The 63,498-nt window shown below is 38.0% G+C and overlaps 2 protein-coding genes across 2 annotated transcripts in view; one reads left to right on the top strand and one right to left on the bottom strand.

Moving 5' to 3' along the window:
- Positions 1 to 21,536, bottom strand: part of XKR9 (XK related 9) — a 21,615-nt gene extending 79 nt beyond the window's left edge. The window contains exons 1-4 of the mRNA XM_066372440.1: positions 21,406 to 21,536; positions 15,201 to 15,742; positions 5,183 to 5,403; positions 1 to 555 (exon numbers count right to left, since the gene is read on the bottom strand). The exon at positions 1 to 555 is cut by the window's left edge and continues 79 nt beyond it. Coding sequence (XP_066228537.1) covers positions 1 to 555; positions 5,183 to 5,403; positions 15,201 to 15,472 — 1,048 coding nt within the window. The 5' untranslated portion in view covers positions 15,473 to 15,742; positions 21,406 to 21,536. The remainder of the gene's footprint in view (positions 556 to 5,182; positions 5,404 to 15,200; positions 15,743 to 21,405) is intronic.
- Positions 21,537 to 24,803: 3,267 nt separating this feature from the next.
- On the top strand, positions 24,804 to 57,369 carry LACTB2 (lactamase beta 2). The gene is made up of 7 exons (XM_066378912.1): positions 24,804 to 25,074; positions 34,457 to 34,620; positions 38,948 to 39,074; positions 48,355 to 48,533; positions 51,263 to 51,411; positions 56,043 to 56,124; positions 57,046 to 57,369. The coding sequence occupies exons 1-7, from the start codon at positions 24,953 to 24,955 to the stop codon at positions 57,087 to 57,089; spliced, it is 867 nt and encodes a 288-aa protein (XP_066235009.1). The 5' UTR covers positions 24,804 to 24,952; the 3' UTR covers positions 57,090 to 57,369.
- Positions 57,370 to 63,498: the final 6,129 nt, after the last annotated feature.

Below are 63,498 nucleotides of genomic sequence, written 5' to 3' on the forward strand. Positions count from 1 at the left end.
CTTCATTTCTGTTTGGGTGCAAAGTCCCATAATAAACAATAAGAAAAATAATTCCAAGGAGAAGAGTAAGAGCTATAATAAAACTGATTGGTAGAAAATAGTCTGCATTAAAAATAGAAAGTGGGCAAATCCACAACACAATCAATATTCCCAATGTGGCCAGTACCCTTACAATATAATAACAAGACATTGGACATTTGGTATTCTGTCCCTTAATATTAAAAAATGTAAAAATAAGAATGAATCCAACAACAATCCTGTATAAAAACTCCATACTTATGGAAACACAAAACTGAGTTTGGTTTTTAAATGCCCATAATATACCTAAAAACCAAAGAAATAACAGCAGGCATAAAGCAATCTTAACATTTAAGAATATAAGAATCACAACACTCAGCATCCAAGATAATAATGTAAACAACTTGTAAAAGAGATATGTGAGTTTGGGACAGAGCCCATTAAAGCGATTTTTATCAGGCAAGGATTTTCTTAAAGCTACTTGATAATCAACAGTCGACCAAGAAATAGCACAGCAAGAGACAATGATGACTGCACCTACAAAACAAAAAAATTTTTTTACTGTATTGTTATAGGAATAATAATAGCAATATTAAATTACTATATGCTATACATGCTTTATCTGTATATATACACACCCACAAACACAGCAGGTACTTTATATACTTATCTCTTCTAATTTTTTGAGAGTGAAATTAATATTCCTATATTACATATGAGGCATTAATGCTTGGAGAATATATATTACTTGACCCATATTATACAGCTAGCAAGTTGCAGAAAGTTGATATTTGAATATAAATCTACCTGATTCCAAAGTTGGTGTAGTTAACCACTGCATTAGACTCCTCTACAAGAACATTCTGAATAATTTATACAAATTTTTTACATGTTTTATTGAGCAACTGATAAAGTGAAAACTACATACTCTGGAAATTCTCTAACACTGCAGATATAGTTGTAGTTATTCCAGGCTTTTGGCTTCAACCCTGGGCATTTATCTAATTCACTAAGAGGCAGCATCATTGAGAGAGAGGGAAGTGGGAGGGAGGGAGGGGAAATGTTTACATACATTTGAGTTAAGTATTAATAACTCCCACATCTTTAAGATGAGGGATCAAATGAGTATGTTCTCAAAAACTTATAAATCTCTATAGATTTAACATCTTTACCCCATTCTCCGCCCCCCGCAAAAAAAATAATAGAACAGTAACTTCATTACTACTTTTGAAAAGCATTCTGTTGGGCAAACGAGTTTGTAAAGTTTGTATTTTTTGAGTTTGCTCACTTTTAGTGTTAAAAAAATGGCGCTGGGCAGCGCCAGGTATGTGATCTGTGAAATTGCAAATTACCTTCCTGCTTGGGAAGGGCCATTGTCTTACTAACGTTTGCTGGAGGAGAGGTTTTCACACCAGAATGTTTTCAAAAAGAAAGAACAGGAAAGGAGAGAGAAGCCATGTTTGTATAGTGAGAGCAGAGAGAATGCAGAATGTTGAAGAAGAAGCCAGTTTGTGCAGAGAGGAGGTGTACAGATGGGGAACCAAAGGTGAGGGGCTTTTGCATGCTCCACTGAGACCAGTAAGGCCTTTGATTCTAGGAGAAACTGGAGAAGATTCTCCTGGTTGTAGAACCAGAGAATGTGTCAAGGTTTTGGTAGCACTGAACGAGAGGGAAGTATTTTCCCTGAGTGTTTGCTCACCAACCGGTGTAAGACTTTAATAAAGGAATGGCCCACTGTTGGGCAGATAAAATATATTATGCTCACTTTGTTAAAGATGGCGCTGCCCACATGGAAGCCGTCGCCCAGGTGATATTAATGTGTGTTGGGGGCAGGCTGTGGGCAGGCAGGATCCTTGTAGCCTGGGGCTTGGTTTAAGTACTAAGCCTTTCCTACCCTGTTTTGATGTGGGGTGGTACAATCCCATCATGCCTCGGATGGGTGACTTTGTATTAGAGACTTCCCTATTTTGTATATTGGATTAAAGGTTTGGATTTCTACACTATAAAATGGGGGCAGAGCAGGAGCTTGCTCTCTTGGTTCCTGAGATTCATATTAGAGGAGAGAGCAGAGAGGAGAAAAGAGAAAGGCCATGTGGAAGAGGCCAGAAAAAGCAGCCAAGATGGCGGAGTGTTGAGTGAGAAGCCAGTTTGTGCAGAGTTTGTGCAGGGAGAAGGAAGGGGATGGGAAACAGAGGTGAATAAGTCTGGTGAGCTAGAAACCTTTGATTCTAGGAAACTCGGATAAGTTAGTAGCTTTGTGAGCACTGAATGTGAGTGGGTTTTGGAGCCTGGTGTGTGTTTTTTACTTGCCTGCCGGGTGCAAGCTAGGATTAAAGATGATGGCCCATCAGTTTTTGGCTCCATTGTTTACTGACTGTCCGAATCCAATGAGAACCTGCATGGGCCAGGCTGCTGTGATGGCAGCCCTGGCTACTGGCTTTTACACCCACCATTTTTTGGCTCCACTGTTTCTTTACCGTCTGTCTGAATTCAAGGAGAACCTGCATGGCCACAACGGTGGCAGCCCCTGCTGGCCCTACATATTCTAGCCCCACTGTCAAAACTGGGACTTTCATAAAACTGTATCCCATGTTTACTAATGTGACTGTATTTTGAGGTAGGGCTGTTTGAAGGTCATTAATCCAGTTTTATAAATTAGAATTTTTTACCTGACCTCCCTCCCTTGTGAAGACCCTGAGCTTTGTTTTCAGTCTTCCATACCCTGGGAAACCATCAAAACTGAATTTGTTGTTTTTAAGGTTCAGTAAAAACCCTTAGGGTGTAAATGCCTCAGAGTCCTACTTGAACCTGCTGAGTTCCTACTTTCATGCATATTTGGCCCTTTGTATCAGATTCTGTTATGTAAACTTTTGAAAATGTGTACCGAATAGTTTTAGATATTTTCAGAGAGAAGGTTGATTCAAATAACTTAGCCTTTCAGTGGTAGAGCTGATGTGGATAACCCAAGTTTTTCATCTGCTTTCCGTCTTCTAAACACTCGTTGATATTTCTGCTCTACTATTCTATTCTGCATTCTCTTTGTTCTTGTCAGTTTATATTATTTTTACTCCTTTACTCTCCTTATCAGTATAATGTCAGGAAGAAGCAAAGATAAAAACATATGTTCAGCCTTCTGAAGTACTTCTACGTGTAACCTGATTTTTTTCTAACATTTTGAGTTATTCTTCCTGATTGACAAAACACTGTATGATTACTCTAGAAAAGTTGGAAATTCAGAAGGGTATAAAGGAGATTAAATAAATTCATTCATAATCCCACTACCCATAAGCAGCCATAGTCAACATTTTTTTTATTTTCTTCTAGACATTGTTCTATATCATAATTTCTTTGTATCTTTAAAAGTATAATGATAGAAAATTTGATAAACTGCTTTTTGCTTAAATTTTATTTTAGAGTTTTTTTCTGTATCATTAAAAGGCATCACTATTGCCAGTGACTACATAATTTTTATAGTAACAGTGTACAATAAGTTATTTACCAATTCTTCTGTTGTTAGACAATGTGATTATTTCTCCTTTTTTGTTGTTGTTGCTTTTTTAAATACTACTTCAATTCCTTACTTCAAGAAGAAATTAAAGAATGAGGATACAGATGATATATTATAGAATTGTACACCTAAAACCCATATAAATTTTTAACTGTCATTATAATAAATTTAATTTTAAAAAAATTTTTTAAGAAATGAGGATAGAATCATAATATGAAGATAATTGCCACTGCATCCCATTGCTGATCCAGATGCTATGTACACCTGGAATCATCAGCAGATCTACCATAAGACAGGCTATAAACTCTAAATGTTGACTTTCCAGTTTCAGTAACTATGTGACACAGAACATCTAAGTCCCAATCCATAAATTATTTGCATCGCTAGGAAAAAAGAGGTCTCATACACAATAGGTTCATTTCAGTGTCTTACTAACAACCAAGATAAAAATGACAATATTAGAAGGGGCTACAATCTAGAGGCTTATGAGAAATTGGAAACAGAAAGACTATTTAGAAGAATGAACTAATCTCACAGATGAGTCTAGCATAGAGGGAGCTCCAGAAATTATGACAATCTGACCCTTTGAGATGAATCCAAGTCTTCATGCAACCTTAGTCATTAATAAAAACTGGAACTATCGCCTGACCTGTGGTGGCACAGTGGATAAAGCATTCAACCTGTAATGCTGAGGTCACTGGTTCAAAACCCTGTGCTTGCCTGGTTAAGGCACATACAGCAACCAAGAAACAACTAAAGTGTACCTATTATGAGTTGATACTTCTCATGATGCACCCACCCCACCATGAAAAAATCAATAAATAAAATCTCTTTAAAAACTGGGACTATCATTTAGCAAACAAATTTTGTTTAATATCTCAAATTCAATACCTATTTTAAAAAAATTAATGGAAATATCAAACTGTCCTTTAAAACTGAACATTTTACCCTAAAAAAGGAAATATGCTATAATAGAGGAATATATTGGCTAACTTTCATGAATTCTGTAGCATTTGCATTTTCAGCAACTGATTCCAATTCTGGAAATTTATCCTATGGATATACTTAACACATGCAAAATGATGCATGCATAAGATTATTCATTGCAGCATTTTTTTGCAATAGTAAAATAATAGAAACAACCTAAATTAACATACATGAAGACTTGTTAAATAAATCATGGTACATTCATAATCTGTAATATTATGCAGATGATAAAAATAAATGCAGGAGCTCTTACTATACTAATATGGGTAGTCTTCAAGATACACTGTTAAATGCAAAAAAAGAAAAAACAAAGGGAATTTTTATTTTATGTTACTACTTCTATAAAAGTTGAGGGTAGGAAGAGAGGGAGAGAGAGACAGAGAAACAAAGATTAAGAATTAATATAGGCTTTTTAAAAATTTTTCTAAGAATTATAAAAAAAAAAACAATAGTTTCCTTTCTGGGCAAACAAAGGAAGGAATAGGAAGAGGGAGGGTAATAATATATCTTTATATACTTTTAAATATTTAAACCAAGTACTTCTTTTTTTAAAAATAAACAATTCTATAAAGAAAAACAATTAAAAATTCTAAAACATGCCAACGAGTTATATAGTTAACATAACATCTCAGTAGTATCCATATAACAAAAGGTATGAGAAAGACTTACACTGACTGAAATTTGCTTGACCATATTCCAGAAAGATGTAGAGCTGAAGAACAAGTTGTGGGCAGCCTTCCAGGTAGGTCTCAAATAGCCTGAGCATGCTCAAATCAGTCACTCTATCTATAACTTCTTTATGTGGATCAATTCGTTCTTCTATGAAGTTATCAGTTTTGTTGCTATTTTTGAAAGCCACAAGATAACCCTTTTTCAAGGCAAACCAATACCTGTAAAGTAAATATGAACATTTATCTTCTGTAACATATACTTTATAACATGGATGTTCATATACACAATAATCTTGAAAAAAAGTAGCATCTCTTTAACTATAGATTTTTCCCACAAACTTTACTATCAATTTCTTCTCCCAGTGGCTTTATTGAGATTCAAACTCCATAAACTTTTTTTATTATTGACTTTAGAAAAAGAGGAAGATAGAGGAGAGAGTGAGAGAGACAGAAGGACAGAAAGAGAAAGACAGAAACATAGATCTAGTTCTGAATGTGTCCTGACCAGGGATCGAATTAGTGGATTGAACCAGCTACCTCTGCATATTGAGACAATGCTCCAACCAACCAAGCTATCTGGCCAGGGCTCCATAAACTTTTATTTCATGTTTGATGTGCCATTTTGTGCTAGCATTGTTAAACATACATGATCTCATTTCATACTCACAATAATTATGTGAGATGAGTAGGTATTAGTACCATTTTATAGATAGGGAAACTAAAGCTGAGAAAGTGATTCCCTGACAGTTACACAGAGGTTAAGGGGCAGAACTGGAGTCCAAACCTAGAGCTTATGATTCCTAGTCTTAACCACTACTTTCTGAAAGACAAACTGCAATTTCAATTCATGCAATTTATCTTAAATACAAGACGGATACATGCCCTTAGGATAATGTCAAGGTTGAAAATGAGATTGAATTTTCTTTCAATTTAATCTAGCAAATAATTACTCAGTATCTGCATGGTGCTAGTCTCTGTGACCATTATTATTCTAGAAAATACATAAATTCTCAGGCTTTTAAAACATCCTTGTTCAGTTTCTTCTTTTAAAAGAATTTTTAAATGAACATAAATTATCATCATACAAGAAAAATTAATTTTAAATAATTGAGACAATTACTTAGGAGAAATCTGAGTCTAGCAATTAAAGCAACCAGGATTCTAGCCCAAAGTTTGTCAAAACTTTTTACCTACATCTCAGTTTCCCCATATATAAAGTATGGACAGCGAATACACAGGAGTGGGCAAAAGTAGGTTTAAGTATCCCACTTTTGTTGGTCATTAGTTAAATTACCAGCCATCATTACATGAAAGATAAATCAAAAGTAAGGATATGAAATAATAACAACAATAAGAAGGCTAATAATACAAATAACACAATAATTAATAAATAATACAAAAATAAACACTGTTCTGCACATTCATAACTGTAAACATACTCGATCACCCCTGAATATCCTTTTCAACCTGCTCCTTCTGTCAATGTTTTCCATTTTAGTCAATGGTACTAACATTCACCATAGTGCTCAGATCAAAAATGTGGGAATAGTTTCCAACTCCTTTATTTTTTTCCTATCTATAAAAATTTCTCAGCAGGTTCTCTTGGTTATAACTTCAAATACACCCAAATCTAAACACTTATTTCCATGGCTAACAATCTAGTCTCTGGCCTGGATTACTTCAATAGTCTCATAATTGTCTGATTCTAATCCTGATTCCTACACATTCTTCTCTCTACCCAGCATCTAGACTGAACCTGTGGCCTAAGGATCTGTGGAAGGAAAAAGACTAAACTCCCTTTGTACTCACTTTTATACAATTTGAACTTTTTTTTACCATGTTTATAAAAGGGGAAAAAAAATAACTTCCAAATTTCAAATATGTAATTCAAATGCCTATCATATATTGGTCAAAGGAAAAAATCTCCTTTGGCAAGGAGAGAGGTTTTATCACAAATCATACATAAAATGGAGTTGCAGAAGTGTCATCTAATTTACATTCTGGAAAATGAAACATTCTATTCACAGACCCTTGAGCACTAACAGCATATTTAATAGCAACAGGCACTTATACCTGATAAATAATTCATGTTGACATTTCTTGTCTTTTATCTACCAACACGAAGTCAATATCTATTCTCTTAGGGAAATGGATACATAATTCAGCAAATCTCCAAATTTTCCATACCCTTGGATAATGTGGTGCATTTTTATGAACTGATTTAATTTTGCTTACTTCTCACTGTTTGTCTCAGTATTATGCCACTTTCTGAACTAAGAAAATACACAGAAAAATTTTTTTAAAAAAAAGGGAAGTGTCATTTATCTACCTGGCATATTTGCTATTATCCAACCTAATGTAATTTTTTCTTTTAATTGTTTAATTTTTTTAATTGCTCAAATAGGCAAAAAAAAAAAAAATCATGTAACTTAAATTTTAAAAAAATACAAAAAGTTATTCAGTGAAAAAACTAATCCCAATCCTGTAACCCAAGTACCTAATTTTCACCCTCCCCTATGACCACAAGAATTCACCATTGCTACTTTCATGTGTACCTTTCTAGAGTTTCTTTATGCATATTCAAGCAAACATAAACCTAAATATGCCTTTTCATCACCTTTTTTACACAGATTATATGTTATACCTGCTTTCTTCACCTTGTCTTTTCACTTAAGATGTATTTTGGAGCTCTTTCCACTTCAGCACATAGAATACTTTATCATTCTTTGTAAGAGCTATGTAGTATTGCCACTGCATAGATATATCATAAACTTTTTGTGTGTGTGTGACAAGAGAAGAGGCAGAGAGACAGACTCCACATGCGCCCCAACTGGGATCCTCTGGCAATGCCCCCCCATCCCACCCCCAGTCTGAGGTTGATGTTCTGCCCACCTGGGGCTGCTGCTCCAATGCTTGGCAACAGAGCTACTTTAGCACTTGAGGTAAGGCTATGGAGCCATCCTCAGCATCTGGGGCTAGCTTGCTCATTTGAGCCATAGCTGTGGGAAGGGAAAGGTTTGGAGGAGGGGTGAAGAAGCAGATGGTTGCTTCTCCTGTGTGCCCTGACTGGGAATCAAACCCAAGACTTCTGCATGCCAGGCCAGTGCTCTACTGCTAAGCCAACTGGCCAGGGCATCATAAACTTTATCAATAGATACTTAAGTTGTTTTCAATATTCTGCTATTACAAACAATGCTACAATTGAAAAACTGTGCTAATGTCATTTGACACGGATACAAGTATGATAAATTCCCAAAAGTGAAACTTCTGAGCTAAAGGTATATGCATCTGAAATATGGTCAAAATGCCTGCCACCAGGATTGTATCAATGCATGCTCCCATCAACAAAGTATAACAGTACCTGTTTACCCATGCCTTATCAAGAAAGTATATTATCACTTGGATTTTTGCAAATCTGGTAAGTGAATAATAATATCTCAGTGATTTTTTTTATTAGGAATGAGCTTTAGCATCTTTCATAGAACTTAGGAGATATTCACATATTCTTTTCTATGAACTATTCTTATTCTTTTCCCACTCTGCTATTGGCAGTATGACCTTTTACTTTTTTTCTTCAGAAGCTCCTTAAATATTAGAAGATTAGCCCTATGTTATAAGTTACAAATATTTTTCACTGTTAATGTTTTTGTTTAGCTTTGCTTTTGTTTCTGTTTGTTGTGAGACTTTTGCTTTTGTTCACTGACATTCATTTTGAATAGTTAAGGCTTTAATTTTATAGCTTATGGAATTTGATTCATAGTTAAAAAAGCCTTCCCCATTCTACTTGATCAGTTTGAAATTTATACGATGTCTGATATCTTACCTAGAAGTATATAGTCCATAACATGCAATTTTAAATTACCCCAGTTCTAAAGTTAATCAAAACCTTTACTGTTTGGGGTGAGTTGTTGTTTTTTTTTTAACATTTACTGTTCTTATGCTTCATATACTGGCTATTGCTTCCTCTTACTTCCATTCTGGTCCATTTCTACAATCTCTGTGTGGTCTGCCTATTTATATATGGCATACAAAAAACCCTCTTTTCTTATCCTCGTGGTTTGCACTGAAGGGGAGAGTACTCCGGAAACAAAACTCTTCCAGTTTATACCAGATTTTCTTCTGACTAGAAGGAATTAGAACCCATATTTTGTCACATTAAAGTCTGGGAGGATGAAGACAAACTGCAACATTTTAAAATTCTCTTGTAGCCACCTCTATGTTTCTATCAATATACTTCTAAAAATTTCACCTTTATCACAGAATAGGCTAAACTTTTTCCAAGATCATGTGCTGGCATGGGCTAAGCCAGACCTTACTGTGAAGGTTCAATTATAATTCCCGTAATTTTTTTTCAAATGGCTACCCAATTGGCCCAACACACCTAATGACTAAGCAAAATATCAGTAAGAATGTAGAATCTCTGTACACCACTATCAACTATACTTATTAAATATCATTTCTAAATATTACAACCAATCAACAACTGCAGTAGAATGCATGTTTTGGGTATACATGGAATCATAAAGATGGACCATACAATAGACAATAAAACAAGCCTAAATAAATTTCAAAATTGAAATCTTAGGAGTATGTTATCTGACCACAGTGGAATTAGAAACCAATATTAAAATATCTACCAAAAAACCAAATACCTAAAAATAATTTTTAAATACAGCCTAACAGTTGAGTAAAAGAGAAATTACAAGGGAAGCTAAAAAATATTTTGAATTAATGGATAATAAAAAAATATATCAAAGTGTCTGGGATACAGTTAATGCACAGGTTTGGGGAAAATTTATAGTTAAATGCTTTTACTAGAAAAAGGAAAAAGAGTTAATAGTAACAATATATATAAGTACCATAGAAATGAGCTAGAAAAAGGGAGGCAAAGTAAACCCTAATTACATAGAAAAACACTTAAGGCAGAAAAAACACCAGTCTTGTACAAATTCCTTCAGAAAATTAAGAAGAAATACTTACCAATTTCTGTTATCAGGCTAGCATAAAACTAATCTAGAACTGGCAAAAGATATTAAAAGAAAATAATAAAACAATATCCCTCCTAAGCATGGACACAAACACGCTTAATGAACTATTTACAAATGGAATTCAGCAATGTATAAAAAATTATGATTGATTAAGGTCTACCTCAGTGGTAGTCAACCTGGTCCCTACAGCCCACTAGTAGGCATTCCAGCTTTCATGGTGGGCGGTAGTGGAGCAACCAAAGTATAAATAAAAAAGTAGATTTAACTATAGTAAGTTGTTTTATAAAGATTTATTCTGCAAAACTTAGCAAAAATCCGACAAAAGTACTTGGTAAGTAATTATTATTATATGCTTTAACTTGCTGTAACTCCACTTTATAAATTTTATAAAGTAAAGTTACTTCCCTACTTTATAAATCACCATTACTGTGGAAATGGTGGGCGGGTAGAAAATTTTACTACTAACAGAAATATAAAAGTGGGTGGTAGGTATAAAAAGGTTGACTACCTCTGGTCTACCTCATGCCTGACCTGTGGTGGCAAAGTGAATAAAGCATCATCCTAGAACGCTGAGGTCACCAGTTCAAAACCCCGGGCTTGCCTGGTCAAGGCACATGTGGGTGCTGATGCTTCCTGCTCCTCCCTCTTCTCTCTCTCTCGTCTAAAATAAGTAAAGTCTTTAAAAAAATATTTTTAAAAAGCTCCTTAAAAAAAAAACCTACCCCAAGACTGTAAAGTTGATTTAACAGCATTAAATCAATCAATGAAAAAATAAACCAATGAAAAATTATATGACCATTTCAATAAGTACAGAAATATTATTTGACAAAATTCATTCCTACATAATAATAAAATTTTAAAAAATATTGAAAGGCCTAGAGAGAGAAACAAAAATAAATAAAAGAAATAAATATTTTACAAGAGACAATCAAATTATTCCTGTTTATAAATGACATGATACTAGGTATGCAGGAAAACAAGGCAATATGAGTACACAATAGTAGAAGCAGAGCCAATAGTAACAAACCTGAAAAGGCTTCAGATATTGAAATTATAAATGAAACAACTATGCTTACTATGTTTAAATAGGTAAACGGCAATTCTGTAATAGCTGCAGTGAACAGGAAACTACAAAAAAATGGCATCGATTTGAAAAGAATCAAATATAGCCTCTAAATATGAAGACTATGATACTCAAAATTTAAGTGCTTATATATAATAACATCTTAGTCACAGTAAAAGAAAGTGCTCGTGAAATAGGAGTTTTGAAAAAATAACGCAGAATGTACCATAGAGAGTCAAAAAATAAAAATTTTAAATAACTAAAATGTAAGAGTCATGTCAGATATAGTGAGAGGGTCTAACATACATTTCTTTATGGTCACAGAAAGCAAAGGGATAAATATAGTGCAGAAAATGTGAGAAAGTAATTAATGACTAAGAATTGTGCAGAACTGTTGGAAGTTTCAAAGAATCATGAGGACTGGCAAATCCCAAGCAAGAGAGATAAATCTACACCTAGACATATCAAAATTAAACTGTAGAAAACCAAAGAGAAATAGAAAAATCCTAAGAGCAACCAGAAGGAAAAAAGACAAAATACTTTCAAAAGAACAGTAGTGCCTGACCAGGTGGTTGCACAGTGGATAGAGTCTCGGACTGGGACACAGAGGACCCAGGTTTGAAACCCTGAGGTCACCAGCTTGAGCGTGGGTTCCTGTGGTTTGAACAAGGCTCACCAGCTTGGGCCCAAGTTTGCTGGCTTGAGCAGGGGTTACTTGCTCTTCTGTAGCCCCCCAGTCAAGGCACATATGAGAAAGCAATCAATGAACAATTAAGGAGACTAAGAAGCTGCAACCAAAAATTGATGCTTCTCATCTTTCTCCCTTCCTGCTTGTCTGTCTCTATCTGTCCCTCTCTCTGTCTCTCTCTGTCTCTGTCTCTCTCTCTCTCTCTAACACACACACCCACACACACACACACAGTAGTAAGACTGACATCTAACACTTAAAGAGAAACAATGAAAACCAAAAGAATGTAATACACCAAGGAAAAATAACTATTCATCTAGAATTCCATAGCCACTAAAATATCTCTCAAGAAAGATGATGAAAATCAGTTTTAAAAAAAAGATGCTGAAGTCCCACGGTCAAGGCACATATGAAAAAGCAATCAATGAACAACTAAGGTGTCGAAACGAAAAACTGATGATTGATGCTTCTCATCTTTCTCCGTTCCTGTCTGTCTATCCCTATCTATCCCTCTCTCTGACTCTCACTCTGTCTCTGTACAAAAAAAAAAAAAAAAAAGATGATGAAATAATGACATTTCTAGACAACCAAAAACTGAGAGACTGTATCACAATAGACTCTCAATTGATGTAATTCTGGACCTCAGTCAGGCAGAAGAAAAGTGATCCTAAGTGGAAAGTCTGAGATTCAAGAAGGAATAAAAAATAAAGATAATAGTAAATATATGTATAAATATAAACAAAATTTATAAAAATTGAACTATATAAAACAGAAATAAAAACACAATAATATGATTACTAATATTAAACACAAGAATTAAAATGCCGGCAACATTAATGTATGTGTTAGGAACATGGTATATGGAATTTAAGTGTTTTGAGGTCTTTATATTATTTATGAGAACAATAAAGGTTCTGTTCAACTTTAGACTTGGAATAATTTAAGACTGAACGTTATGGGATAACTAAAGATTGCACTTCATGAACTATTGTTCTATGTAGGATGTAGTATATTAGAGCAGGCCGATGCTCCTGCCAGAACAACTAAAGAAATTGGAAACTAAGCTAATGTTTCCGCAGATATTGGTTGCCTGAAGGTACTTGCTGATATTGTTACTTAGGACAAGATTTGAAAATGGGATTTTGCCCAGGCAGAGGGCTGGTGTTAGAAAACAGAAAAGAAATAGCAGAGTTTTTAAAGATCTTACATGACTGAAGATAAGGACCTCAAAAGCACAGTCAGTTTTTTCTCCAAGACACTTGCCAACTTTTGAAACTGTAAGAGAAAGGCTAAATGCTAAGCAGGAAAGTCTTGAAAAGGTAAAGCAGAATTACTGGCAGTCTTCAGGATATGTGGGAGTGAGCATGACCACACCAGGCTCTCAGTGTTCTGGAAGGCTCACCCTAGGTACAAACCAAGAGTAGACTGACCTTTATTCTAAATGCCAGAAGAGAAAAGGAAAATGGTATTATCTGGAACCTCTATAATTTTTTATATAAGTCTAACATTCAATCAAAAATTACTATGTATGTCAAGACAATGAAAATCTTTTATAATACAATTTCTAATTTATATCACAATGTCTTACAGTACCTTCAGTCACTATTTGAAATACCAATGAAAATAGTTACATAGATATGAAAATTCTACATTTATAGAATGGCAAATAACAAAGAATTTCTCATATTTCTAAAATCTCTGCAAGAGAGGCCCTGGCCAGCTGGCTCAGCAGTAAAGCTTCGGCCCAGTGTGTGGAAGCCCAAGGTTCAATTCCCAACCAGGGCACACAGACAAAACGTCCATCTGTTTCTTCACCCTTCCCCCTCTATTTTCTCTCTATCTCTCTCTTCCCCTCCTGCAGCCAAGGCTCCATTAGAGCAAATTTGGCCCGGGCACTAAAGATGGCTCCATGACCTCCACCTCAGGCGCTAGAATGGTTTTGGTTGCAATGGAGCAAAGCCCAGATGGGTAGAGCATTGCCCCCTGGTGAGCATGCCGAGTGGATCCCGGTCAGGTACATGCGGGAGTCTCTCTGCCTTCCCGCTTCTCATTTCAGAAAAATACAAAAAGAAAATTTTTAAAAATATATCAATAAATAAAATCTCTGCAAGAGTAAATTTTATCCTTCTCTAGATATAACTACATAACTGTCATTATTACTCATGTAGAATATTCATTATATCTTATTTATTACACATATATACTTATGAGCATTAACTTTTACTCCATCCCTTTAAACATTTTCATCTTGAGAACATACACTAACTTCCAATATCAACATCTAAAGTACTTTCCAGCTTCCCTAAAACCTATACCTTTTTCTCACTGCATATTTTGTTTCTCTCACGTTATAACCTTAATAACTCTAGCTTTAAAAAGACAAAGTATGTGAAAATACTTTGAAAACTATAAATCACCACACAAATTTATTATTATTACCATTAATATATAAAAAGCCTTAAAAATTTAATACTTTCAACTAATTGCCATAAATGTGTTGCTTTTTAACATGATAGAATCAGAAATTAATGTTATATGTAAACTATTAAAATAGTTCAAATTCCAAATGTAACTGTAACAAAACAGTATGTTATCCTCTTAATATGTTTTTAATTTTTCTCTTTGCTTTTAAGATATATATATATATATATATATATATATATATATATATATATATAGTGCTTTTAATAGAATTAAATACCTTAAGGTAATAATGAAAAAGTTGTAAGAAAGTAGATATACAGAGAATCATGGAATTCTCAGGGTCTATTTAGATACTAGTTTCTTTGACTAATAAAATAAGGTTTTGAACATGATCCTTAAAGCTGCTTTTAGTTCTGTGCATGATTCTATATCAGCTAACCACATGGCTACTACACTAGTACAGTAAATTTTTTTATTTTGTTAAGTCAATGGTACAAGTAACTTAAAAAATTAAGTGCTCTAACAGAGGTGCAAGTGATAGGCTATAAGTGCACTACTGGACTTAGAGTATAAAACAGAAAATCACAAGACATAGAAATAAGTGTTTTTCATTTTCATAAAAAGTGAGTGCATACCAGAAAAAGTAACTAGGTAAACTAAAACACTTTATTAATAAACCTGGAAACTTCTGACAGTACAGCAATGACTTACACAAGCACCAAAATAAGGAGCAAATAACCTTTGTACTACATGCAAATAGGAGACCTTTGTACATTTGACAACCCACATACAGAAAGGTAGTTTCTGTTCGGATAAAAAAATATAGTGTTAATGATCAAAACTGTACACTCACCTTGTAAAAATTCCTCCTTGCAAGCAGTGAAGTAGAAGAAAACAATGCTGACTTTCTTGTCCTGCTTTCTTTAAATCGGCATTGAACCAAGAATAACTAAAACACTGAACCACAAGTGTTCCAAAAAGCATAAAGCTCACTGTTAAAACACCAAAAACATATTGTCCTTCATGGAAAAAACTAACAGATACCCAGATGTCCACAATTAAATCAGCTATATAGATTATAATGCCAAGAACTGACATCATAAAATTCAATTTAGTATATTTCATTATGAATCACTATAGGTCTCGGTTGTCTACTTTCTTATACAAAAAGGAAAAAAATACCAGAAGAAATATTAGTGCATCCTTTAATATAACACTGAATTTTATTTTCTACTCCCTAAATCTATTTAGAAGAATAAATATTATTAAATTGGAACACTAAAATCAAAGTGACTAATTTTAACTTTCTTTTCTAAATCTCTAATCTAGGTTCAATGTTACAAGGCTTTATTCAAGCTTCTGTTTCACAATGATCTTCATTACAGATGACAACACCTAAAATAAAACATATATATATGATATGTAAAAAGGTTACCATAGCTATAAAAATTTTTAATATGCTTTTGATTCAGCAATCCAATTTAGGAATCAATCCCAGGGAAATATTCACAAATATGCACAAAGATACATAGGATCTTCACAGAACTTTTTATACAACAGCAAAAAATTGAAAACTACCTAAATAACAATTGAGAGGCCTAGCTCTACAACTTATGATATATGTATACTAAAGAATATACCATGCAAAATTTAATAACAATAACATAGCTTTGTATAACCTGATTTCAAAAGATCTCTGAGACCTATGAAGTAAAGAAAACAAGTGCCAGAAAGATAAATATAGCATTTGTGGCTTCTAATTATATATAGAGAAGGGAAAGGAGTTGGGAGTAAGAAGCAAATAAAACTTCAACACTTCAGTTAAATATACTCTTATGTTTTTTGAATTTTTTAAAAAGTATTTGTACTTACACATTACATAATTTCTATTTCCTTAATCTTTTTTATTCAGTGAGAAGAGGGGAGGCAGAGATAGACTCCCACATGTGCCCCACTAGGATTCACCCATCAAGCCCAATAGAGGGCGATGCTCTGCCCATCTGGGGCCATTGCTCCATTGCTCAGCACACAAAAACCATTTTTTTTAGTGCTTGAGGCAAAGGCCATGGAACCATCCTCAGCACCCAAGGTCAATTCAATGGAACCAATTGAGCTATGGCTGCGGGAGGAGAAGAGAGAGAGAGAGCGAGAGAGAGGGAGAAGGGAAAGGGGAAGGGGTGGAGAAGCAGATGGTCTCTTCTTCTGTGTTCCCTGACTGGGAATTGAACCTGGGACATCCACATGCCAGGCCAATGCTTTCCATTGAGCCACATTACATAATTTCTTAAAATAAAAACAACAGTAAATGATACTTACAAAGAATTTAGATGACTGGAGAAAATGTTTATGCTGCTAGTGATAGATAATATTTACTTAGCACAGTGTGCCAGAAATTGAACTAAATGTTGCATGTAAAATGTCCCCATTTAATTCTTATGTCAAACTTGGGATGCAGATACTACTACTATGACTCCTATTTTATACAGTGTGTCCATAAAGTCATGGTGCACTTTTGACCAGTCACAGGAAAGCAACAAAAGACGATAGAAATGTGAAATCTGCACCAAATAAAAGGAAAACCCTCTCAGTTTCTGTAGGATGATGTGGCAGCATGTGCGCATGTGCAGATGATGACGTAACATGGCCATGCCAGTCAAGATGTGGACGGTACAGAGGAAAGTTCAGTGTGTTCTGTAGCTCGCTAAATTCGAATCCGGGACCAAAGTGCAACGTGAATATCAGCGCGTTTATAACAAAGCGCCACCACATAGGAATAACATTAGTTGGTGGGATAAGCAGTTGAAGGAAACTGGCAGTTTGGTGGAGAAACCCCATTCTGGTAAACCATCAGTCAGTGACGAGTCTATAGAGGCTATACGGGATAGCTACCTAAGGAGCCCTAAAAAATCTGTGTGTGAGCCCACATCGAACTGCACTGAATAGGTATGAAACTGGGAGTTTTCCTTTTATCTGGTGCAGATTTCACATTTCTATCGTCTTTTGTTGCTTTCCTGTGACCTGTCAAAAGTGCACCATGACTTTACAAACACACTGTAAATGTGAGCTGAATGAAATCTGCAGACTCAATGGTATTTCTTTAATTGTCCTAATTAATTGCCAATATTTCATATAAAAATCCAGATTTTCCACTGCCATCAAAATACAAATAAAGATCTACTACACTAGACTACCATTCCTCCATTAGCATTGGATACCCCCTAAATGGGGATTGCTCTTTCAAGTTCACCACAGTAGCCAGCCACCCCATTTCAGTCATTTCAACAGCTAGGTCTTAATGCTACTTTGCAGCTACCTACTCACTGTGTATCCTTTAACATGTTATTTTATACCTTTATGCCTTATTTTCTTCATCTGAAATACAGAGATTATAATGGTGTGTGTATGTGTGTATATATATATATATATATATATATATATATATATATATATATATACACACACACACATATATCCGAGACTAGCTACAGGAAGAAGAAACCCTACTGAAAACACTATGGCAGAAGAAGGCCATAAGAGGCAAGTCATCAAATGGAAAATCTGGATTTTTATATGAAATATTGGCAATTAATTAGGACAATTAAAGAAATACCATTGAGTATTTCACACACAGATATATATATACACACACACTTCAGATAGGCTTGTTTTGAAGGTTAAGAAGGATAATGCATGTAACAGATACTGTATTTCCCCATGTATTAGATACACGCTTTTTTGAAAAATTTGAGGTCTAAAAACTGGGTGCATCTTATACAGTGGTTGTAGGTTTTTTTTCACTTGCATTTCCTGCTTTTTCACACTTACTGTTTTTGCACTCATTGTTTTGCACTTGTTATCAGTATATTACAGTAGGTTATGTTTTGCCACATTCTGCCCAGAAATGGCTCAGAAAAGATTTTCATACAGTACTGAATTCATGTTAAAAGTGATCCAGTTTGCAAAAGTGAATGAAAATCATGCTGTTAAACGTAAGTTTGATCCTCCTCCAACTGAGAAATCAATTCGAGACTAGCTACAGGAAGAAGAAACCCTACTGAAAACACTATGGCAGAAGAAGGCCATGAGAGGCAAATCATCAAAATGGCCTGATTTAGAGAGGGAATTGAAGATATGGATTGAAGAGCAAAGGGCAATTGGAATTCCTGTTCCACAAAGATGATACAGCATGAGGCAAAAAGAATTGCTGATGAAAAAGAAGTTACTGGTTTCAAAGGAGGACACAACTGGTGCTTCAGGCTCAGAAAATATTTAGAATGGACTAAGCATGCATACACGCACCAGACTTGCCCAAAAGATGCCTGAAAGCTGTGAGCTGAAGGTCCCTAAATTCCATCGTTCTGTCATTCAATGTCGGAAGACACATCGGTTTGAGTTGGGACAGATTGCAAATATAGACAAAGTCCTCCTTCAGTTTGATGTCCCAAGTAACAGAACTGTTGATTAGAACGGGGTGGATATGAGAAGAGCCATTATACAGTTGTTCTAGCTTGTTGTGCCGATGGAACCAAGCTGCTTCCTCTGCTGATTTTCAAACATAAAACAATGCCAAAAGAAGACATTCCTCAAGGAGTGATTGCCCACGTTCATGACAAGGGTTGGATGGATCAGGATGAGATGAAGATCTGGTTTGAGAAAGTTTGGAGAATGAGACCAAATGGGCTCTTATGCAAACCTGCCTTATTGGTGTTTGATCAGTTCAGGGTACACATAACAAAAATCACAAAGAAGATTGCTGCAGAGCAAAAAACAAAACTTGCCGTCATACCTGGAGGCTTGATATCCCAACTCTAATCACTTAATGTCAGCATTAATAAACCCTTCAAAGCTGCCATGAGAGACAAATGGAACCAATGGATGAAGTCTTCTGGGGATTATTTGACACCAGCCGGAAGAGTGAAGAAACCAACTATAGGAGAAGTTTGTACCTGGGTGAAAAGATCTTGGGATAATACCAAGATTGAGATTGTTGTCAAGTCATTTAAGAAGTGTGGCATTGCAAATGCCATAGATGGAACTGAGGAAAAGGCAAAGACAGTGATTCATAACAAACACAGATGAGGACAAGCTAATGGATGGGAGTTTTGACAGTGATGAGGAGTTGTATGAATGATGATTTTATGATGAATAAATAACTTTACATAATACATTTTTTTTTCAAATTTCAGGCCCCAAATTTAAGGTGTGTCTTATACACAGAAAAATACGGTATAAACTTCTAGAAAAGTACTTGGCACAGTTAGTGTTTGATAAATCATCAATACCTTACCTGCCTACCTGATCCCTGTAAGCATCTCAGTTTGCAATTGTTGACTTCACCTTCAAAATGTTAAGTGAAGAAGTACGAACTATGATATCAAAGATTTGAAAATGCAAAGAAAATATATATGTCTAGAGAAATACAAAAATGTTAACATGGTTATATTTGTTGAATTAATGGTGCTATAGATTCATTTATTTTTTCTTCTTCCTCATTCTTTTCTATATGCATGGACAGAATCATTTCCCTGAAAAATTATGTTAGAATTCTAGTTCCCAATATGACTTTATTTAGAGATAGGCTTTTAAGGAGGTAATTAAGGTTAAAAGAAATCATTAAGATGGGGCCCTAATTAGTTAAGACTGATGTCCTTATAAGAAAAGGAAGAGTCACCAGAGATCTATCTTCATCCATCCTCCCAACAAATACCCAGAAGAAAGGCATGTGAGGACACAACAAGAAAGCAGTCCTTGCCTTTGTGGAACTTAGCAGAGAAAGTCAATTAACAATAAAATAAATAAGTAAATTAAATATTATATTCAAAGGTGATAAGTGCTATAAAAAAAAAAACATAGAGCATGCTAAGAGAAATAAGGAGTTGGAGCAGAGGCAGGTACATCATGGGTTGCAATTTTAATAAAAATGGTCAGGGCAAGCCTCACTGTGAAGTTGACATTTGAGTAATGAAATCTATTATGTGGATATCATATGGAAAATCTTTCCAGGTGGAAGGAACAGCATAGTTGGAAAGTGTAATGCACTATGTTTTGAGTATGTCCTCCAGAAATAAAAGTTCCACAAAATATTCGCAGTCATTCCTTAGTATGATTATACTGGCTCTGTTTAATGTGTATCCAAGTCTTGGTTCAACATTATTCTAAAAAATACAATTTCTTAAGCTTTACTATGTAGGGGGAAAAATGTCACACATATAGTGGAAGGGTAGATAATAGTTCCTACCATTTCTGTTTACTACATATGAAGTGTTTTGCATGCATTATTTCATTTAATCCTTGCAAATCTTTATGAGAAGGGTATTATTGACCCCATTTTACAGATCAGAAAACTGAGGTATAGAGATTTGAGGTGTTTAGATGTTATCTCTAATAAGCAAAACACTTTTTAATTATAAATGATATCCCAAACATTACAAACTATAATATCTAAGCATTCAATATATGCATTTCTTAATCACTCTCCCCACAAGCAAGCTTCCTTTACCTGGCATGGATATGGAAAATACTAGCAATTTTGAGTCAACTTTTATAAGATGGGAAAAATAATTTCTAAAAAACTTGATTGCTTTATTAGTAGAATATCAAATTCAATAGGCTAGTCTGAGATGACAACTTGTATATTACTAATTTAGTAAGACAGGACATAACGCCAGAAACTTACACAGCAAGGTAATAAATATAACAGCTTCCATAAACAGGGTCTGCAGCTTTTTCAATAACCTCATAATTGTATAACTTATATAAAGGACAATTCATCTCTATCCCTGCAATTGATCACTATTCCAATACCACCTTACAAGAAATAACGCCACCTATAAAATATGGCTTCCCAGGGAACTTGTGAGCCTAACTTAACTGGACAGTTTCAATCCAATTTCATTCAGAAGTCAACCCAGCTATGTGGCTTCCTGACTGCCAGCCAAAATATATAACCTTTGCCCACTGTACATGATCTGTTTGCAATTAAGCAGATATTTCAAAAGTAAGAACTAGCAAACTTTCATTTGTCAACCAAATTTAACACATATAAAATAAAGACTTACTTGTCAAATACAAAAAGCCTTCTTTAACTCAAAAGTCCCTTCCAGAAAAATCCTCATCCTAGGAATCTTTTATTTCTTCTTCACTGAAAACAAGGATCATTAAGGAGTTTGTAAACCTTTAAGATCGAAGACTAAAATGAAACTGAAATCACCTGTTAGTCATATGAGGGATTTTATAATCTAGCGATAACATGGTGATTTATTGTGACTACAGTACAACCTCATAACTATCACATTGGGGAAAGGAATAATTCATAGCTCCTTTTATAGGCTGACTTGGTTACAAGCTTTTATTGTATTCGTCAATTAAGTTTGAAAAAAATTCAATTTGCCTCACAACATATCCAAGTGAACAAGTCATGTTTAAAAGAGATTTTTACAAGGAAGGAGACAGGGGGGATGTACTGGGGAACACAGGTGACATTAGAATCTATGTAAACACAATGGATTAATAATAAAAAAAGAGATTCTTGAATTTGAAATACTCTAATAAAAATTTACAAGTATCATTAACTTAGCCCTAACTACTTTTTAAAATCATATACCTTCTCAAACCCTAGGCCACAAAACCATCTGATTGTTGGTTTCTGTTCCCAAAAACACCCACTAAATTTCTTCTGTTTCCAAGCCTGTCTATAATGTCCTTCTATCCACCTACTGATGAAGTTCTACCAATCCTTTAAGAATCAGCTCAAAACCCATCACCTTTAAGTTTTCCCAGATCCTCCCAATTTGATTCTCCTCTTTCTCCTTACAATCCCGTCACTTTAGCTTCTCCTCTAGGATTTACCCAAATATACATTAAAATAAGACCCTGTATATCTCCTTTCTGAGCATAAACGAAGAGCCAACTAGCTTTCATTTTTTACACTAATGCCTCACAGTATGTCTACAAGAATACTTTGCATGTTGTAGGCAGATGATAAATGACTGCAACGTAATTGAACAGAATGGAAAAACCTTCCATTTTATTTCCTGGAGACAAAGTTAACCTTCAAGTCACATTGCTACACAGTGACAAAAACTCAATTTTGTATCTGTAGTCTTAGATCTCTCATCTGAGCTCAAACCACATATCCAACTATCTATAGATGTCATTATCAAGACACTCTACTGTATGGTTAATGCTGGACATGCCCCTCCCACACCTCCTGGAAGACGGCCCAGGGCCTGTGGGCTGACTGCTCTTGAATGTGCATCATGATCTGCCAAGGAAAAAACAGACCTTGAACAAGGCGTCTGTTCTCTGACACCCAGCACATAAGCTTCCTGCCCTTGGCTTTGCACCGCTGTTGTCTAACTGCTTTATAAACCAGACCCACAGACCCACAGACCAAACCCACAAACCGACTGGCCACCATTGGTTCTCCTTGTGTATAAGTAAAAAAGCTACGTCTGCTCCATCTGGTCCTTCTTGTGTTTTTGTTTTTCTCGGAATATTTGTGAGACAGGTGGATATACCTGGACTCGAATTCCTGCCATCACACCCACTATGGGGCTGATGTTGGACATGGCCTTACCCCCTCCCAATATATAGCTGTCTGGCTAGCAGCCAGATGGAGGGAGAAACACAGCCTGGTCCCAGGAAGTTCCCACCGAGTGTATTGGGGGAAAGGTCAGGCCTCCTCATACACAGGCCAGATTGTATGCCGTTCTTAGTATCGTTCCCCTCCCTCCTCTGGCGTATAAGAAGGAAAGAGGAAGCTACTTAGGTGTGGCTCTCTTGCCCGCCCCAATGGCCAACATTGGGCTTCCCCTATAACCTGAGTAATAAATGGCTATATCTATGCATCTGGTCTTGCTAGTTTTTTTGTTTGTTTGTTTGGTTTTTTGTTTGTTTGGGTTTTTTTTTTTTTTTTTGGAATATCCAGCTACCGAGTTGACATTCCACCTTGGAACTCCTGCATTGCACCCACATTCACCTCAATTTTAATTTATCTAAACCAAGTTCACTATCTCTCTGTTCCTGCTCTTCTAATGTCTCTTTGTATGAATCTGTTCAAGTCACTTAAATTTTAAAATGTTTGTTGGGCTCATTTCTTCATCTGCCAGATGAAGAGCTTGGCAGTGAATTAAATGAAATCACGATGGTAGGCACAGAGGAAATTCTAATTTAAAAAAAAAAAAAAGCTTAGGGATGAGCCTGACACTGCCCAAGGAGTCTCAAAAACGGCACTATGGTCCATAAATACACTGTTCCAGCCTCTTCTCTGACTTCCTAGCAGAGAGTCCTTCGGATGAGGGAAGATACAGGCAGCTTCCTGCCTGAATAGCCAGTTAACTCCTGGCCACAAATACATAATGATTGCAGAGTAGAAAATGCCTGACATAGGAAATTTTGGCGGTTATTCCAAGCATTTGTTTAAAAGGCATATTGCTTGCCTTCCCTTTGCAAAGCGTATAATTTTCATGATTATTTTGGTGAAGGTTTTGGAAACACTTGGCCATTAAAAGGACATCTTTGCAGCACAAGGCAAAGAAACGTGTCACACACGAACCAGGTGTGTCTTCCACGCAATTTGGACTATTCAATTGATTTGTAGAACAGACATTTTACAAGTTGAGAGGAAATCATCTTTCTTCAGAAATAGCTGCCAAAAAGAAAGTTAAAAATGCTAGCACTACATTTTAGAACTGCAAGCATGTGGGTTTCTCCTGTTTGGAAGAGGTGGGATGGGTAGTCTCCTGTCTATCTCTCTTCCGGGGGAAGTGGTTCCAGATAATCGTCAGAACTCGATGAAACTGATCACAGAACCTGGGCATTTTCTTTTAGGTGAACTGTAAACCGGACTTTTTAAATAGGGAGCGGTCGTTAACACTGGGGTGGTGAACCTGCTAAGCCTCGTTCTCCGAGACCGACCCTGCTCCCAGGGCAGGCCCAGGACCGGAGGAACGCTGCTGTGGCGGTTCAATAGCTAATCTTCATGAAGAGCACTTAGCAGGTGCAAAGCGCTGGGCACACATCCCCGACAGCTGTTTACTGTGAAAGACACGCAGGTCACGCTGCCCACACACCCCACTGCCTGGGAACCTGACTAGCCCTGCTTCCCGGTCTTTGGAACTCAGTAACTACCCCCAACCTGCCTGCCCTTTGCTCCCTCACAGATTTCCCAGGTTCAAACGTCGCTCGTCCACTTAGATGAATTCGCCTGCCGGTACACAAACTCCTGTAAGGGAACCTGGCTCTACGACAAGCGGCAGCCGTCAAAAGCAGGCTGGCCTCCGACCGCCTCAGGCCTGACAGGACGAACCGCCTCGAGCCGCTGCTCCTGAAGCCCGAGCAGCGTCACGTGGCCTCCAGCCCCGCCCCAGCTGAGGCTGACCCCTCCCCGCCCCGCCCCCAGCTGAGGCTGACCCCGCCCCGCCCCGCCCCGCCTGCCCGCTCCGCACGCCGCGGGACTCGTGACCTCCGGCCCCGCCCCCGTCAGAATGGCTGATCCCGCTACGCCCCGGGTCAGGAGGCTGCTCAGTGCGCTCCCGGCCTACTTCTGAGTTCCACGCTCCCGTCACACCGCAAGCTACGCGCCGTGAGCTGGCTTGGGCGAAGATGGCAACCGCTCTGAAGCGCATCGAGCAGCTGTCTGGTCGGGTGGTGCGCGTCCTGGGCTGTAACCCGGGTCCCATGACCCTACAGGGCACGAACACCTACCTGGTAGGGACCGGCCCCAGGTAAACGTCGTCCCTTCCCCCACTCTCCCTTCCCCGGCAACTTAAATTCTGGCTCGCTGAACCTGTGGGGCTGGGGCGTCCGCGGTCACTGCTCGCCGTGGGCGAGACTGCGCCGTAGGCCCACCCAGAACCATCCTTAGGGGCCCGGACCCCAGACCTCCCCCTAAATCACGACCACCCGGGGTGGTAACTTCTCTAAGTTACAAATGGCTAGGAGAGAAATAATTTTTTAAAAAACAACACTTCTGTTTTTGAAACCCATTTACTTTGCTTGGTGCTGAATGCCGGGGTGAGCGTGCTTAGGTAGTTGAGAAATTAGTATCGCCTGGAGTTTTTAAGAATCTGGGAAACGTTGACTTGGCTCACCTTCTGACTTGAATTCCTGAGTGTAACCTTCCTTTCACAAAAGCGATTAATTGTGCTCAGGCCTTTTTCTTAACTCAGCAGCAGAGGGCAGGGTTTTCTTGCTTCCAGATTGCTGGAGCCTGAAACCCTAAAAAAGCACCCTTAGCCCTTGGGAAAGAAGAACTTACTACTTTTGTTTTTGTTCACTATTGTGTGGCCGTATTTAGGTTATTTTGCAGACGGAATAACCTATCTATCTGTATTTCTAAGTTTTTGGCTCGTTCACACCAGGAAGTCCATAGGCATTTTCATCTCTCTTCTTTGTGTCATCTTAAACTAGTTCTAAAGTCAATACCTAAAGTCAGTACCTAAAGACAATACCTAAAATTGCCTATAGTCAAAAGTTATCCTAAAATGTCTCTGTGTTGGACCCTGACCAATGATGGTTCAGTGGATAAAGCGTTGACCTGGAACGCTGAGGTCGCCAGTTTGAAACCTCGGGCTTGCCTGGTCAAGGCACATATGGGAGTTGATGTTTCCTGCTCCCCGTTCTATCTCTTAACTCTCTCTCTCTAATAAAAATGAGTAAATAAAATCTAAAAGAAAAGTAAAAAAAAAAGTCTCTATGTTATAGATCAATACACTGTTTCTCGAGTTCAGGTAGCCTGTTTTTGTCCCAGCAGTGAAACACATGGCTGGTTACATTTGAAAACCAGATGAAGTTGGCTTATCTTTAGGGGCCATATTGTATGAAAAATACATACTGTATCTTTTAAACAACTGGGTCACACTTAGTGTAGCAAAGTGCTTGTGCTAAAGGAGACCTAAAGAACCTGAAACTGACTTAGGGAAGACCAGATTCATGGTTTCCCTTCTTACACTGCTTACACTGCTACTCACATAAACAATGTAGTGGAATGGCCAGTGAAACCTCTCATATGTGAGAGAGGTATGATGAGTCCATTAGTTGAGCTAGAATAAGTTACTATACAGACGATGCTGCTCTACTCTATAAAGTAGAAGTCAGGAGCCTAGAAATGATTATTAATTGGGTCCAAGTAAGAGATTCTGACATCGGTAGCCATCTGTTCCACTGCACAAAACAGTTCTAAGATCACAGGTGGCCCCTACATCACTAAGCCCAATGGCATTTTTTTTTATTCCCATCTTATTTGAATTTCAGTATCTTTTGACACTGTTTACCTTTTTTTTTTTTTTTTTTTTTTTGACAGAGAGAGGGACAGACAGGAAGGGAGAGAGATAAGAAGCATCAATTCTTCGTTGTGGCACCTTAGCTGTTCATTGATTGCTTTCTCATATGTGCCTTGACCAGGGGGCTACAGCAGAGCAAATGACCCCTTGCTCAAGCCAGCAATCTTTGAGCTCAAACCAGCGACCATGGGATTATGTCTATGATCCCACACTCAAGCCAGCGACCCCACACTCAAACTGGCGACCTTGGGGTTTCGAACCTGAGTTCTCTGCATCCCCATCTGATGCTCTATCCACTGCACCTCCACCTGGTCAGGCTACCATTTCTTCTTGATCTAGTAACATCGTGCTTTCACCTAGCATCCTCTTATCTCTAGCTTTTCCTTCGCAGTCCCCTTTATAGAATCATCCTCTTTACCAGATCTTTTAAGTGAGTTCTTCAAGATATAATCCTAGTCTTCTGTGCTCTTGCTATATTCTCTGCCTAGGAGATCTTGTCTACTTCCTTGTTCAGACCAAAGTAGATTTCTACTTGGATGACTAACAGCCACTTGAAACTCAGTATTTCCCAAACTGAATTCATGGGCTTTCCCACCAAACCTGATCTTCCCACCAGTCGTCCATATCTTGGAAACAGAACCATTCTCACATTTAACTAGGGCCAATACTTAATTACATTCCTTGACATTTTTCTTTGCCTCTTGCACACACATCCAAGCTATTAAGAAGTGCTCCCTTCCTGGCCTGTGGTGGCACAGCGGATAAGCATTGATCTAAAATGCTGAGGTCACAGTTCAAAACCCTGGGCTTACCTGGTTAAGGCACAAGGACAAGAAACCATTTAGTGACCAAGGGGTCACTAAAGTGAAGCAACTATGAGTTGATATTTCTTGCTCCCCTGTCCATAAAATCAGTACTTAAAATCTTAAATAAAAAAAGAAGAAGAAGAAGAGCTCCCCATTTCCGCTGCTATCACCCAGTCCAAGCTAGTACAACTCTTGCTTAGGCTGCTAAAATACCTCTAACTGGCTATTCTCCATCTACTTTTCCTCTTCAATCCATTCTACCCCATGTAACCAGAGTAGTGTTTGTTTGTTTTTTCTTTAATGAAAACTAGAAGGCCTTGCATATTCTGGCCTCCACCTGTCTCATCACCCTGATCTCAAACCTCTCTCACCCTAGCCAGGTGAGTGTAGCCATTCTGCCTCTGGAGAGTCATGCATGCTTTCCTCTCTGTCTCCCACTTAACCCTCTCCTCTTTACACAGCTAACTTTGCTCATCCTTTAGAGCTCAGTTAAAATGTCATTTCAAGGAAGTCTCCTTTGACCCTTTTGACTATGTTAGGTTAATGTAATACACTGCCTTAGCACTCCATCATTTTTCATGGCCCTTATGATAATAAAATGATTTTTTGTGTGTAAGAAGAAACATTGGCTTTTCCTACCTTTGCTCCTCTCTAAAATTAATTCAATGAAGGCCTGTTCATCACTACATCCCCACCACCTAGCACAGAGCCTTGTACCTAGTACAGCTGTTACAGTAAATATTTGCTGGATGAATGACATTCTCTCTTCGTTTTCTCTGTAATGATTCCAGGACTGCAGGATAACTGCAGTTTTAGTTGGTCTTCTGTCTGCATTCTGAATAGCCTATGGATGCCAAATTGATTTCCCTAAAGCACTACTAGACCTACTGTGATGCCTAATAAATAAGTACTCAGTAAACATTTAAATGGACAAATAGCTAAACTTTCCAAAGAGTATTTCAAGCTTCCTTCTTTGCCTAAGAACCTCTAAAAAGCCACAATTTTAACCTTTATTACCAAAATTGTAAATACCTTGAGAGCAAATATACTATTTTCTATTAATAGGAAAAGGCAGTCTAGTGGAATAGTTAGATTTAACACTCTGGACTCTGATTACCTAGATCCCAGTCCTGGATTATAACTTAAGGAAAAACAATTGATTCTCTAAGCTTCAAATTGCTTACCTATACAATGACAGTTGTATAGTACCTTTCCTCATAAGGATATTATGAGGGTTCAGTGAAATTTAAGTGGAAAAGCCTATCAAAAACTCTTAACACACTGTAGCATGTGCAAAGTGTACAATAATACTAGCTATAAATAGCTTCCCTGATAGCATCCAGAGAATTCTGGGTTCATAGTAGGTGCTCAGAAAATTCCTAATGATTTTGTAAGAGTGACAGAAAGTTGACAGGTCATTTAAGCTATCTTCAAATTGACATAAAATACCTAAAAGAGCTGATTCCACTACCTTCTAGCAGTTGAAGATTGTTACTGTATGCCTACTATGTGCAAGGCACTGCTGTAGTGAATAAAAGCGTCGACCTGTACAGATTCTTCTGCACTCTTGTTCCCTTTATTAGCATAACTTGTATTTGCAAAATGACCTCCTAAGATGGGGTATTATCTGTGGACATTAAGAACAAAGTCAGCCAGCCCACACAGAGATGACATTGCCTAATCTTCTGCAAGAACTATTCGCAGATATCATTGGGAGAATTGTTATTTGTTAAGGAGAAAACTGAAAACATTGTACTGTGTTTCTAATTTATAGCTGAAGTTTCATTTATGCCACATGAAGAATTATTGTAAGTACTTGCCTAAGCAAGTACTTACACCGGAGAGGCAGGATGTCTTGAATGGAGAAGTCACTGGAGCTTGCTTGTATTTGAGTATCTTGTACTTCCCAGCACTGCCTGTTGCATAGGTTTGGGGCAGACACTTAACCTTTCTGAAGACTAGTGTCCTAGGCTGTAAAATATAATAATAATAATAATAATAATAATAATAATGCCTGCCCTATGGTGGCACAGTGGATAAAGTGTCAACCTGTAATGCTGAGGTTGCTGGTTCAAATCCCTGAGCTTATGCAATCAAGGCACATAAAGGGAAGCAACTACTACGAATTAATGCTTCTCACTTCCCCCTCTTTCTCTTCTCCTTCCCTCTCTCTAAAAATCAATAAATAAAATGTAAAAAAAATAATAATAACACCTCCCTAGAGTTGATCTGAGGATCAAAGAGATAAATACGTGATAGCACCAAATGTTAATTTAAATTGCTATGTTGGCCAATGTAGAATATTACATTGATAGATGTTCTCCCACTCAGTAAGTTCCCTTTTCATTTTGTTGACAGTTTTCTTCGCTGTGCAAAGCTTTTTAGTTTGATGTAGTCCCACTGTTTATTTTTGTTTTGTTGACCTTGCCTGAGCAGAGATCTAAACAAATATTGCTAAGACTGATGTCAAAGGAGTTTACTGTCTGGGTTTTCTAATATGAATTTTATGGTTTCAGGTCTTATATTTAAGCTTTTAATCCATTTTAAAGGGGTTTTTTTTATATGGTATAAACAAGTGGTCCAGTTTCATTCTTCTGCATGTACCTGTCTAGTTTTCCTAATACCACTTACTGAAGAGACTGTCTTTTCCCATTGTATATTTTTGCCTCCTTTGTTTGTACATTAATTGAGAATATAATATTGAGGGTTTATTTCTGGGATCTCTATTCCATTGTCCTATAGGTCAGTTTTTGTGCCAATACCATATTGTTTTGATTCCTATAGCGTTATAGAAAAATCAGAGAGCATAATACCTCCAGCTTTGTTTTCTTTATCAAGATTCTTTTGGCTATACAGCATCTTTTGTGGTTCCATACACATTTTAGAATTATTTGTTCCAGTTCTGTGATAAATGCCATTGGTACTTTGATAGGAATTGCATTAATCTATAAATTGCTTTTTGTATTGTGGACGTATTAATAGTATTAATTCTTCTGATTCATGAGCATGGTCTATCTTCCCATTTGTTTGTTTCATTTTCAGTTTCTTGCATCAAGAACAAGTAACAAACACCTCCTTGGTAAAATTCATTCCTGGGTATTTTATTCTTTTTGATGTAATTGTCAATGGGATTGTTTTCTTAGTTTCTCTTTCTGATAGTTCATTGTTAGTGTATAGGAACACAATAGATTTCTGTATATTAATTTTGTACCCTGCAACTTCAATGACTTTATTAGTTCTAATAGTTTTTTGGTGGAGTCTTTGGGTTTTCTATAAATAGTTTCATGTCATCAGCAATAGTGACTGTTTTGCTTCTTCGTTTCCAATTTGGATGCCTTTATTCCTTTTTCTTGTCTGATTGTAGCTTGAATTTTCAAATTGTGTTGAATAAAAGTGGTGAAAGTGAGCATCCTTGATCCTGATCTTAGAGGAAAAGCTTCCAGCTTTTCACCATTGAGTATGATGTTACCTGTGGTTGTCATATATGGCCTTTATTATGGTGAGGTATATTCCCTCTATACCCACACTGTTGAGAGTTTTTAATCACAAGTGGATGTTGAATTTTGTCAGATGCTATTTCTGCATCTATTGAAATGATCATATGATTTTTATCCTTCGTTTTGAAAATGTGGTGTATCATATTGATTGGTTTGTGGATGTTGAACCATTCTTGCACCCCTGGAGTAAATCCCACTTGATTGTGGTGTATGATCCTTTTAATGTATCGTAGAATTTGGTTTACTATTATGTTGGTAAAAATTTTTGCATCTATGTTCATCAGGGATATTGGCCTATAATATTTTTTGTAGTGTCTTTTCTGGTGTTAGTGTCACGGTAATGCTAACTGGCTTCATAGACTTCTTCAATTTCTTAAAAATAGTTTGAGAAGGATAGGTGTTAACTCTTGGTTTGTTGGGAGGTTTTATTGGTTTGTTTTTTGGTTTGTTTGTTTTTAATTACTGATTCAATTTCATTACTAGTAATTAGTCTGTTGTGATTTTTTATTTCTTCCTGAGTCTTAGAACATTGTTTGTTTCTAGGAATTTGTCAATTTCTTTTAGATTGTCCAGTTTTCTGCTGTGTAATGTTCATAGTAATCTCTTATGATCCTTGGTATTTCTTTAGTGCCTGTTGTTACTCTCTCTTTCATTTCTGATTCTATTTATTTAGGCCCTTTCTCTTTTTGTTGGTGAGTCTGGATTAAGGTTTATCAATTCTATCTTTTCAAAGAACCTACTCTTAGTTTCATTGATCTTTTCTATTATTTTCATTTAGTCCCTATTTCATTTATTTCTACTCTGACCTTTAATATTTTTTTCCTTCTACTTACTTTGGATTTTGTTCTTTTTCTTTTTCCTTTAGATGTAAAGATAGGTTGTTTATGTGAGATTTTTCTTGTTTCTTGAGGTAGGCCTGTATCACTATTAATTTGCCCTTTAGAATTGCTTTTGCTGAATCCCATATATTTTGGAACCAAGTATTAATATTTTTGTCTCAATGTATTTTTTTAATTTCTTCTTTGATTTCTTCCTTGATATATTGGTTCTTTTAGTTGCATGATGTTTGGCCTCCAACTATTTCTCTTTATTATTTTTTTAGTGTTTTTTCTTATAATTGACTTCTAGTTTCATATCATTGTGGTCAGTAAAGTGTTTGATGTGATTTCAGTCTTCTTAAATTTGTACAGACTTGGTTTAAATTTGTACAGATCTATCCTATCAAGTGTTTTATGTGCACTTGAGAAGAATGTATGTTTTTCTGTTTTAGATGGAATATTCTCCATATATCTATTAATTCTAACTGGTATAATGTGACATTTAATGCCAGTGTTTCCTTATTGATTTTCTGTTTTCATGATCTGTGTACTGGTGGAGCAAGTAGGGGTATTAAAGTCCCCTCCTATTATTGTATACTGTTGATTTCTTCCTTTATGTCCATTAATATTTGCTAAATGTATTTAGGCCTTCTATGTTAGATACATAGACATTTGTAAGTATTAGGTCCTTTTTGTTGGATCGCTGTATCATCATGGAAGTCCTTTATCCATCTCTTGTTACAGTCTTAGTTTTAAAAGTCTGTTTTGTCTAATATAAGTATTCCTACCCCAGCTTTCTTTTTATTTCTATTTGCATGGAATACTTTTTCTATCCCCTAACTTTCAGTCTGTGTGTCTTTAGATATGAAATGAGCCTCTTCTAGGCAGCATATATATGGGTCATGATTTTTTTAAATCAATTTAGCCACCCTTTGTCTTTTGATTAGAGCATTTACTTTTAAAGTAATTATTCATAGGTATGTACTTATTTCCCAAATGTTCTTTAAATCATCTCCTGCTTACATTTCTTCTTCCAGCAGGATCTTATAGTGCCCCCCCCCCCACCCGGGTCAGTATAATCATCTGGTTTCTCTGTCTCCAGAAGGGACAGCTATAATAACACTGTTTACTTGTGAAGTAGAGCCACTGCTCTGCGCAACTGAAAACCACTTCCCTTCTCCCCTGTGAGAGGGCAGTTTGTTGTTGGGTCTCAGGGAAACAGGTTAGGGATACAAACTATCCAATATAAAATAGCCATCCAGTTGCTTCCTGTCACTCATTCCCATTTTAATATTATGTAAAATGCTTTCCTGTTACCCATCACTGCTATTGGTTATTGTTGATTTTCACAGCTCCCACTTCCCACCCTCCACCTTAATGTAAATAGGGTTTTTGTCTTATAAGAAAGTTGTGGCACATAATAAATAATTTGGAACAGTTATTGATGAATTAATAAATGAACAAATGACTCAGTCTTTTTATCAAGACTAATCTTCTCTCCCCCAGCCTGAATTAGGGAGGTGTTATTATGAACTAACATAAATTACGAAGTTTGTTAATTGGGTCTTAAGGAGTAAACGTCAGCCTTATTTCTTTAGTTTAGGAAAAGTTCATAGAGAAAGACCATCATTCCATAAAATAGTGATTAAGAGCAAAGTATACAAGGGTTCAGAACCACAAGCAGAAAAATAATAGCAATAGGGTTATCTAAATAAGGAAACAAAGCAGCTCAGAGAGTCTCCCCCCCCCCCCCCATGTTTTTCTACTGCTTTCATTTTCAAGTGTAAAGGAGCCAATGTAAAGCTTCAGGGATATTTTGTATGTAGTTCAGACTAGGCTTCTTTAGGGATCCCACTGAATCAGATTCTTTCATGTATAGGAGATATTTGAGGATATTGTAAAAGAACTTGAAGGCAGAATGGACAAAAGCACTTTTTTTTTTGGTGCCGGAATACCTGGGTTTGAATACTGGTTCTGATGTTTATTTGCAGAGTAACCTGGGGCACTTTGCTTAATTTCTGCATGTAATAATGAAATATCTATGTTAACTAGTTGTTATGAGGAATACAATAGTTAAAGTAAGTTTTTTTGGAACAGTGCCATATTTATTTTAAGTGCTAGGTAAGTGTTCAGTGTTATTGCTATTATTCCTTATCCAGACATATTTAGCTATAAAAACTTTCCTAAAGTAAGATTGCTGTAGTCAAGCTGAGGTGCGTACAGCTGGTTTTGAAAGCAAAGCAATTCAATTTTTTTTTAATTTTTTCTGAAGTGTGAAGCAGGGAGGAAGAGAGACAGACTCCTCTGATGCGCCCAATTGGGATCCACCCAGCAAGCCCACTATGGGGAGATGCTCTGCCCATCTAGGGCATTGCTCCCTTGCAACCAGAGCCATTCTAGCACCTGAGGCAGAAGCCATGGAGCCATCTTCAGTGCCTGGGACTATGTGTTCCAATGGAGCCTTGGCTGCAGAAGGGGAAGAGAGAGAGAAAGGAGAGCGGGAAGGGTGGAGAAGCAAATGGATGCTTCTCCTGTGTGCCCTGGCCATGAATCGGACCCGGGACTTCTATACTCCAGGCTGACGCTGTACCACTGAGCCAACCCTCCAAGGCTGCAATTCAGTTCCTTACATGTAAATTACCTGTGTGAGAAACCTGCTAATACTAACTTCCAATTGTGTGATTATCTTTCATTTAACTTTCAGGAGAATCCTCATTGACACTGGAGAACCAGCAATTCCAGAATATATCGTCTGTTTAAAGCAGGCTCTGAACGAATTTAACACAACAATCCAGGAAATCATAGTGACTCATTGGCATCGTGATCACACTGGAGGCATAGGAGATATTTGTAAAAACATTAAAAATGGTAAACAGAATGTATTCATGAAGTTCATTGAAGAAAACTATTGATAATTCTCTGTTCCTGTAACCTAACACTGCTCTCTCTCTCCTTATTCCCTCATCCCACCATCACACTCATAGATTCATTCATTCATTCCTTTAACACATATTCAAGTTGCATCTATATATATTCAAGCACTGTTCTTGGTACAAGGGATGTCGCAGTAAATAAAACAAAGACTCGCTCTCATGAGACTTTCATTCTAGCAAGGAAAGTAAATGGTAAATAAATAATAGGTCAGATGGTGGTAAGTGTTATAAAGATAAGTGAAGAAAAAGGGAGAGAGAATAAAGTGGAAGAGAGCAGTGTCTATTTTATCTAGGATGGACAGGGATAGGAAGTAGGCTGTACAAGTATCAGAGGAGGGCATACTAGGCAGAGGGCATTGTAGGAGCAGATACTAGGTGTGCTTGGCATGTTCAAGGCATGTGAAAGACAAAGGGGTCAAGAATGTTGATTCACAACTAATTTTAAGTATATTCTTTATAGGCCTTGAGACTACAATTGGGACAGAAAGCTACTCTCAGCTGCAGCAGCCAATATCACCAGACTGCTCATAATAAAAAATTGTCTAACCAGCCTGACTGGTGGAGGTGCAGTAGATAGAGATCAACCTGGGACACTGAGGTCCCAAGTTGAAACCACAAGGTCACTGGCTTGAGCGTGGGCTCATCCAGCCTGAATTCAGGATCGCCGGCTTGAGTGTGGGATCATAGGCAGGATTTCATGGTCACAAGCTTGAGCAAGGGGTCACTGGCTTGACTTGAGCCCCCGCCCATCAAGGGATGTATGAGAAGCAATCAATGAACAACTAAAGTGATGCAACTATGTGTTAGTTGATACTTCTCATCTCTCTCTCTCTTTCTGTGTCTGTCTCTCACGCTAAAAAATTTTTTTTTAATTTGTTTTGGGTCCCATACAAAATAATGAATGTTTACATAATAGATTATCTATGAGGGTCAACCTGTAATGCTGAGGTCACTGGTTCAAAACTCTGGGCTTGCTGGGTCATGGCACATACAAGAAGCACTACCTCGAGTTGATGCTTCCCACTCCTTCCCCCACCCCACCCCCACCTTTCTCCTCTCCTCTCCCCTCCCCTACTCTCCCATCTCCTCTTCTCTCCCCTCCTCTCCCTTCCCTTCCCCTTCCTTCCCCTCCCCTGTCTCTAAAATCAATAAATAAAATCCTTGGGTGGGGGAGGGGACCTCTAACTACTTTATTTGAGAAGTGGTTTGTTGTCTTATTCTGAACTTGATTGAATTTGGACCAGCTGCATGCAGACCTTGAGTTGCTTAGCACTGAAATCAAACATAGGTACCTTTCAGAATCTTCCCACAAAAGTTCCATGTATTTCTTCATTCCCTAAATCCTTTATCACTACCATTCTTGTTTTAATTTGTTTTATCATTATTTCCTTTGTTCCATGTTGTTTTACTATTTTATTGCATTATTAATATGGCAGAAACGTTTCAACTACTCGACCATGCTGACAATCTGTTTTTACAGGCCACACCAAAATTATCAATGCCATTTATAAGAATAACTCTAAAGTAGCCTTCTTACAAATTTTTATAATAAAATCAGTGTTTAATTTTGGAACTCCTGGTGGCTTACAGGGAGCCAGAAGTTTACTAGACATGAGAATTATATAGACCCAGACTTCTGGAGTATTTTGTTTTTGTTTGGTTTTGAGTAGATCTTGTAAAATATTTTTTGTTATCTAATAATTATTATTTTATAGTTGAAGTTGGATCATTGCTGTGTCTTTCCCATTCAAGTCCTAGGAGTCAAATGTTTGCTTCTGTGCTGTTCAATTAGAATGTGTTTCTATTAGAAAGCATTACACATAAATAATACTACGTTTGTATCAGCTTAATTAATTAGCCTTAGCAGTGATGCTACAATCATTTTTCAAATGACTAAGGGTTTCCTCCTGTTAAAACAGAGATAAATGGGCCTGACCAGGTGGTGGCACAGTGGATAGAGCTTCGGCTTGGGATGCTGAGGACCCAAGTTCAATACCCCAAAGTCAGCAGCTTGAGTGCGGGCTCACCAGCTTGAGCGTGGGATCATAGGCATGACCCGTCATTGCTGACTTGAAGCCCAAGGTCGCTGGCTTGAGCAAGGGGTCACTGGCTTGGCTAGAGCCCCTCCTGACCCCCCCCCCCAGTCAAAGCACATATAAGAAGCAATTGAAGAACTAAGGTGCCACAACTAAGAGTTGGTGCTTCTCATTTCCCCTCCTGTCTGTCTGTCTGTCTCGTGCTAAAAAATAAAAATAAAACAGAGATAAGTGGTTGCCAAGGGCTGGGAAGATAAAAGAGAATGACTACCATGGGGTATGGGGTGTCTATGAGGGGTTGTGAAAATGTTCTAAAATTTGATAGTGGTGATGGTTGTACAGTTTGAAATAAACCACTGAATTTTACACTAAAAGGGTGAATTTTATTGTATGTGAATTGTATCTCAATAAATTTGATTAAAAATGATAATATTTACCTATCCTGTCTATATATATATATACATATATATATATATATCGATTGTCTATATATAGAGAAAGAGAATAGGACATGTGCTTTCATATTTGCATGTCATTTTTTTTTTAGATTTTATTTATTGATTTTACAGTAGGGGAGGGTGGAATGAGAAATATCAACTCAATAGTTGATTCATTTTAGTTGTTCATTGACTGCTTCCTGTATGTGCTTTGACCGGGCAAGCACAGGGTTTCGAACCAGTGACTTCAGCATTCCAGGTTGTTGGCACTTCATCCACTGCACCACCACAGGCCAGGCATATTTACATGTCATTTTAAAAACACACAAAGTTATTTCATAGTATGACATTTGTTTTTTAAATTGAGGTAATTATGAGTTTTATTTTAAAACATTGTCTACCAAAGGTCTCATAACTAGAAATACACTTCCGCTGCTTTCCTGAAAGACAAAATTATATAGATTAAAAAAAAAACCCTCATCATGTTACCCTATAATGAAGACAGTTCCCAGAATAGCGTATCATTTCTTGCTTCAGACTCAGATATAAAGTAATGGAATTTGGGACTGGAGAGGGAAAATCCAGTTGCTGTTGCTTTATTTTTATTATATTGCAGTATTTCTATATCCTTTATCCTCCATACTTAGCCAAATTTGTGTACCTTATCAGTTTTTTCTGAATCTTTTTTTCTCTCTATTTTCATTGCTAACACCCTCACCCTAACAGGCATTCCCTTCCAGCTTGGATATTACAGTCGTGCCCTCCTGGTCTTTCTACCTCTTCCCCTTCGCTCTCCCCACCTGCAGCTGCCCATATTGATTTGCCTGTAACACTATTTCATTTGCTTACTACATGGAGTACATTGGCCACCTATAGGCAAAGCATAAATTCCTCTATTCTGTGAAAGGCAATTTAAGGCCTCCCCAGGATCTGAGCCTTACTAATCCCACTTTATCTCTACTCTTTTCCGCCAGTATTTTGAGTTAGACCAATTGGTAGCGTTCTGTTGTTGCATATATGCCATATTCATTCTCATTTCTGTGACATTGCTAATGTTGTTCCCCTTACCTCTCTGAACCTTCTCCCATCCTGCTCATCCTGTAAGCCACATCTCAAGTTCTAGCTTATTTATGAATCCTTTCCTAATTGTTTCCCTTTTCTCTAAACTCATTTTGCTTTTATTAGCTGAATTGCCCCTTTAGTATTCATTAAATTGTACTGAGTATAATTCTTTAATTATTTCCTATTGTAACTTGTATTTCTCCAACTATATCAGTTTTTATGCACTTTGAGATCATGGTGCTTGTATTCACTATACTGGTTAAATAATTGGCAGTCAGCCATTTATTAGTTAATTGATTTTTTTGTGTCGACAGGTGGTATGGGTTAAATGTATTATAATATTTTAATATCTTAGCCCTGTTTGGAGCTTCCTTCATATTATCTATCACCCTGTTATTGCTAACTACTGCCATGATGCCATGACTTTTTTACTATATGTTAGGCCCCTAGACATAAAAGTTTCAACGTTCTGTATTACTCCGTCTTCAACACCCAACTTCATATCAAAGCTACTGAGATTATGAAGAACTTACATATTTTTGTATAAAATAGGAGTAACTAGAAAAACACAAAGGCTTGTATGTCAAATGACAAGCATGAGAGGAAAAAGTTATTTTGTTGAGATGGAAGCAACAGTTACCATCACAGAGATATTCTGCTATAATTCATCCCATTTTCTGTTATCTCTTAAAGTGTGACTTAAATATTTTAAATGTTTTGTCATTAGACACTACCTACTGCATTAAAAAACTCCCACGGAATCCGCAGAGAGAAGAAATGATAGGAGATGGAGAGCAACAATATGTTTATCTGAAAGACGGGGATTTGGTTAAGACTGAGGGTGCCACTCTAAGGTACGTAAATGACCTTTGGCTGGGAAGGTGGTGGGCTTGCAGGGAGTCTATGTATATGTGTATAAAGGGGGGAAGGAGGATTTCTGCATATTTGCTTGTATGAGTGAAGGCTGTCTCAGAAGGATATGAGAGATCTGATAACATTGGTTACTCTGGGAAGAGAAAATAAGTTGCTTGAGAAATGGAAAAAGAAAGACTTCTCCCTTTATCTACCTGATAAAATTATTTGTTTGAATTTTATGATTACCATTTTTTAATGAATAAAATTTAAGTTAAAAAATAGATTATCATTTTCTGCTAAGAAATTTAAGGCTTTCTCATGTTCTCACTTCCAAAAGATGACCCGTACCTAAAGAAAATACATTTTAGGCAGACCCATGATCCCCCGTGACTTATTTGAGGGATTCAAAAACATGTTTCAAGCTCAGTAAACTTTAAAACTGAACTAATATGATTCACCTCTCTCCTCCACGATCTGTCCTGGCTTTCTGATCTCAAAACATCCACTTCTCTCAGTGCTTAAGATTTTATTTTTTCTTGTAAGATAGATGTTGCCTCCTCTTCACCTTCATCACTTTCCCTCCCCCTGCGCATCACATCTGGTCAGGTTAGTGTCCACCTCAGAAGTACCTGTCACTGCGGTCCCTTTTTCTTCCTCTCCACTACCACTACTTCTTGGTACTATTCCTGATTCCAGTCTCCCCTTTCCAATCTACCTGCCCTTCATAAGCTCTGTCTCTTGAAACCTTGGCTAACTTTCACTGCACATGAGATAATGTTTATTCTCCTTACCACAGCCAGGCCCCAAACTGCTTTTCTGGTCTTAGCCCCTACCACACCCCTTCTCAAACACAATTAGCCATACCCAAATGCTCCTGAGCAGCACATTCTATCCATGCTTCTGCTCATGCCCTTCCCTTACTAGCCTCACTCCTTCCTCCCTACCTGTCCCCCTGATAAATTATTATCCATTTATTCTTCAAACCTCAGTTCATATGTTACTTCAAGAACCCTTTCTGGGCAGAATTAACTGCTTCCTCTTCCAACTTATATATAATTTTTATTAATTTATGATAGCACTTACTAAATTTTAATTTTTTGGTGTTTATGTAGGTATGTCCTTAGAAGGTAATCAATTCTTTAGATTCACAGCATTAGGTAATGTCAGTTTCTATATAGCAAACCACCCCAGCAATATATAATGGCTCAAACAAGAAATAAGTTTACTTCTCAGTCACATAAAGCCCCCAAATGGTTCCTGATTACTGAGTGGCCCTCCTGCAAGTAATGTCTCAGGACCTTTGTGGAGTCCTCTGTCCTCAATATTTGGCTTTCAAGGTTGCCATGCTAACCACAATCAAGCTGTTACAGACGAAACAACAGGACCTTCATTCTGGTCTTCTTGAAGGAAAAGCATTCAATCAGGAGACAAAGTGCAGCAAGTAAAGCATTTATTGGCCATGCAGGAAGAAAGTCAGAGAAAAGGGGGCCTTGGAGACAGGTTCAGGGGCCTAGCCCAGGATGAGCTGCCACTGCCCCACTGCTTCCCTGGTTGCAAGTCTCATGGGGTCCCTTAGAGCTTAGGAGAAAGGGGGGCAAGGAAAACATGCCTGGGAAAAAGAGAGGAGGGAGGAGGGAAAGGTGTGGGTGTGCTGCATATGGGAGAACTTTTGAGTCCTCAGTCCTGAGGGTTTTTAACCCTTAGATTTTAGGGGAGGTTGCAGGGGAGGATTTCAGTAGAATATTCATCAGCTTTCCAGGTGTGTTCTTTTAGGGTCATGGCCTCCACTGGTTGATCAGCACCAGGGCAGGGGTCCGGCACCAGGGCCTTAGTCAATGAAGGTGGGCCTGAGGGAGTTGTGGCTTTCCTTTGTTTTGCTGCTTTTCTGGGCCTGAGCTGATACACAACTGAGGCCTAGATGTTACCTCTGGGGGTTAATTCTTAAGTGAAGATCTCTGGCCCCCTTGTTTGTTTCTCCTCTGAGGGGCAGGTCTGAATCCCATTACCAGCAATATGAAATCAGGGAGTCTAAACCACATGACCAGCTAAGGGGAGAAAGGTCACCCTGGGGGAGAGGTCCTTATTTTCCCAGTTTTGCCCATTGCTGTGCACCTGGGGGTTTTCCACCATGGTGACCTGTGCCTGGCCCAGACCCCATGCTCTGCTTATGTCTGTCTAACTGCCTACCACAAATCCAGTGGATGGAGACAGAGCACGAAGGGATGTTTCCTAGGTTTTCATGGACCGGGCCTTCTGGTGCATTGGCCGTCATTTCAGTCATGTGCCACTCCTGACTGTGGGGAGGCTGGGAAGTAGAATTTAACTTCATGCCCAGGAAAAAGAAGAAATAGGTTTGATGATAAGCTAGCCATTCTCTGACATGGGCTGATACCAGATTCATCTTCATGTCCTCAGTCCCTGGCACATTGGAGGCAGTGAATATTTATCCTATATGTAGTAAATATCTACAGAGAGGTGAGTAGATGAACAGATGAATGAGAGAGGAAATGAAGTAATGGGTACCTGTGCTCCCTTTCAAACCAATGTCCTCTTTTTTCCATTCTTCCAATGATTTACACAATTTAATTTATACACCAACTAATTGTAGGGCAAATTTATTAAAATATTCTTGTTCAAAATATGATAAGATCTTGTATAATTTGCTGATGATACCACAGAAAAATCAAACATTGCAGTACTACATCTTCAAAAAGTATTCTTGACAATACTGAATGGCCCCCATCACACACCAGCCCTAAACCAATTTAAAGAAAGGGGTAGAAAGGAGGTGGTTCATCAAGTCTTCTGTCTCAGGTTGGAGAACCATGGTACTGGTTTATCAGCCATCCCAGAAGCATGCATAGTAGATCCCTACCTAATGTGCAGATTAAGACTCTCTTTGGCTCATGGAAGTTAACTGTCACCCATCTGCCGTGATTTCAAGTATACAAACAGAAAAGTATACATGCCATCATTATGCAAGGGGAAGAATTGTTACAAACTGAACAAACTGAGCAGCCTGCAGATCCGCAGTTAGAAACGCAGTTAGAAACATCGGTGCCCCAGCGCCACCCACGTACTTGCTTCCTGTCACTGCCCCACCTCCTCACTTGAATACTGTCTTGTTTCATGGATTGATTTGATGCCAAGGAACTTACTGTTATGTGAACTCCATTTAATTTTTGCTTTACTGCATTCTGATTAAGTATGAGACTCTATTTTAAGATTTGGGGGAAACTAACACTTAAGAATCATAAAAAGAAGACACTTTTTTAAATGACTTAGTATATACTCTTTTCTCAAAATGTAAATTCTAATTATGCTAAGTCCCAAAAATACTGCTCACAAAAATTAGAAGATATTTCAAGATGAATATGAAGCGATAAAATATCCCCTAATTTTTGTGAGCAGTTTTTATTTAATGTCCAGTTGACCTTGTCTCCCTGCCAATTTTGAAAAGAAAAAAAAAAATAGAATAGAGATAGAGATAATATCCACCAAGAACCCATTAGTAAAAAATAGGAAGTTAGCAAGGTTTTTTATTAAGGATTCTGGAAGTAACCCTGAGGAATTCTCTCGTGAACTAAGTTTAATTTCTCCGAGTTAATCCAACAGTTTTTGTTGACTGTTGTAAATTTCCTAAGAGCCATTCCTGTGAAGTCTGTGTGTCAGGGAAGTGGCAGAACTAGATAAATGCTCTACCTGATGAATGCGAGGCCACAGCTGCAGTTCCTCTGATCTTTAGCAAAATACCTCTGATGTCATTTCCTTTTTCCTCCTGCCTACTTGAAGTGAATTTTAACACAGTTTTTATGCAAATTAAAACATTAGCCACCCAGGTGACTGGCGGACTGGAACTTCTCTGATCCCCTAATTTAAGGGGTTTTTTTTCCTTCAGCCTAGAGTACATCAGAGAAAACCATTACTGAGTTCTGCCATGGGGAGTAGGAGGGTAATTGCAAGCACGTTGAGGGATAAGACAGTTTGCAGACTCTGAAAGTGGTTCTCCAAATAAGTTTTTGTAGATTAAAAAAGGTTGAGGTTTTGTTTGTAAACATCTTCTATATGTGACTCTTCATAAGATTGTCCATAAGATAAGATTGACACCCACATCCATTTTTTTAAGTTGCGGAAATACACCTCCTTAAATAATTTTCGTATAACATGGAATACTTTCATTAACTGGCTGCAGCAGGTTTAATCAGACAAACGAGATTTCTAACATCTTTTTAATACCTCACCATCACTAAATATAGCAATCATTTGCAATATAAAGCATATACGTGGAAACCATAAAAGCATTATAGTTCCTAAAGTCAGGTCCTAATGCCTCTCAAAAATAATTGCTTCCATTACATGAGTATCTCATGTTCTTATATCTCTTACATTTTTAACGGATTCTTTAAAAATGCTTTACAGTTTCAATATTTAACATTAAGGATTTGACTGGATTTTTGGCAAATGAGAAACTTCTAAGTTATAGTCATTTCAATTTTCTTAAATACTGTTATTTAACAGTTGAATTTTGTCAAATATCTTTGCAGTGTTGAGGAGATGATCTTACTAATTTTCTCCATAGCTTTATGATTTGCAGGGATCTCATAATATTGAGTTTTTTAATAAACTGTATTTGGTCATGATGTTATTTTTAAATATGCTCTGCATTCTATTTATTAATATCTTAGTTAAGCCCTGGCCAGTTGACTTAGTGGATAGAGCATCAGCCAGTTTATGTATGTCCCCGGTTCAATCCCCGCTCAGGGCACACAGAAGAAGTGACTATCTGCTTCTTCCCCTCCCCACTCTCCCTTCTCTCTCCCTTCTCCTTCTGCAGATTGGTTTAAGCATCCTTCTCAGGTGCTGAGGATAGCAGGGTTGATTCGAGGATCCACCCCAGATGGGGGGTGCCGGGTGGATCCTGATCTGGGCGCATGTGAGAGTCTGTCTCTCTACCTCCCCTCCTTTCACTTAAAAATATTAATAATAATATCTTAGTTAAGATTTTTATAACAATATTCATTAGTGAGATCAGGTAGTATTTTTTTTGTGCAACCTTTATTAGGTTTGGGATTCATAAGTTGACTTTTCTTTTTCTAGGGTCTAGGATAGGTTAAGTAGTAGTACAGTTATCTGACTTTAAATGCTTGGTGGAGTTCTCCAGTGAAAATACTGAGCCTTTAATTGCTAATGGCATTTACATGCCTTTTCAGTGGAGATTCATTGTTGCTTATTAGCAGTATGGTTCTGTGAGTTAAGCCTAATGCAAGAAACTTTAACTGCCTGACCAGGCAGTGGCGCAGTAGGTAGAGCGTTGGACTGGGACACGGAGGACCCAGGTTTGAAACATCGAGGTCTCCAGCTAGAGCACAGGCTCACCTGGTTTGGGCAAGGCTCACCAACTTGAGCCCAAGGTCATTGGCCTAAGCAAGGGGTCACTCTCTCTGCGGAACCTTCCCCCCCACCAAGGCACATATGCGAAAGCAATCAAGTAACAACTAGGGTGCCACAAAGAAGGATTGATACTTCTCATCTCTCTCCCTTTCTGTCTGTCTGTCCCTATCTGTCCTTCTCTCTGACTGTCTCTCTCTGTCTCTGTCACAAAAAAAAATCAATAAAGAAAATCTTGAAGAAAAAAAAGAATGAAACTAACTTATTTCTGTGAATGTCATACTTCCCAACAATCTTTTATCTAGTGGTTTTAGCGTCTATTAAATGATGCTTGACTTATATAGTAAAGGTGGCATGATTGTGACTTCTATTGATTCTACTTTGTTTTGAGGTTCATTTTTTTTATTTGTTTATATTCTTCTTAAAAAAGAGACTCCCCTCCTTCCTGTTTCTGGAGTATCACTACAGACTTTTTTTTTAAAAATAAATTTTTATTAATTTTAATAGGGTGACATCAATAAATCAGGGTACATATATTCAAAGAAAACATGTCCAGGTTATCTTGTCATTCAATTCTGTTGCATACCCATCACCCAGAGTCAGATTGTCCTCCGTCACCTTCTATCTAGTTATCTAGTTTTCTTTGTGCCCCTCCCCCTCCCCCTCTCCCTCTTTCCCTCCCCCCGCCCCCCGTACCACCACACTCTTGTCCATGTCTCTTAGTCTCGTCTTTATGTCCCACCATGTATGGAATTCTGCAGTTCTTGTTTTTTTCTGATTTACTTATTTCACTCCGGATAATGTTATCAAGATCCCACCATTTTGTTTTAAGTGATCCGATGTCATCATTTCTTATGGCTGAATAGTATACCATGGTGTGTATGTGCCACATCTTCTTTATCCAGTCTTCTATTTTTTTCTACAGTGATTACAGCCTTTAAGCAAACTCTTGGCCAATACAGCAAGAATCCATAAAAGAGTAGTGTCCTTAACATGTTCACCAAGCCCAAGTTGGCCCCAACACCATGCCAAGTCCCTGAAAAATGCAACCCAACCCCAATTCAGTCTGTTAGGAGCTGTCACAGAGAGCAGGAGTCCAAGACAAGTCCACCTCCAGGAAAAGTCCGCATGGCACTGGAATTGTCACAATTCTATACTTTGCAGCTCATGTCCAAGCCCCAATGATGGCTGCTTCTAGCTGTTAATGTTTCAGGTAGACTGGAAAAGCCATCTGCAGCATGTGTGGAGATGGAGCTTCTGTTCTCCTCTGCCTGGAGAGATGAGACCAGGTTGCTTTTCCCTGGAGCTCTGTGACTGTGGCTTGGTAAAGAGAACCTTGGGATACACTAAGCTGGGTGGCAAAGGTAGATTCATAATAGAAGTTGGCAAAAGGGGGAAAGAGAGCTCTAAATTAGGAGTAGGTCCCAGCCTGAAATATGAGTGGGGCATTGAGATAGGGGGAATAAAGGAAACACTATATATTAAACAAAGCACCAGAAAATAGGACTATCAACACCCACAACAGAGATCTTTGAGGGAAGAATAAAAACCCTGACTATTCAGGCAAGACATAGTTAAGTGGCCCTTGTGCAAATGAGATTAGTTTACCTGCTTCTTGGAAGAAATACCGTAGGCTCGTCCACAGTGTCGTAGATGGGGCCGACAGCCCTGGGCCCCTTCAGCCTTCAGTGGAAAACCCCAGCATTCTGGGCAAGGTTAGGTTATAGGTGGCTGGAGCAGGGCTGGAAGAGACTGAACCCTCCCTTAGAGGAGCGAGGGGGAAGCCTACCTTCCAGTGTCCCTGTTTCCTCACAGCAGAGGCATGTAAGTCTGGCAGGCTTTAGCTCAGTGACCTTCCTTTCCACTATTGAAGCAGGACCCAGATGGCATCCTATGAGACCCCTTTGGGGCGTTGGAGCCTTTAAGGGCATATCCTAAAAGCTAGTAGTTCCCCTGATCTCTATTGGGCTTTTTCTGCCTCTTGGTATCTTAAAAGCCATGGTCAGAAGATCTCGCTGAGGGGTTTGAGGAACCCCACCCGCCTATATAAGTCTTTTCCATATATCTGGAGCTGTTTGGAAAAAGACAAAACAGTGTTCTTAGCTGGATCAAATAAAGAAAGTAGTAGTTTGCAGGAGAAAAAGATTTGTTCATCAGCATTCAAAAGAAATTTAAATTTTTTTAAGTAAAAAGCATGATATGGTACAGACTTTTTTTTTATTCAGTGCTTCCTTGTCCTTTTGACATAGGTACCCCCCCCCCATCTTTCAGCACCTCCTTTCTGTCTTGACACAAAATATCTCAATACCACAAAAAATACCTGCCTCAGACCTGGAGCCAGCAAGTCTGTAAGAAACCCTGCTTTCTTTGAGTCAGAAATGGTATTTAGAAACAAAGACCTGAGTGTGAGGTATGCTCATTACTACTGGAGTATCATCCCTTTGGGCCTTTTTATAGACACAGGTAGGGGAAAACCTCTGAATTCATGACTCTTCAGTTCAAGCTAGTAACATCTCAAGATTTAGTTTCTTGATTCCATTTTTTTCTTATCCCACAGTGAAAAACTTAGTTGACATCAGTTTTATTTACTTGTTTGTACCAGCATAGAATAAACATACAATATTGTATTTCAAAAATACAATAACTAATAACACTGCTGACATTAAACCTCTTAAGTAAAGTTCAGGATATCTTTGCAGTTCTTTTGATCTTAAGATATATTTCATTAAGGATGTCCAGTTTTAGTATTACATTTAAAACTTATTTGAATTAATGCATTTTTTTACAGGGGCTATGTTATCTATCTACTTAGTATCTAGTAAGTTTTACTTCTTTCTGTATTCAGTTAATGGTTTTTTTCTTCTTATTTAATTTTATGTTTAGACTATATTAAATATTTACCTAGATTAAAAATGAAAACTACTAAAAAAAGTTCTAATTAGAGGAGGCTGGTTTGCCCCCCACTTGCCACCCCTTAGGGGCAGCTGTATTTCTTAGTTTCTGATCTATCCTTCTTTCTTTTTTGCAAAGAATAAGGAAATATACACATGTATGTTTTTATTTCCCCATCTTTCATATATAAAAAAACATACTATGAACACTCTTTGGCATTTTGCTTTTTATCACTTGACAGTATATCCTATAAATTACTGCACATCAATTCATAAAGATCGTCCTCATTCTTTTTGATAGCTATATAGCGTTTCATTGTGTAGATCTACCATATTTTACCCAGAGTGCCTTAACGGGTCATCACTGGGTTGTTCCTAATGTTTTGTTATTACAGATAACGTAATAAATAATTTATACACATTTTTTTATTTGTGAAGATGTATTTTGTGGGTAAATTTCTAACAGTGGGATTGATGAGTCAAAGAGGGCTATTTTTCAAGAAAATGCCAAATTCCCATCTTTATGGGCTATACTATTTTGCTCACCCACCAGCAACATATGAAAATACATCTTTCTCATAGTCTTTCCATGAATTGTTTTGTAAAATGTACTTCCTAACATGCTAAAAAAATGGAAAAAAATATATGTTCTTAAAAATTAAAAGCACTATGTCTAAGTAGTGGAAAGATTGATTTTTATCTATACATTAAGTACTTTTCTTTGGTGTTTTCCAAATTTTTCGTAATCAGAATTATTTATAAAATAAGAAAAAAGTGGGAAAAGTATTAAATTTGCACCTCAGAGACATTTGATTTTGCTAAAGGAGAAAAATTTCTGTTGATAATTTTGAGTGGGCAACAAGAGAAAAAGGAGCTTTTTAACTCACTGATGTTATTTATTTGTGTCTTATCCAGAGATAAGGATAGAGAATAATTTACTTCTCAAAATTTCTTCTAAGCTTAAGAGTTCATAATTGTTTCTATTTCTTCTTTTGACCAGAGTTATACACACACCTGGCCACACTGATGATCATATGGCTCTACTTTTAGAGGAAGAAAATGCTCTTTTCTCTGGAGATTGCATCCTAGGGGAAGGATCAACTGTGTTTGAAGACCTCTATGATTATATGAACTCCCTAAAAGAGTTATTGAAAATGAAAGCTGGTGTTATATATCCAGGTGAGTCATTTTTTAAAATCTGATAAACCATTTGTATCAAATAGTAAGGAAGGTTCAGTTTGGGGTGTGTTCGCACGTGTGCGTGTGTTTTCAGCCTTAAAGAGAGACAGGTAAACTGCTTCTTTAAATTATACCCCTAAGTCCTGTCTAGCTGTGCAACTTTTTTTAAGATTTTATTTATTGATTTTAGAGAGAGATAGAGAAAGAGAAAGGCAGGGGAAGGAATGGGAAGTATCAGCTCGTAGTAGTTGCTTCTTGTATGTGTCTTGACCCGGCAAGCCCAGATTCAAACCGGGACCTCAGCATTCCAGGTTGATGCTCCATCCACTGCACCACCACAGGTCAGGCAAGTCATGCAATTTAAAAAAGGCCAAGGGTTATATTAATCATTTTTATAAACATATGATGTTATTTTTTTAACATCTAAACAGCTATTAATACAACTATTAGATGGAGTTTAATAGACATATCAAAATGTTTAATACAATGTTTAATATAGCTATTAAACACTGGAACAAGGAATTTTTTCATTCTGTAAGCTATCTTCAGTTTGACTAACTTGATTTCTATCCTGGACCACTGTAGGTAGGGCCAGTAGTCGCCGCCTTCGTGGCCATGCACATGCAGGTTCTCATTAGATTCAGGCAGACGGTAAAGAAACAGTGGAGTCAAAAAATGGTAGGCCATCCTTCATTAAAGTCTTGCAGTGGCCAGCGAGCAAACACACAGGGAAAACACTTCCCTCTTCATTCATTCAGAGCTCAGAAAGCCCTGACGCATTATCTGGTTCCACAACCAGGAGAATCTTCTCCGGTTTCTCCTGGAATCAAAGGCCCTACCAGTCTCAATGGAGCTCGCAAAAGCCCCTCACCTCTGGTTCCCCATCTGCACCCCTTCTCTCTCTTTCCCTGCCAACATGGCTTCTCTCTTTGCCCCTTCTCTTTCTTCTCTCTTTTTTTCAAAACTTCCTGGCCAAAAACCTCTTCTTCAGCAAACATTAGCAAGACAATGGTCCCTCCTAAAGAGGAATGCAATCCACAGTTTGCAGTCAACTCCCCTGCTCTGAGGGCAAGCACTCTTTTACCTGCCCAGTGCCATTTTTTAAAAGTGAGCAAACTCAAAAAATACAAATTTTACAAACTCATTTGCCCAACAACCACATTTTAGCTGTGTAACTGTGGGTAACATTTGACTTCTGAGCTTTAGCTGTTATAACTCACAGTTCTGTGGAAGTCAGCAGCTTCCATATGAACTGTAAAATCATATATTTATTTTGATTCTCCAGAAGAAGAACCCTGTTGTTAGCACCTCGACTGTCTGTGCACTGCTCTGCAAGAGGAGTCTCCCAATCTCCCCTCCACCTGAAAGCTAAGAAACATACAGGACCCAACAATAGGGTCCAGAAGAGAAAAGAGACCAGGTTACTTAATTTTTTAAGTCCTTTCTGACTTGTTCCTAACCAAGGAGCTACAGAAAGATCTGCAAATACAGTGTCTTCAGTACCCTCATATTCTCTCATTTGTTTCTACTGCAGAGGAATTAGGAAACACCCTGGGCATTTGGATTAATATTATGACATGAAAGGGATGCAAGCTGACGGCTGTTTTTAAAGTAAAGAGAATAAATGGTGCACTCACATTCAAGTAAAGCTAATGAGAGGCTGCCTCATAAAGGCTCTTGGAGCGTTAGCTTTAGTGAATCCAGTGAATTGGCTTATTAGCACAACAGGAGCTTACATGTAAATTATGTCTGTAGCCATAGCTACCATATATTAAAGCCTGCTACCCATCAGGTACCGGCAGGGGCCTTTACAGCCAGCTGTTTTCCTCACGAAAACCCAGGCAGTAGGTAGTGGTGTCCTCATTGCACATGTGAAGAAACAGGTCAGAGACATTCATGGCCAACCAGCCAGTAAATGATGGTCGGTATTCTAACCAAAGCCTGTACGTGTTAGGTGGTAATAGATTAGCCTACTTCTGGATATTTTGTCCTCAAATATTTTAAACATCCCTTTGGCAGACTTGTGTAATATATTAAGTTGCACTGTGGTAAAGAGCATGTACATCTCAATATAACTTTATCTGGGTCATCAACATTTCTGAATTACAATCCTATACATAAGATTTTTAATGTTCTACTCTGGTTCCTATGAATTTTTAATTGCTCTTGGTCATTTACATGAAGCTACTTTGCATTCCCCTTTTCCATCTTTTATAAGTAAGTGTAGCACAGCAGGAAGAACCGAGAGTGCTTAAAAGCTAGTGGGTCAGAATCCCAGCCCACTCCTTAGCTGTGTGACTGAGGGCAGGTTATCTGCCCACTTTGTGCCTCAGTGTCTGCTACTCAGAAGGGACAGTAACAGTACCCACCTCTTGGGATTTTTGTAAGAACAGTGTACAGCCTACAACAGTGCCTGGCAAACAATAAGTACTCTATAAATATTACCTAGCGTTACTATTGTAATTTCTGTTATCATTACTATATTATCATTTTATACTTTTTTAATGTACATAGTAACATTTTATATAGACTTTGATATAACTGTCTAACTTTTTTGGTATTGTATGTAATTTTAAGTCTCATATCTATATACTTTTCTAAATAAGTCTTATTTGTGGTGTATTTAGAATACTGTTTCAATATATCATATGGATTATTTTTAAATAGAGTGAATTAACTTGAATTATGTTTATGTGGTTGAAATAATTTTTCTAATTATTCTAATTCAGGACATGGTCCAGTAATCCATAATGCTGAAGCTAAAATTCAGGAATACATTTCTCACAGAAAGATTCGAGAAGAGCAAATTCTTGCAATATTTCGTGATAATTGTGAAAAATCATTTACAGTAATGGAGCTTGTAAAAATTATTTACAAGGTAATTCTGTTTATCTTATTTGTACATAGCCACAATTTTTTTTTTTTTTTGGTTTTTTTTTTTTTTTACAGAGGCAGAGATAGACAGGAACAGACAGACAGGAATGGAGAGAGATGAGAAGCATTAATCATCAGTTTCTCGTTGGGACTTCTTAGTTGTTCATTGATTGCTTTCTCACATGTGCCTTGACCGTGGGCCTTCAGCAGACTGAGTAACCCCCTGCTGGAGCCAGCGACCTTGGGTCTAAGCTGATGAGCTCTTTGCTCAAGCCAGATGAGCCCGCGCTCAAGCTGGCAACCTCCGGGTCTTGAACCTGGGTCCTTCCGCATCCCAGTCCGACGCTCTATCCACTGCGCCACCACCTGGTCAGGCCATAGCCACAATTTTATTAGAATAATTTATTTAATAAACTACAGGTATGATAAACTAATCACCTCCCAGAGAGAATAAGTCTGTTAATTTTATAAGTAATGCCACTCGTATAGATTCAAGACCAGCAACCTCACTTTTTAAGAACACAGAGGTTAAACAAAACCTGGCCTGGAGAACAACAGTAACCATTCTGAGCCATCATTAAACCATATACTTTCTTCTGTAGGGGAGACCGTTCCAAGCAACGTGACAATTAAGTTGGGTGGTGGCTTATGTATTGCTCTAGCCATCTTGATTATCTGGTGTCCTAGCCTGTAACTACTAAAAAGAGGCAAGCGGCTGGAGACAGATCTGGGGTAATAGCAGCGAGGAGTAGCAGCAATGTCTGACATGGAAAAAGTACACATAAAGGACACAAGTAGAGAAATTCAGGGTAGAGAGAGCACCCCTCACCTCGGGGGCCTCTGAGCACATCACTATATGACGGCTGACTAGTATAATTCAGTTTTTCAGCAAATGTTTATTAGGTACCTGCTGTGAAGTCAGTGTAGTTTGAGGTTAAGAATGTAGGCTTTGGTATTAGATAAACTAGGTTTAAAACCTCCCACTGCCACAACCTAGACAGCCGGAAGATACATGAGAGTGTCACTAAAGACAAGATTGAAAAGGTACCCAGGCCGGTTACAATTGGTAAGGACCTTAATATCCTACAGGCCCAAGTTATCAAAAAATAGGTCATACTCAGTGGGCTTTGTTTTAAAAGGGAGGGGTAATTTAAAAAAGAAAGAAAATAAAAAGGGAGGAATGAATGGTTAAAATGGCTCAAGATAACAAGTGCCATTAGCAAAAGGGTAATATAAATATTTAAATTCTGTGAAAGAGTTTATTTCTTCATAATACATACTAGAGTATAGCCACTCTAGACTCTTCCTTGGTACATTGGGGATTTTCTCTATCCTAAGTATAGACAGAACTCTGACAACCCTCACAGGTAAGCCATCATCAAGTGCCTGCCCATGCCTAAAAATAACTGGTTTTGCATTCAGAGATGTATTCAGTTGTATATTCACTGTGTTTATGTATGAAATACCTGCTGCATATAGAATCGCATTAAGTATTGCAGATGTATTTATTCATTCAACATTTATTGAAAGCCTGTCATGCGCCACATAATGAACTAGTACAAAGATACATACAAAGACGACTATAGACCCCTGCCCTCAAAGGACTCAGTTCATGTTTAACACATACTTGTATTGCTGGAAAGGGAAAGTGTACCCATTAAAAAACAAAAAACAAAAAAAACCCCACATATTTGTAGTACTATCATAATAACTTCCATTTTTTAGCACATTTGTATGTTCTAGACACTACTTACATGCTTTACATTTACAAATGTAATTTGAGGAACTTAAATACCTCAAATTTGCACTGCATTAAGATACAATTATTTCAATTTAATAGATTAAAAAACTGACCCTGAATATGTATGTGAAGTAGCTTTTTCAAGGGCACATGACAAGCAGAAGTCACATCGTCAAATTTCAGATGTCAGATGCTTGAATCTTGTTTCTCTCACACCAGGCTCCCTCCAGGGCCTGTACACAGTATGTCAGGGCAAACACAAAGAGGGATAAATTCTACCTGATGAACTTGCAGGATAATGAGTCCTTGTCTGAAAAAGCTTCAGAAACTTACATCATTAAATTGGATCTAGGCCCTAGCCAGTTGGCTTAGTGGATAAAGCATCAGCTCAGTGTGCAGACATCCTGGGTTCAATCTCCAGTCAGGATACACATGAGAAGTAACCGTCTGATTCTCTTCCCTTCCCTCTCCCCACCTCGTCCCCTCCCACAGCCAGTGGCTCAATTAGTCAAGTGTTGGCCCTGAATGCTGAGGATAGTTCAGTTGATTTGAGTGTTGGCCCCAGATGAGGTTTGCTGGGTGGATCCCGGTGGGGGTATGGGGTATGTAGGACCAGTGGCCGCCACCATCATGGCCATGCACATGCAGGTGCATGGTAAAGAAACAGTGGAGTCAAAAAATGGTGGGCTGCCTGACCAGGTGGTGGCGCAGTAGATAGAGCGTCGGACTGGGATGCGGAAGGACCCAGGTTCGAGACCCCGAGGTCTCCAGCTTGAGCGCGGGCTCATCTGGCATGATCAAAGAGCTCACCAGCTTGGACCCAGGGTCGCTGGCTCCAGCAGGGGGTTACTCGGTCTGCTGAAGGCCCACGGTCAAGGCACATGTGAGAAAGCAATCAATGAACAACTAAGTAGTCACAACGCGCAAAGAGAAACTGATGATTGATGCTTCTCATCTCTCTCCGATCCTGTCTGTCTGTCCCTGTCTATCTCTGCCTCTGTAAAAAAAAAAAAAAAAAATGGTGGGCCATTCCTTTATTAAAGTCTCGCACAGGCCAATGAGCAAACGCACAGAGCTCCCAAAGCCACTGACACATTCTCCAGTTCCACAACCAGGAGAATCTTCTCCAGTTTCTCCTAGAATCAAAAGCCCTACCAGTCTTAGCGGAGCTCACAAAGTCCCTCAGCTCTGGTTCCCCATCCTCACACCTTCTCTTTCCCTGCCAACATGGCTTCTTCTTCAGCACTCTGCATTTTCTCTGCTCATCCCCCTGCAAACATGGCTTCTTTCTCCTTCTCCCTCTTCTCTTTTTTTTTTTTTTTCAAAAACTTTCTGCCTTGAAATCCTTTCCTCCAGCAAACATTAGCAAAACAATGGCCCTTCCCAAGCAGGAAGGTAATTTGCAATTTCACAGACCACATATACCTGGCGCTGCCCAGTCCCCAATGCAAACTATAAGCATGCAAACATAAAAATCACATTTTACAAACTTATTTGACCAACGGGGCACATGCAGGAATCTGTCTCCCCTCCTTTCACTTTAATAAATAAATAGGATCTAAACAGGAGGAAAGGTGTGTTCAAACACTGAGAGTAGGAAAAGAGCATTGGGTGCATGGGCAGGAAGGGAGAGAGAAAAAGCAGTTCTTAGTTTTTTCTGATTTACTTATTTCACTCTGTATAATGTTATCAAGATCCAACCATTTTCTTGTAAATGATCCGATGTCATCATTTCTTATGGCTGAGTAGTATTCCATAGTATATATGTGCCACATCTTTTTTATCCAGTCATCTATTTGAAGGGCTTTTTGGTTTCCATGTCTTGGCCACTGTGAACAATGCTGCAATGAACATGGGGCTACATATGTCTTTACATATCAATGTTTCTGAGTTTTGGGGGTATATACCCAGTAGAGGGATTGCTGGGTCATAAGGTAGTTCTATTTTCAGTTTTTTGAGGAACCACCAGATAGAAGGTTACAGAGGACAATCTGACTTTGGGTGATGAGTATGCAACATAATTGAATGAAAAGATAACCTGGAGATGTTTTCTTTGAACATATGTACCCTGATTTTTTTATGTCACCCCATTAAAATGAATAAAAATTTATAAAAAAAATAAAATTAAAAAAAAAAAGCAGGCGTGATCATGTCTTGGGAAGCCTTGTCATGCTAACGGATTTGAGCTTTAGCCATTAACCTGAGAATGGCCAGCCACTCAGAGATCTTAGTCTAGTGAATTACATATGCGATCTAGAAGATCACACTGATGGAGATAGTATATGGTACTGGTGCGTAAGGAGCGTTTAGGGGTGGAAGTTTATATTTGGAAATCATTAATGCGTGGTACTGCTGTGGCAGGATGGATGAGTGAAAAGAGACGAGAGTCAGTGATACAATGCATTGTAAACATCAGTGTTTAAAAAAAGTCCAAGGAAGAGTATGCAGGATGAAAACTAAATGATAAAAGGGGTAAAATAACCAAGGACAATGTGAGAGTTGTCATATAACCTATTAAATAAACCATAGGGCCAACATGTGTAACATCATTAAATCTATCTAGAATAATTTTACATTTGTTTATCCAGTCATAAAATACCGAGTATTGTGTGCCATTATGCTAAGCACTGGGTATTCAGCAGTGAACAGAACAGACTGTTACTGTCTTTATGGAGCTCACAGGCTATTTTATCTGTGTGAATGTAAATAAGAATATGGTGCCTGGAGCAAGACGTGTACAAGCTGAGGTCGTTTTGGCTATTATTATATAAAAATGAATTTAAGTTAAAATGTTCTTTTCTTGCATTTTTAGGAAGTTTCAAAAGGATTAACTCTGTCCTTTTTTAGAAAAGAAAGGTTTTCTTTCAGTTTTTTTTGTTTGTTTTTTGTTTTAGGATACTCCTGAGCATTTGCATAAAGTGGCTGCACATAATGTCTTGCTTCATTTGAAAAAGTTAGAAAAAGAAGGAATGATATGTAAGTATCAAATTGTAATTCTTTTACTGACAGCATTTAAAATTTTTTTCTACAAGTGAACTAGTTTCCTTTAGGAAAAAGAACACCCATCAGAGTCCTCCCTTGACTATCACTGTAAGTTGTAGAGACAGGCACTACGAAGTCAGTAGTGAAAGGCCAGCGAACCACAAGTAGGAAGCAAACACTCCCACAGGAACTGGAATCCCGCTTCGAGGATCCAGTCCTCACCCACCACAATGACAATCAAAGGTGTGTGGTGGAAAATAGTGTTAGGTTAATTTGTCAAATTCAGAATCTTTATAGAAGTTTAACCCTTAAAATCAACAGATCCAAAGCTTGAATTTTGTGTAGGAGCTTCAGCAGTGTTCTTACATGTACAAAAAAACCCCAACTTTATATTGAGCAACAAAATTATTCTGGGGCCTGACCAGGTGGTGGCACAGTAGATAGAGTGTAGGACTAGGATGCAGAGGACCCAGGTTTGAAACCTCAAGGTGCCAGCTTGAGAGCTAGTTCATCCAGCTTGAGCATGGGCTCACCTGCTTGAGCAGGGGTCACTGGCTTGAGCATGGGATCATAGACATGATGACCCCATGGTCACTGGCTTGAGCCTAAAGCTCAAAGTCACTGTTTTGAAACCAAGGTCACTGGCTTGAGCAAGGGGTCACTTGCTCTGCTATAACCCCCACCTACCCCTCATCAAGGCACATATGAGAAAGCAGTCAATGAACAACTAAGTTGCCACAACAAAGAATTGATGCTTCTCATTTCTCCTTTCTGTCTGTCTGTCCCTCTCTCTGTCTCTGTCACCAAAAAAAAAAAAAAAAAGGAATGAATGCTTTTTCTAGCCAGAAGATAACTTAAAATCCAGTGAATCTGTGTATCCGCTATTAAATTTTTACTCTCATTTTCTTTCCACAGTAAGCAACACGGATCCTGACCAGAAATGGAGAGCTCATCTTTAGTTTCAGATTTTGAAAGTTTTGTTTTGTTTTTAGAGAATGGTATGTTTTCTTAACTATTAATTATTTACAGAGAATATGGAGTATATAACATTAAAAATAATTCTAGATACACTTTAAAATATCATTTCTCAAATATGTAAATTACATTATACAGAATATTTATCTAACCTAGATTTTAGAACATTTTACCAAAACTTCAGGATCCAACAGTCTCCACTTTCAGTTGATTCAGTAAAATGGTTACTTTAAAAATAATAAAACTTATGTAATTTGAACTGGATATTATTTTTGAAGATTGGTTATCTATTACCAGTGGCCAACAATATTATTTCTCAAGCTGCTTCAGTAAAAGCACAGATTTCTAAATAATCTTTTCCATCTGCAACCCTTGTCTATATCTACAGATAATAGCCTGGTTTTCCTGTTTCTATCAGTTCTGTCACAATTATGTATTAGTTATACAGCTCTTTATCATATTTATTTTCTTACAATGATATTCTACAAATGATTCGTGCACATCAACTTTTGGTAATTAAAAAACAGTATAGCCTGACCGGTGGTTCCCCAGTGGGTAGAGTGTCAACCTGGGTCACTAAGCCCAGGTTCAAATCCCTGAGGTTACTGGCTTGAGTGCGGGGACACCAGCTTGAGCATGAGGTCATTGACATGATCCCATGGTCACTGGCTTGAGCCCAAAGGTTGCTGACTAAAACCCAAGGTCACTGGTTTGAGCAAGTGGTCACTGGCTCAGCTGGAGCCCTCTAGTAAAGGCATACATGAGAAGCAATAAATGAACACCTAAAATGCTGCAACTACAAGTTGATGCTTTTAATCTCTCTCTGTTCCTAGCTCTCTTCCTCTCACTTTAAAATAAAAAAAGTATATTCCCAGGTAAAGTCATTATATAATAAATAATTATTTCTGTAATCCATGAGTACAACCAACTTACTTTCCAAGTTTAGGTTTTAGTGTATAGACTGTTACCAGCATGTATAGATTATATCCCAATATTTTCATTAGAGGATTATAAGACAGGCATTTTTTCTATAAGTGATGTTCATAAATAGTGGTTAGGTTCTCAGGGTAGCACACCAATGCTTATTTAACTCTGAGGTTGCCAAACTACAATACTAAAATGAGTTCTGCCCTAAAGATAAGACTTTAAATTTTTTTTAACTTCCTTTGACATCCTCCCTTCTTTCTACCCTTACCGCCCCCCAGACCCTAGCATTTTTATACTATTATAAACCCTATTTGCGTGCCCTAGAGACCTGTTGTTTTTGAAACCATCCCATATTACAAAATAACTGAACAATGAAAAGCAAAAAAACAAGCCGCCCATTTTTAAAAAGGGCAAAGGAATTTTTCTAAAGTAGATATAGTAATGACCATTAAACACTAATAATTAAGGAAATGCAAATTAAAACCACAATGAGGTATCACTTCATGCCAATTAGGATGGCTATTATTTGAAGGAAGAAAAAACCATAATAACGAGTGTTAGGGAGAACACTGAGAAATTAGAACCCTTGTGCATTTCTGGTGGGAATATAAAATGGTGTGGCTTCTATGGGAACAATATATCGAGTTCCCCAAAAATGTAAACGTAGAACCACCATACAATCCATAAATTCCATTTCTGAGTATATACCCAAAAGAATTGAAAGTAGGGACTTAAGCAGATATTTGTACACCCAGGTGTATGACAGCATTATTAACAATATCCAAAAGGTAGAAGTAACCAAGTGTTCGTTGAAGGATGAGCAAATAAAATGTTGTATATATACACATTGGAATAGTATAGAGCTTTATAAAGGAAGGAAATTCTGACACATGCTAGAACATGAAACTTTTAAGACATTATCCTAAGTGATACAAGTCAGTCACAAAAGGACAAATACCATATGATTCCACATTTATGAGTTACTCAAGAATAATCAAATTCCTAGAGACAGAGATGGTGGGTGCCAGGGGCTGGGGGAAGGGATAAATGGGGAATTATTTTTCAGTAGATTCTAGAGCTAAATGGTGGTCGTGATTGTCCATGAAATAATATGAATGCCCTTAATGTCACTGAACAGTATACTAAAAATGGTTAAAATGGCAAATAAAAAAATAGTAACTATTGTCACTGGTGTCCCCAACACCAGTGACAAAAAAGAAAGTCAGTATTCCCATTCCCTAGGTATAGCATATATCAACAAAATTTAGACAAGAAATCTGATTATATAAAAAATGAATATTTAGTTACCTCTTAACTTGCTTCTCCTCCTTTCTTTCCTATCTCTGAATTAAAGCAGCACTCAGTTGATCATACCAGAAAACCTATAGTCTTTTTTTTTTTTTTTTTTTACAGAGTCAGAGAGAGAGATAGACAGGGACAGGCAGACAGGAACGGAGAGATGAGAAGCATCAATCATTAGTTTTTCATTGCGCATTGCGACACCTTAGTTGCTCATTGATTGCTTTCTCATATATGCCTTGACCATGGGCCTTCAGCAGACCAAGTAACCCCTTGCTCAAGCCAGCGACCTTGGGTCCAAGCTGGTGAGTTTTTGCTCAAACCAAGTGAGCCTGTGCTCAAGTTGGCAACCTCGGGGTCTTGAACTTGGATCTTCGGCATCCCAGTCCAGTGCTCTATCCACTGCGCCACCGCCTGGTCAGGCCTATAGTCATTTTTGTTATGCTCGCTCCCTCATCTCATACCCAATTCTTCACCATGTACTTACTGACTGTTCCACTTCTAGAACTTACCACTTCTCTTCCACCAGCAATCCTCCTTAGTTCAGACCATCATCCTCTCTCTCCTGGACCACTGCAGTAGCCCTTAACTCCATTTTTCCTACTTCCCCTCCTGCAGGGAGTCAGAGGACAGGGACAAGAAGGGCATTCTGAACTGAGAAAATCTCATGCACAAAGCCATGATTCCAGATAATTGTCTTTTCTAAGTTCTGTGGCACACTTCAAGCTGCAGGTGGATCTGTTGGAAGAGGGGTGATGATGGAAGACTGTCAAACTTACTGGTGACTGAAAGTATCTAGGCAACTGAGCTTTAACCAAAACAATGACATTCACTCAGGATCTGCTTTGTGCTGAGTACTGGATCAAAGGGGAGATACAAAGGGGAGCAAAACAGCATCTGAGTACTGGGTCAAAGGCACTGGAGATACAAAGGGGAGTAAAACAGCATCTCTGCTCTTAAAAGAAACTCCTACTCTAGTTGTGGGGACACACAGTTACAATATGCAGTGCCATTAAGTTTGTTTGGAGAAAAAGAAGAGTATCTAACCTTGGTGGGTTGCAGAAAGCTGCCTAGAGGAACCTGAAGTGAAGTCAGTCTTAAAAGAAGAGAAAGTGGTAGCCAGGTTAAGTCAGGGATTTGGGATATGAGAATTGTTCCAGTTGAATAGTATATGCATGTAAACAGAGATAGCAGAGCATCACAGGGAAAACCATATGGCTAGGCTATATTGTGTTGTGGGTTGAAGTCCCAGGCATAAGAAGACTCTCACAGGAACACAGAAATCTCACAGGAACCACTGTACTGACACCTAGGCATGCTTCTCACAGGCTGGGATACACACGTAGTTGAGGAATTGTTTTATTGCCTCCTCAACAAGAAGTTGTCCCCAACCAGTACAGTGACTTCATTCCTCTTTTTGTTTCTATCACTCCAACCATTACTTTGTTCTCCACTCAATGTAAAGAGCAGGCTTGGATTACTCATAGCTTCTGCTTACCCGTTTTATGTTTACTCAGCAGTTTGAACATTCTTTTCATCAACTCTGCCTTCTCTGTGTATATCTTCAGCTTGTGTTTTGCAACAACTGAGTAGCCCTGTGTGTGTCTCAGATTCAGTTATCCTCATAGAAGAGGACCTGATTGGTGTAACTAATCAGTTGGGACCAGAAGAGTCACAGGAAACTTTATTAGGAGGGGATCCCATCCAACAGAGGCAGTGGCAAGGTAAGCATTCTGAGACAGCCTTTTCAGGACAGTAAGGGAAGGAAAAAGGAAGAAGCAAGGTCGGGTGTGTCAAAGGTAGTAGAAGACAGGGTAACAGGTATGAGAAATATTTTAAGAAAGGAATAGCACTTAGAAACTGATCTTGAGGAGTGGGGATCAGAAAGGGAAGTCTAGTAGAGCTATAGATTTCTCGCTTATGCAGTTGAGTAGATGTTGACTTGATGATCAGGATGAGAGAATACAGGAAATGGGGTAAGTAGAGTGCAAAAGGGAGGAAGGATGCATTGTACTATAATATAAATATGAGTGTGGAGTACCAAGGAACATCCAAAGGGACCTACCTAGTAGGCACTTAAATACAGAATATGGAGCTGGAGCTAAATAGATAGGGTATATTTTGTTGCAGGTGACAGAAACTTAGTTTCAGCTAGCTAAAGCAAAAAAGAATGTTGGTTGGCACGTGACCAGTCTGAGAAGGATGAGGGTGGAGCCAGGCTTGAACAGGAACAAGGATTTGGATCCCATCAATAAATACAACCGCAAACCTCTCACCTCAGTTTGTTTTTGTTTTTTGTTGGGCGGGGGGTTTTTTTGTTGGGTTTTTTTTTTAGTAGAGACCCCAAGCACTATGGCTTCTTCACATGGCAGGGGACATGCTATGGGCAACTCTGGGCACATATCCTAACCACTCCATAACCAGCAGGGAGTGGTTCTCCCAGCTTCAGTCTGGAAAGTCCTGGGGGAAGGACTCAGTGACTCATTAACTTATTGCTGTTCCTTAGGCCAGTTCCTGTGGTCAGGTGCACCTGAGGTACTGTATTTGGCCCAGTTTGGGCCACAGGCCTAACCCTTTGACCAGAGTGGGTGAGATCTGTTCTCAGATGAAGTAGAATATCACAGTAAGATTCTCCACTAATAATAATTCCTTACTGAATAGCTTTCGTTTCTTTCCAATGTGTATAAAATACAATTCTCTGCAGCGGCTCACAGAATGACTGTGCTAACTCTGCAGCCTGAATCTTCTGAGTGTTTTCATGAGACTTCAGTTATATGGAGTATTTTATATCTCTAGATTGTCACTTTAAGAAAAAGTCAACAAAGTTGACTAGTAGAAGGGAAGGTAGAATCCTGGAGAAAATGAGAAAAGATTCAAATGTTGTTTGCTTATTCTGCCAGTTCTATATACATCAGTGTCGCCTCCCTTGTAAGTGTCTCTGTGCTTACCAGAGCAATGGGTTAGCATGAAACTTGCTGCCAATTTCCAGGCATTGGTGGAGCAGGAAAATTCATCATTATCATCTTTTCCCCTATTTTCTCGAGAGGGAGTTACTGAAAAATGGACAGGCAGTCCCCAGGTTACGAACAAGATAGATTCTGTAGGTCTGTTCTTAGGTTGAATGTGTATGTAAGCTGGAACAGGTACATTTACCTATTAAATGCAACTTAGAGGTTTATCTAAACATGATATTTATTTGTGCATATAAATATTTAAACCTGTGGAACCTATCTTGTTCATAACTGGGAGACTTCCGGAATTCCAGACAAACAAGAAAAAGGAAGACACATTATTAAAACAGTAAATTCAACAGAAAAATGTCAAAAGGAAGTTCTGAGACAAAGGAGTACCCAAAGCCTGCTCCAGTTCGGGGCAGGAAGGAGTAGGGGCTTCAGGGAGAGATCTCCATGGTGGGGAATAGAACTGAGATTACCTGCTATGTTTGAGCCTTGGGGGTGGGGGACTTCTGGTCATGCAACAGCTCTAACTGAGCAATTGAGACAATGATCAATTCTACTAGTGGAGGGAGGCAATTATTGATTCCTAAAAACAAAATTTGTGCAGTGAAAGAAAGAAATATGAAATACCAGCTGCCTCTGCATATTTACATTGGCAGTAATGTAAACACTGACTAAAAATGGTGTTACTGGGGAACAAAATTTTTGTTGCATCCACAAAAACACTTGTTCTTACCTAATTCGAGTGTGCTGATCTCAAATCTGACATTAGTTTTTCTCTGTAAGCTACAAGTTTTTTGCAATTCAAGATTTTAGGTTTTCATCTTACTGTAAAATTTTCAACATTTAGTTTAACGTAATGAAATAGAATGTCTTCTTGGGCATCATCTTTGTGAAAATATATATAATGCAGTAAATACGCTAATACACTAAAAGATGTTATTGCATCAGAATTTGTCTACAATTTCGAAATAGAACATATTAAAACTTATTTTAATCATAAAACTTGCGCAAAACATTTAAATTCTATTCAGGCAAAAATTTTTGTTTGTAGCTCTTGCATTTGTGTACTTGTTGAGGACAGTCTCATTTGATGCTCCAGCAGTAGTCTGCTCATCACTAACAGCTCCAACATTTTTGGGAAACTTATCAAGGTGACTGTTCAGGAAGTGAATCTTAATGCTCATGTTACATCTAATGTCGCGGAAAG

This window comes from Saccopteryx leptura, chromosome 3, assembly GCF_036850995.1.
Source record: "Saccopteryx leptura isolate mSacLep1 chromosome 3, mSacLep1_pri_phased_curated, whole genome shotgun sequence".
Lineage (NCBI taxonomy): Eukaryota > Metazoa > Chordata > Mammalia > Chiroptera > Emballonuridae > Saccopteryx > Saccopteryx leptura.

Coding starts and splice junctions, on each gene's coding strand:
- LACTB2 (XM_066378912.1), top strand. CDS start 24,953: ATGGCAACCGCTCTGAAGCGCATCGAGCAGCTGTCTGGTCGGGTGGTG. Junction 48,534..51,262: donor AGCTGGTGTTATATATCCAG/GTGAGTCATTTT, acceptor ATTCTAATTCAG/GACATGGTCCAGTAATCCAT. Junction 51,412..56,042: donor TTGTAAAAATTATTTACAAG/GTAATTCTGTTT, acceptor TTTTTGTTTTAG/GATACTCCTGAGCATTTGCA.